Genomic DNA, 61,145 nt, shown 5'->3' on the forward strand with positions numbered 1-61,145 from the left:
GTTTAGATGAAGTAATTAATTACTATAATAGCCTTTGTAGCTTGTGCTAAATAAAGTACATCATTATTATTATCCACATTTTAGTGGACAGGTGCCTCGGTATTGAACCACTCTAATTAAACCTAAAATATCCGAAAAACTCCTCAACATATTCAAATGAAACAAAGGGAATTTTCCCGCTACAACAACCAAACGAAAAATGAATGAATGAATTATTGATTAACCAAATGCAGTTCTCTTATACTCTTATTATATTTATGATTAATAAGAGTATTTTCTCTTATACTCTTGTATGTACCTAATGACCATCCACATAAAGTCCAGTGCAACGATATATTAGAATGGTCACCCGTCAAAACACCAGCATTCCACCTGCCAAACAATGTAAATAGAAGGTGGATGACATTTCATGATGATCATTCTAATATATCGTTGCACTGGACTTAACCTACTGTTACTCTAATGAAGTAAATTACAAATTTTACAATTTAACTCCAGTAGATATAAAGGGCATGAGAAACAAAAACGTTTTTAATAAAAATGTCAAACAGTGTATCTGTAATAAGCTAATTTTTTTTGAGGTTTCTTTAATATTATATCCAGAAGTTTTATTATCTTGGTATGCCGTTTCTATATATATTAACTATATATTAGGATAATAAATGTTACATTGCTTTAATTGTTTTATAGGGTACATTTTATGCAAATTATTTATTTATTGCACAAACAGGTATGCATGCCAATTTTAAAATAACTAAAATTTTACAATACTAAGATAAACGTTTCCTAATAGTTAAGGAACTTTATCAGCAATGCAAGTATTTTGAGCCAATTCAGTTTTTTCTGAAAATTATTATTTTTATTACTGTTACTCATATTCCTTTTTAGTTTCAGGTACCAAATTATAAATAACACTTTCAAGATTCTTGAACCATATACTTTTATTATATTATAGAATATTTAACATATTATTGAATATTTACACGTTCTCAGTGTGCTCCGCCAAAATGCTTTTCTATCCAGATTTTAGCAGGTAGGATTTTAAAAAGCTAACAGGGAATTTAATCTATAGTTCTCGCGAAAACAACCTGCATTTAAGCTTTTAAAAACTTAATTTAAGCTTTATGATTTTGATTTAGTTTTAAATAATTTTAAAGATCTGCCTAAATATCCCACTTCTGAACGAGAAAAAAACTCGCTCCGATCGATTTTCTACAATAAAAAGAACATTTTTGCAGAAACATACACTTGCATTATTTATAATAGATGCCATGGCATGTTATTAATTAGTGTTTTTTCAAATATTTTATGCATGACGCCTCGCATGTTTGTCGCTATTATTGTTATTTTAATACATGACAGGTGTGGACGTGGTTCATAAGGGTATCGAGAAATGGGGAATAGGGACGCGTTTCCTTTAAATGACTCTCTCTCTCTTATACTCTTATTAATAATATATAATAAGAGTATAAGAGATATATTATTAATTACTCTCAATAGTTTCCAAAATACTCCGTCACTTGTGTGAGATCAAGTGCTTCGACCATAAAAACTGTTCTTTTCGACCGTTTTAAGCGATCCAAAAATAGGCGATTTTTACCAAATACACACTCTCAATCCTTTCACGTGTTTATAAACATAAAACCGGCAATGAATCAACGGCCTTCTGGGGCTCCCCAAGTCGAAAATGAAAAACTGTTCGCTCCACCCCACGCAATCTCCAAATTAAATAATCCCTCTTCCCCATAAGAATTTAATCCTTTAGCCTGATAAAAGAGCGTCTGTATCATTGTGCTCACTTTCCCCCCGTTCGCTTTCTATGGAATTTCCCTCCTATCCCGTTGTTGTTTATCTTAAGCCGATTATTTGCGACAACCGGTAGGTGGGCCACAGTGAGGTGCTTATTCATTTTCCTTTGATATAATATTTAAATTGGAAAATAATTTTCAATAACAAAGAGTTTTTATGACAGGAGCAGAGGGTCGGAGAATCAATCATAATCAATTACCTCAAATAAAAAATCATAATTAAGGTATTTACAAAATGATTGAAATCAGGGTAAAAAGCGTGCATGTGCTCTATCTATGAGAAAACAGTTATATAGTTAACGCTTTTTATTAACTGAATCCATAGATACAACCCGGGCTAATAAAAGCATATTTATTAAAAATTACCATATAGGGATTTGAAAACTTACCCGTTGTTTTGGGGTATATTTTGTAACCTACGGGCGTACAAAACCGATCCGCCCTCCGATAAGTAACCGTCCGGTATGTCCATGGGGTTTGACCCGCGTAGGATCTCGCTTTCCGATAAATATCTGAAATTGAAAGGACACAAAAATGGTAAAGGTTCGGGATAAGTTTAAATAATTGTGTCATTTTAGTGAAGAATGAGCGTATTAATATGTAGGTTTGTTTAGGTCAACCATTATAATATTTTGTAAACGAAAAATTGATATCTGAGAAAAAACCACTAGAAAAAAATGACTCATCATATGAATAGTGAATGTGTGCAGGGTAGTTTGCAGTGGGGGAAGCGAGGAAGCTAAAGTTGACGCCGAATGGAAAAAAATTACAAACAAAATTTGTAGAAGTCGGTTTTCCACATTTTAGCATTTTCTGAAAAAATTTTTAATTTTAGAAAATGTCCATAAGTAAGATTAAAAAAAAATTGCTTTTACCTTATTTTCATGATTTTCTATTTAATTGATTTAGAATTTAGACAATGATAAAGAAAATAATGTCACAATTGATGAAATAGAAAGGCAACAAATCTGTCTAGAAATCCATTTTTTAAGGAAAAACTTCAAAAGTGCTTTAAGCCGAGTCCAGTCAGAGCATTTTAGCAGAAACTTAATATAATTTCTAAAAATATTTTTTTTCAAAATTTTGGACAAATTTTGAAAAACGCTGAAATAGGTGTCCAACCAAATTATCCAGAGAATCTGTGTACAAATTTTCAAAATTCTATTTGGTCAACTTTTTGAGTTATGGACATTTTCTCAAATTTTATGACAAAAAAAATTTTTTTTTTTTCGAAAATATTTTTTTTCTCAAAATTAAGTTCAAATCTTGAAAAACGCTAAAATAGGTGTCCAACCAAATTGTCCAGAGAATATGTGTACAAATTTTGAAAATTGTATTTGGTCAACTTTTTGAGTTATGGACGTTTTCTCAAATTTTATAAAAAAAAATTGTTTTTTTTTCAAAAATATTTTTTTTCTCAAAATCTTGTACAAATTTTGAAAAACGCTGAAATAGGTGTCCAACCAAATTGTCCAGAGAATATTTGTACAAATTTTCAAAATTGTATTTGGTCAACTTTTTGAGTTATGGACATTTTCTCAAATTTTATGACAAAAAAATGTTTTTTTTTTTCGAAAATATTTTTTTTCTCAAAATTCTGTTCAAATTTTGAAAAACGCTGAAACAGGTGTCCAACCAAATTGTCCAAAGAATCTGTGTACAAATTTTGAAAATTGTATTTGGTCAACTTTTTGAGTTATGGACATTTTCTCAAATTTTATGACAAAAAAATGTTTTTTTTTTCGAAAATATTTTTTTTCTCAAAATTATGTTCAAATTTTGAAAAACGCTGAAATAGGTGTCAAACCAAATTATCCAGAGAATCTGTGTACAAATTTTCAAAATTGTATTTTGTCAACTTTTTGAGTTATGGACATTTTCTCAAATTTTATGACAAAAAAATGTTTTTTTCTTCAAAAATATTTTTTTTCTCAAAATTATGTTAAAATTTTGAAAAACGCTGAAATAGGTGTCAAACCAAATTATCCAGAGAATCTGTGTACAAATTTTCAAAATTGTATTTTGTCAACTTTTTGAGTTATGGACATTTTCTCAAATTTTATGACAAAAAAATTTTTTTTTTTTCGAAAATATTTTTTTTCTCAAAATCTTGTAAAAATTTTGAAAAACGCTGAAATAGGTGTCCAACCAAATTATCCAGAGAATCTGTGTACAAATTTTCAAAATTGTATTTGGTCAACTTTTTGAGTTATGGACATTTTCTCAAATTTTATGACAAAAAAATGTTTTTTTTTTCAAAAATATTTTTTTTCTCAAAATTATGTTCAAATTTTGAAAAATGCTGAAATAGGTGTCCAACCAAATTGTCCAGAGAATCTGTGTACAAATTTTGAAAATTGTATTTTGTCAACTTTTTGAGTTATGGACATTTTCTCAAATTTTATGACAAAAAAAATTTTTTTTTTTCGAAAATATTTTTTTTCTCAAAATCTTGTGAAAATTTTGAAAAACGCTGAAATAGGTGTCCAACCAAATTGTCCAGAGAATCTGTGTACAAATTTTGAAAATTGTATTTGGTCAACTTTTTGAGTTATGGACATTTTCTCAAATTTTATGACAAAAAAATGTTTTTTTCTTCGAAAATATTTTTTTTCTCAAAATTATGTTAAAATTTTGAAAAACGCTGAAATAGGTGTCCAACCAAATTGTCCAGAGAATCTGTGTACAAATTTTGAAAATTGTATTTTGTCAACTTTTTGAGTTATGGACATTTTCTCAAATTTTATGACAAAAAAATTTTTTTTTTTTCGAAAATATTTTTTTTCTCAAAATCTTGTGAAAATTTTGAAAAACGCTGAAATAGGTGTCCAACCAAATTATCCAGAGAATCTGTGTACAAATTTTCAAAATTGTATTTGGTCAACTTTTTGAGTTATGGACATTTTCTCAAATTTTATGACAATAAAATGTTTTTTTTTCGAAAATATTTTTTTTCTCAAAATTATGTTCAAATTTTGAAAAACGCTGAAATAGGTGTCCAACCAAATTGTCCAGAGAATCTGTGTACAAATTTTGAAAATTGTATTTTGTCAACTTTTTGAGTTATGGACATTTTCTCAAATTTTATGACAAAAAATTTTTTTTTTTTTCAAAAATATTTTTTTTCTCAAAATTATGTTAAAATTTTGAAAAACGCTGAAATAGGTGTCCAACCAAATTGTCCAGAGAATCTGTGTACAAATTTTGAAAATTGTATTTTGTCAACTTTTTGAGTTATGGACATTTTCTCAAATTTTATGACAAAAAAAATTTTTTTTTTTCGAAAATATTTTTTTTCTCAAAATCTTGTGAAAATTTTGAAAAACGCTGAAATAGGTGTCCAACCAAATTGTCCAGAGAATCTGTGTACAAATTTTGAAAATTGTATTTGGTCAACTTTTTGAGTTATGGACGTTTTCTCAAATTTTATGACAAAAAAAATTTTTTTTTTTCGAAAATATTTTTTTTCTCAAAATCTTGTGAAAATTTTGAAAAACGCTGAAATAAGTGTCCAACCAAATTGTCCAGAGAATCTGTGTACAAATTTTCAAAATTGTATTTGGTCAACTTTTTGAGTTATGGACGTTTTCTCAAATTTTATGACAAAAAAATGTTTTTTTTTCGAAAATATTTTTTTTCTCAAAATTTTGGACAAATTTTGAAAAACGCTGAAAAAGGTGTCCAACCAAATTGTCCAGAGAATATGTGTCCAAATTTTCAAAATTGTATTTGGTCAACTTTTTGAGTTATGAACAATTTCTCAAATTTTATGAAAAAAAAATGTTTTTTTTTTTCGAAAATATTTTTTTTCTCAAAATTATGTTCAAATTTTAAAAAACGCTGAAATAGGTGTCCAACCAAATTGTCCAGAGAATCTGTGTACAAATTTTCAAAATTGTATCTGGACAACTTTTTGAGTTATGGACGTTTTCTCAAATTTTATGACAAAAAAATTTTTTTTTTTTCGAAAATATTTTTTTTCTCAAAATCTTGTGAAAATTTTGAAAAACGCTGAAATAAGTGTCCAACCAAATTGTCCAGAGAATCTGTGTACAAATTTTCAAAATTGTATTTGGTCAACTTTTTGAGTTATGGACATTTTCTCAAATTTTATGACAAAAAAATGTTTTTTTTTTCGAAAATATTTTTTTCTCAAAATTATGTTCAAATTTTGAAAAACGCTGAAATAGGTGTTAAACCAAATTGTCCAGAGAATATGTGCACAAATTTTCAAAATTGTATCTGAACAACTTTTTGAGTTATGGACGTTTTCTCAAATTTTATAAAAAAAAATTGTTTTTTTTCTAAAAATATTTTTTTTCTCAAAATCTTGTACAAATTTTGAAAAACGCTGAAATAGGTGTCCAACCAAATTATCCAGAGAATCTGTGTACAAATTTTCAAAATTGTATCTGGACAACTTTTTGAGTTATGGACGTTTTCTCAAATTTTCACCCAAGGAATCACATCCCGTATTATCGGCACTCAATTAATTAACACCCAGTATACTCTTACCCGTTGGCCAACGTGATCTCGCAATAATCCCCGTCGGTCGCCCTATTGCAGCCGCCCCTTTGCCGCCCGGGTAACGTTAAAGTGCTACAATAACCCCGTAGCAACGGCCGCATCGGTTCTATACTTAAATTTTCACCGCCGCCCTCTTTGACCGCCCCGTTAATCTTCACATCCATCGCGAAACTCGCCATATTATCCGGAAAATCATCCAGATGGTGCTGCTGTTTCGCCACGTAACTCTGCTCCCTAATATGTTTCATGCTGACAATATTCTTGTCCTTTTCTAACACGTTTCCCTCGCCCACTTTCGACTTGATGGTTTGTCTGATATGGTTGGGAATGGTGGTGGTGAGTCTCGGTTGGGTCGTCGGTGACGTCACCGCTTTGGACTTTATCGGACTCTCGGCCTCCTGGGGGGCTTCTTTCAACGGCTCCAGGGGCGGGTGGGGGACGTGCGGAGGTTCCGATAGAAAAGTCAATGGTTCCTTCCTATTTTAAAAAAATATATAAGGGTTTAAATGTTTTCGGTCAATTGCGCTCGGACTAAGGTCCCGCTAAAGTGAAACGACTTATTTTGGCAACGGGTGTGACAAAGCGCACACCGATATCCAGTCAAGATTCTATAGTCCGGGCGTTCGGGTTCTTGTATATAAACATGCCTTTAAGTGTAATTTTTTTTAGACTGACTTGGAATGTTTTATCAAGTGTGAATAAAAGGAAAATCTGTATAGGAAGCATAAATATTCCATAATCAATATATCTTAGCAACTCTAAAAAAACAATTAGAATTGATTAAGTAATTCAACGTCTTCATAAGGGGCATATACTTTTTGAAACTCTTATCTGTCAAATAATAAATGCCTGCCAAACTTTTGACTTAAAGAAAATTTTATTTACACAGTTTGCTTTTAGTCTCTTATCATATTGAAAAAGTCATATGTTTTCGGTCAATAGCGCTCGGACTAAGGTCCCGTTAAAGTGAAACCAGGTACAACTTGTGGGCGTGACAAGGCGCAAACCGTTACTCATCAATAAGATTCTATAGTCCAAGCATTTAAATAAAAATTACACGACTTACCTATTGGGGATCGGATTATGGACATTCTCGGAACAGCTGCTCTCGCTTGACGGCCGGTAAATCACCGAGGAACTGTCGCTGGAGTTACTGTAGGGGCCGGTAGAGGCGCTGCTCTCCGACAGCGGCTGCTCTTTTGTCACACCAGTAGTACTGGTGTCCTTCTCGCACTTCATCGGTGACACCATGGCCACAGCCGGTTTATGATTGGACAAGGAATGTTGTGACGATTCACGTGATATGCTCGGCGCTTTCGATGCTGGGTGCAGGGGAATGTTAGAAGAGGAGGATTTCGTGGTGCCTATTAGTCAATATTTTTAAAAATCCTTTAACCTGTACGTAAATCAAACTATTACCTTTGACTGCCAGGGTGGGTTTAGGTATTCCGGTGCCATTGCCACTTTGTACAGCACTTGACTTCACCTCCTTATTAAGGGCTGACACTCTGACTTTTGGCTCGGCCAGTTTGCTGCCCGCTAACTGGGATACTTTGGTGGCATGTTTTTCCACCTCCGTGGCCATTTTGGGGCCCCCATTTTGGACTTTTTTGGCTGGACTGGGACTATTCTTTTGAATCTGGGTCTTAATACTAAGACACAAGACAAAAATAAGGTTATTTAGGTCAAGGGAATCGGTTGAAACTAAAGTACCTAGAGCTATTATTGGCTGGTTTAGTAGTCTGTTTGATTCTGGATATGTTTTTGGGTGGTTTGGGTTCGGGGTTGACATCCAGGGAGGCACTGCTGTCACTTCTTTCGCTTTTAGCTGACGACACCCCCACTGGATGAGCTTGTCCTCTTGCCATTTGTGTTAGCACTAGTTTTCTCATTATTCTAGAATAAATTATCAAGTTTAATTTGGGTGTTTAGTTGAAACTGTTACAATATAGAAGTCATCGGTAAATAGTTTGAACTGCCATGACTGTGGTTTGGGCACACATCTCGTGAGAGTGACAGTGGCAATATTACACGAAAATTTATTAATTTGAGGATCAATCCTCAATGTTCCTTAACAGGTTTTGGCTTTAATAAAACATTTTATTACAAAACGTAATTATTTGCCATATAAGTGAACTATGTACTGCAATGCAAGGACAAGTGTGTGCAGAAATGTAACACTTACAGCTTATAAACCCAGTTTCTTAAGTTTCTAACTATTTATCACCGTTGAAATATTAAAACACTAATTTAAACACAAATAAAGCAAGAAAATGCCAAAAATGGAAAATTAGTATGACACAACAAATTTAAACAAACGGTCACACTGACGTATGTCATTCTGTTCCGTCACTAATGTCATCCATCTGTCATTGCGGATGCGGGTAACAAGAAGGGCGGATATTGACACACCCTCCTACGGTGCACTTGTCTCTTTTGCACGCCAAATTAATGATTTTTTCTCTTTTTTAATATGCAGCTTTTTGAAAAAAAAAATACTGTAATTTAAAAGTAAAAAACACCCTAAAATGACACTAATTAAAACACTGTTCTGTCCTTGGAGCCTAAGATACAGTCACAGGATACGTACCATTACTATTAGAAGGAAGTTCCAATAAAACACACTCCGTTTAAAAATTTCCCGCCGAAAATGGGGACTTGTCGGACAAAAGTGCTTATAACTTTGGTTCTATTTAAGGTAGAGAAGTGATGTTTGGATTTTTCCAAGGCTATTTATTTCAGCGTTTTTCTCAAAAATAAAAAAAAATTGAGAAATCAGCCTTGGAAGTTGAAGATATTTTTTGAAAAAAAAAACATTAATTCTCAGGGACAAAAAGGCTCATATCTCTGAACCTAAGTGAGATAGAGACTTGAAAATTGGTATACAGATTCTTCAAATAAATTCATTGGACACCTATTTCAGCGTTTTTCTCAAAAATAAAAAAAAAATTGAGAAATCAGCCTTGGAAGTTGAAGATATTTTTTGAAAAAAAAAACATTAATTCTTAGGGACAAAAGGCTCATATCTCTGAACCTGAGTGAGATAGAGACTTGAAAATTGGTACACAGATTCTTCAAATAAATTAATTGGACACCTATTTCAGCGTTTTTCTCAAAAATAAAAAAAAAATTGAGAAATTAGCCTTGGAATTTGAAGATATTTTCTCTAAAATAAAAAATAATTTTCAGGGACAAAAGGCTCATATCTCTGAACCTGAGTGAGATAGAGACTTGAAAATTGGTTCACAGATTCTTCAAATAAATTAATTGGACACCTATTTCAGCGTTTTTCTCAAAAATAAAAAAGAAATTGAGAAATTAGCCTTGGAATTTGAAGATATTTTCTCTAAAAAAAAAAATAATTTTCAGGGACAAAAGGCTCATATCTCTGAACCTGAGTGAGATAGAGACTTGAAAATTGGTTTACAGATTCTTCAAATAAATTCATTGGACACCTATTTCAGGGTTTTTCTCAAAAATAAAAAAAAATTGAGAAATTAGGCTTGGAAGTTGAAGAAATTTTTTGAAAAAAAAAAACATTAATTCTCAGGGACAAAAGGCTCATATCTCTGAACCTGAGTCAGCTAGAGACTTGAAAATTGGTATACAGATTCTTCAAATAAATTCATTGATCACCTATTTCAGCGTTTTTCTCAAAAATAAAAAAAATTGAGAAATTATTTAATTTTTTGACTTTGGAAATTAATTGTGCGCACCCTGTATGTCATAGAGGAGTCCTGACTGCATGAGGAAATACGTCGTTTATTTTAGTACAACATACTAAAATTTCAATTTTTCACAGTTATTATAAGTACTTCAAAAATATTTTTTTTCATATTAAGTACCAATCGCGAAAAATCGCTAAAAAATTCACCTGCACACTAAGTATTTTCAAAGCAACCCATGGCCGGGTCTCCATGGCAACGAAAACGGGGATATTCGCCGAATAAGGACCTTTTTTATAATCGAAATTTAACTACCAAAACCGATTGGAATCTGGCCAGAATTGATGTTAATACGTTCTTGAAGCCTTCTACTATTTTTCCATGTACAAATTTTACGCTAAAAACCTTTTTTTATACCCTAAAACATCGTGTGAAAATGGTCGATTTTGACGTTTATGGCCAATTTTAATGGCGTCTTTTACAACATGGCGTCAAAGTGGATGAACTGGCTTGAACCCGCTTCCTAATTTCATTGATAAAATGCTTAATATAGCTCAAAACTTTCAGGAATTGATATGGAAATATTCAAGAGACTCTGGACAATCCGAATATATGCATATCTCTTACCAAATTGTGTTCTTTTAGCCGTGATAATTGACCAAAGTTTTATTTTCATGCGACACAGCGGACGGATCCATGGCATTTTGCTAGACAAAAATTATGATACAGTGGGTCCTAATGATGAAAAAAAGTCAACAGAGATTTAATGTAATAAATTTTTCTAATTTCTTATTAATTGTCTGATTTTAATGAAATTTAGGATTATTTTATTTATTAACCTTTTGCAAATTTTTGAAATATTGTGCATTAATGTTTACATCAAGTGCCGGAGTCATATTTACAATCTTACACTGATTACGAACACATGAACCTACCTTGAACAATTTCAATTTATCCAACATGGAACCGTTCTGAGTGACGGTAGAATTCTTAGGGGCGGCCGTCGGTGTCTGATAGGGGCTGGAGATCTGAGGAGGGGCGGCGGGCGGCCCTCGGGGGATCATACTGAGGGCGGGGCTGGGGGCCCTGGAGGAGCCGGCGACCGGTCGTACCTTGTCCGGGGGACATCGTCGGGCCGGCAGCGCACTGCCCGGCAACGGTATGGCACTGGTAGCGGTACCGCCCTTATGAGGAATCGCCGACGATCTATCGAACAAATAAAAATAAGAAAATTGGTTTATGTAGTCCGAGTTGTTTATGTCAAAGCATGTCGTGTGCGCGATAATAAAAGGCGAAATCCGATTTTAGGATACAAAACCTCTCGTTTATCTAAACAAATTTAAATATGGCGGTCTGGTTTGTTTATTTGTTTAAGGCTAGACGTACTAGACTTTCAGCTTAAATAAATTCAGACAGATTAAGGCGCAATTAACATGTTATTTTAAAAATAATAATGAACTTTAGTAGTATTTTTCCCTTAGAATATTGGAAATCCTTCAATGTTTTCCATAAGATCCTCCTACTGTACAAAAACCTGTATAACATATAAAGTTTGCCATTAGCTATAATTTCAATATCTAAATGTATCTCTTCTGAAAAACGCTGAAATAGGTGTTCAATGAATTTATTTGAAGAATCTGTATACCAATTTTCAAGTCTCTGTCTCACTCAGGTTCAGAGATATGAGCCTTTTGTCCCTGAGAATTAATGTTTTTTTTTTCAAAAAATTTCTTCAACTTCCAAGGCTAATTTCTCAATTTTTTTTTATTTTTGAGAAAAACGCTGAAATAGGTATCCAATGAATTTATTTGGAGAATCTGTGTACCAATTTTTAAGTCTCTACCTCACTCAGGTTCAGAGATATGAGCCTTTTGTCCCTGAGAATTAATGTTTTTTTTTTCAAAAAATTTCTTCAACTTCCAAGGCTATTTTCTTAATTTTTTTTTATTTTTGAGAAAAACGCTGAAATAGGTGTCCAATGAATTTATTTGAAGAATCTGTATACCAATTTTCAAGTCTCTACCTCACTCAGGTTCAGAGATATGAGCCTTTTGTCCCTGAGAATTAATGTTTTTTTTTTAAAGAAAATGTCTTCAACTTTCAAGGCTATTTTCTCAATTCTTTTTTATTTTTGAGAAAAACGCTGAAATATGTGTTCAATGAATTTATTTGAAGAATCTGTATACCAATTTTCAAGTCTCTATCTTACTCAGGTTCAGAGATATGAGCCTTTTGTCCCTGAGAATTAATGTTTTTTTTTTCAAAAAATTTATTCAACTTCCAAGGCTAATTTCTTATTTTTTTTTTTATTTTTGAGAAAAAACGCTGAAATAGGTGCCCAATGAATTTATTTGAAGAATCTGGTATACCAATTTTCAAGTCTCTATCTCACTCAGGTTCAGAGATATGATCCTTTTGTCCCTGAGAATTAATGTTTTTTTTTTTCAAAAAATTTCTTCAACTTCCAAGGCTAATTTCTCATTTTTTTTTTATTTTTGAGAAAAACGCTGAAATAGGTGTCCAATGAATTTATTTGAAGAATCTGTATACCAATTTTCAAGTCTCTATCTCACTCAGGTTCAGAGATATGAGCCTTTTGTCCCTGAGAATTAATGTTTTTTTTTTCAAAAAATTTCTTCAACTTCCAAGGCTGATTTCTCAATTTTTTTTTAATTTTTGAGAAAAACGCTGAAATAGGTGTCCAATGAATTTATTTGAAGAATCTGTATACCAATTTTCAAGTCTCTATCTCACTTAGGTTCAGAGATATGAGCCTTTTGTCCCTGAGAATTAATGTTTTTTTTTTTCAAAAAATTTCTTCAACTTCCAAGGCTGATTTCTCAATTTTTTTTTTATTTTTGAGAAAAACGCTGAAATAGGTGTCCAATGAATTTATTTGAAGAATCTCTATACCAATTTTCAAGTCTCTATCTCACTCAGGTTCAGAGATATGAGCCTTTTGTCCCTGAGAATTAATGTTTTTTTTTCAAAAAATTTCTTCAACTTCCAAGGCTAATTTCTCAATTTTTTTTTATTTTGAGAAAAACGCTGAAATAAGTGTCCAATGAATTTATCTGAGGAATCTGTATACCAATTTTCAACGCTCTATCTCACTCAGGTTCAGAGATATGAGCCTTTTGTCCCTGAGAATTAATGTTTTTTTTTTCAAAAAATTTCTTCAACTTCCAAGGCTAATTTCTCAATTTTTTTTTATTTTTGAGAAAAAACGCTGAAATAGGTGTTCAATGAATTTATTTGAAGAATCTGTGTACCAATTTTTAAGTCTCTATCTCACTCAGGTTCAGAGATATGAGCCTTTTGTCCCTGAGAATTAATGTTTTTTTTTTCAAAAATTTCTTCAACTTCCAAGGCTAATTTCTCAATTTTTTTTTATTTTTGAGAAAAACGCTGAAATAGGTGTCCAATGAATTTATTTGAAGAATCTATGTACCAATTTTCAAGTCTCTACCTCACTCAGGTTCAGAGATATGAGCCTTTTGTCCCTGAGAATTAATGTTTTTTTTTCAAAAAATTTCTTCAACTTCCAAGGCTATTTCTCAATTTTTTTTTATTTTTGAGAAAAACCTGAAATAGGTGTCCAATGAATTTATTTGAAGAATCTGTATACCAATTTTCAAGTCTCTATCTCACTCTGGTTCAGAGATATGAGCCTTTTGTCCCTGAGAATTAATGTTTTTTTTTTTTCAAAAAATTTCTTCAACTTCCAAGGCTAATTTGTCAATTTTTTTTTTATTTTTGAGAAAAAACGCTGAAATAGGTGTCCAATGAATTTATTTGAAGAATCTGTATGCCAATTTTCAAGTCTCTATCTCACTCAGGTTCAGAGATATGAGCCTTTTGTCCCTGAGAATTAATGTTTTTTTTTTCAAAAAATTTCTTCAACTTCCAAGGCTATTTTCTCAATTTTTTTTTATTTTTGAGAAAAACCCTGAAATAGGTGTTTAATGAATTTATTTGAAGAATCTGTATACCAATTTTCAAGTCTCTATCTCACTTAGGTTCAGAGATATGAGCCTTTTGTCCCTGAGAATTAATGTTTTTTTTTCAAAAAATTTCTTCAACTTCCAAGGCTGATTTCTCATTTATTTTTTATTTTTGAGAAAAACGCTGAAATAGGTGTCCAATGAATTTATTTGAAGAATTTGTGTACCAATTTTCAAGTCTCTATCTCACTCAGGTTCAGGGATATGAGCCTTTTGTCCCTGAGAATTAATGTTTTTTTTTTCAAAAAATTTCTTCAACTTCCAAGCCTAATTTCTCATTTATTTTTTATTTTTGAGAAAAACGCTGAAATAGGTGTTTAATGAATTTATTTGAAGAATCTATGTACCAATTTTCAAGTCTCTATCTCACTCAGGTTCAGAGATATGAGCCCTTTGCCCCTGAGAATTAATGTTTTTTTTTTTCAAAAAATTTCTCTTCAACTTCCAAGGCTAATTTCTCAATTTTTTTTTTATTTTTGAGAAAAACGCTGAAATAAGTGTCCAATGAATTTATTTGAAGAATCTGTATACCAATTTTCAAGTCTCTATCTCACTTAGGTTCAGAGATATGAGCATTTTGTCCCTGAGAATTAATGTTTTTTTTTTCAAAAAATTTCTTCAACTTCCAAGGCTGATTTCTCAATTTTTTTTTTATTTTTGAGAAAAACGCTGAAATAGGTGTTTAATGAATTTATTTGAAGAATCTGTATACCAATTTTCAAGTCTCTATCTCACTCAGGTTCAGAGATATGAGCCTTTTGTCCCTGAGAATTAATGTTTTTTTTTCAAAAAATTTCTTCCAACTTCCAAGGCTAATTTCTAATTTTTTTTTTATTTTTGAGAAAAACGCTAAAATAGGTGTCCAATGAATTTATTTGAAGAATCTGTGTACCAATTTTTAAGTCTCTATCTCACTCAGGTTTAGAGATATGAGCCTTTTGTCCCTGAGAATTAATGTTTTTTTTTCAAAAAATTTCTCTTCAACTTCCAAGGCTAATTTCTCAATTTTTTTTTTATTTTTGAGAAAAACGCTGAAATAAGTGTCCAATGAATTTATTTGAAGAATCTATGTACCAATTTTCAAGTCTCTATCTCACTCAGGTTCAGAGATATAAGCCTTTTGTCCCTAAAAATTAATGTTTTTTTTTTCAAAAAATTTGTTCAACTTCCAAGGCTAATTTCTCAATTTTTTTTTTATTTTTGAGAAAAACGCTGAAATAGGTGTCCAATGAAGTTATTTGAAGAATCTGTGTACCAATTTTCAAGTCACTAGCTCACTACAGTTTAGAGATATTAGCATTTTCTCCCTGGGAATTTATTACATGACAATGACACATCTCGTGAGAGTGTTATGTACAAGGCATTAATCACACAATGTAGCAGAACAATCTTACTGCCGCGAGACTATTCAGAAATGTCAAGTACGTCATCCATTGACAGCTGACAGCTTACATTTAATTGAAACAATTATCATTTTATTCTAACCTAACTTTTGTGATCTATATGTCTATACAGTGAATAAATAAAGTGACTTCTTGCATATTTTCGTGTATTCTTTAGTGCTAAATAAGCATTTAAATTTATAAAAGATACGTGTACTTTACTACTAAATAGTTTGTGATTACGTAGGCTAGGCCATTCAAAAACCCCCCTAAAGTATACACATTTAATTGTGCGGGAGAAGTCTTGAGTTTCTTCGGTTCAAGAGGCGATTTATAACCGAGATCTGTGTTTATCTTGAAATAACGTCAATATTGGGGCTATTTTGGGACTTTGACTTCTAATTTTGGAATACATGTATATTTTTCAATTTTTTGGACCCAACCTCAGTGTTCCAAACGGCACCCTTCAGAGGTAACTTCCAACCTGTAGAACTTTGAGAAGAATAATTGAGAAAAATAGTCACTAGATTCGGTTTATCACTGAAATTTGCTTAATTAAATCACACGTTACCTCTCCTAAAATTTAATGATTTAAAGGCCCTCAAAGAGCACTTAAACTGCACCGAAAATAAACCCGTCAAACTAAAACCGAAGTTGTTTTAGCTTCAAAAGCGTGAATTCTATTTAATCGGGGGGGAGCCTCGCTTAATGGCATTCGGATAATTTATAAGCCCGATCTGGATGTAGGAAATGATTTATGGCCTGTTAAGCGGATGGTTGCCATCCGCGTCCCGATTATTCCCGTTTAATTGGTCTGCACAGTAAAAAATTCGTTTGTTTTTTCGAGTTTATAGAAGCAGAATCGTTTTTTGAATATTTTGCTTTTTGTTTCATGAGAATATATCCATTCGTTACGGAGATATTAGACTTTAAAGTGAGTAACTTTAGACCTTAAACTTAAGAAACTTTTTCCTGTATCTCTTTGACCCCTTTGCAATATTTATATAGAGAATACTCCCATGAATATTCTCACAAGTTTTTGAGTTATTGAACTATAAAGTGCTCAACAAAACTTAGAACATTCGTCTTATCAGTTTATTCAAATATTCACTAACAACTTAGCTCGCCGGACTTCCGGTGAAGTCGGTAAACTCCTGGATTTCCTTCCTCCGGAATGGCTGTTCCCCATCACTGAATATTCACTAGAACGTTCACAAAAATCACTCAACTCATTACGTAAAACATCACAATATTGAAACACTGTAATGTGTATATTTTAGCATCAGGGCGAGATTTAGAGCGGGAGCCACCCTCATTATGAGTGACCCCTCTTAGGGAATATCCCACCCTAGAGTTTTACCCCAGTCACCCCATTGATTTGAGATCTGAGATGCGTTTTTATTGATTTTTCTATGATGGGAATTGAATTATGAAGGTTAGTTTTCAATCGTTTTGGTACGTGCTAATTTCTATGAAAAGAATGCTTTTAAAAAATATGTCGGTCTCTGTTTGACTAGTTAAATTGTCCATGCGCTTTGTCTTTGTCGCACTCATTATGTGAAGAAAACAATAGACTTTATAGGTTAGACAAAGATGAACTTATGGCGTTATTTATGTGTTAAAAAGAGATGGCTAAGAAGTCTTTTTAAATGGTGTATAAACATTGTTTTAGGTTATGTTGTTATTAAGCTCTTCCATAGTGGAGTTTTCGCACAAAATTCAGACCCGAAGGACAAAAGTGCTTATAACTTTGGTTCTATTTGGGGTAGAGAAATGACGTTTACCTTTTTATAATCTAGAAATATGAGGCTACAACTTGATTGCTTGCAAATTTTCATTTATCTTTTTGTTTGAGACAAGGACGCCTTTAAAGTCAATTTATTTTTCTTGCCAAGGCCGCGTTTCCATGGCAATGAAAACGTGCATTTTCCCCGACAAAAAAGACCTTTTTTATAATCGAAATTTAACTACTAAAACCCACCGGAATCGAGCCAGAATTGATGTTAATCGGTTCCTGAAGCCTTCTACTATTTTTCCATGTACACATCTTAGGGTAAAAACCTTTTTTTATACCCTAAAACATCGTGGGAAAATGGTCGATTTTGACGTCTATGCCCAATTTTAATGGCGCGTGGGGGTATTGACAACATGGCGTCAAAGTGGATGAATCGGCTTGGACTTGCTCACTAATTTCATTGATAAAATACTTAAAATAGCTCAAAACTTTTGGGAATCGGTAAGGAAATATTCAAAAGACTCTGAACAATCCGAATATATGCATATCTTTTACCAAATCGTGTTCTTTTAGCCGTGATAAGTCGGCAAAGTTTTGACCGTGCATTATCATAACATTCATGCGACCCAGTGGACCGATACAAGGCATTTCGCTAGACAAAAATTTCAATACAGTGGGTCCTAATGATAACAAAAAAAAAATAATCGGGATTTAATGTACAAATATTATTTATTGTGAGGGACTATTTTTTTTTTAAACTTTCTTGTTATTTGCCTGATATGAATAAAATTTGGTAATTGGGGTTTATTTAGGATAACACTCTTGAATTTTTACTCAAAGTTTTGTAATAATAAACATGTGTGTTTACGTTAAGTGCTGGAGTCCAAAGTAATCAAGTACTTGTTTAATATACCAACATTGATTTATTTTTAAAAAATGTATACCTATTTTTCTCTTACACATAAATATCGTCATAATTATGTTTAACTTTGTCTTACTCATGGTACTGGAAAAATCCCAGAGAGCGAACATTGATGAGGATGGTTTCTAAAAAACGAAACGTCGGATTTTAAATTTGACGACGTAGTCTTGTAGGGCAGAAAAAATGGCTCCCATAAAGTGTCATTAATTTGTTCTTTTTTTTAACAGCAGAAAGAAAATTTGTTTTTCCGGAATTTTTGAAAAATGTTCACGGTATTTTATTAAGATTTAAAATACGCTACTTTGACATCGTTTAACGGTGAAAACATAACCTAAAAAATTCAACTAGTTACCAACCCAATCAAAACAAAAAAATGAAAAACACTAACGCGGTCGGTCGATTCACGTTCACAACCGTTTATAAACAAAACGCGTCGCGACGCCCGAGTGCCCCGAGAGCACGAACACGAAATGCACTCGGCGTGTGCCAACCACCCCAAAAAACGGACTTACGGATTGGAAGGACAACGTTGCCACGTTGTTATGATTTTTATTTAAAGCGATGATTTTCACGAAATCAAGTCGTATCGGCCGTTTTATCACAACCGCGTGACGTCAAACTGGTTGTTAATGTCTCAGAAGCCACGCCTACCAATAAACTAAATTCAAGATGGCCGCCCTATTGTTATTGTTTTATTGTTGTGCATTTATAAGTCACGCCTGTAGCAACAAAACTGAATTCAAGATGGCCGACTATAAGACATGCCCCTCGGTTTTACCTTTAAAAGTATAATTTAATTTAGTTTAATTCAATTATATTTTTAAAGGTAAAACAGCGGCAACGTGGCGGAATCTCAAATTGGCATTTCCCCTTCGGATAACCGGCCGCATCGCCTTTGAAATTTCGGATATTTCTGCAACACGGTGACATTTTTTGAGAAGGCCGACGGTCAACTCCCCCCGGATTTTTTTGATGGTTTAAGATGTCTGAATTATTATTTAATTTTTCCTTTTTATGGTATTTTCTCTTTTGATATTTTTTTTAATTTGAGTTGACAATATAGTCGACATAGTTGCTGCCACAAGTCCACAAGATAATTGCATCGAGGTCAAAAATTAAAAAAAAAATCTTCCAGGCAATTGAGTCGATAAATGACGTTTTTCCTGTCAATATTCTTCAAAAATTAAACAATTTTTGTGAAATAGAGAAAAATTTAAATTGGAATTAATAGGCATTGGCAGTACTATGAGTGCCTTAAAAAAACCTTGAAGTACTTCTAAACCTCTCCCTGAATTATTTAGAGAACTCCTGAAGTTTGAAACTTTATTCGAGACATTTGAATCATCTTAAGTGCCTGGAATAATTATTTTATGTATTATTGAGTATTATCTTCCAGACATTTAAGTGAACTTATGTGCCTGGAATAATGCTTTAAGTACTCTTAAATTGGGGTTTTAAATCACTTTGAGTACCTGTAATAATTCCTCAAGTATCTACTCCAGATTTTGATCTCTCCAGACATTGGCAGTACTTTAATTGCCTGGAAGTATTCTTGAAGTACTTCAGAAAATAATGGAAATGCTTGGAATAATCATTTAGGTACAATTAGATCTCTTCCAGGCATTTAGGTGAACTTATGTGCCTGGAATGATCCTTTAAAATTGAGTTTTTGAGTCACTTCGAGAAGCTGTAATAATTCTTCAGTTATCATTAAACAAATATTTTTAATGACAAGGCGATGGAGATTTTTTTTTATCAAGGAATAATGGTTATTTAAAAATAAAATATTTATAATGGTATAATTAAACATATATCTATATGGCTAAAATAAAAAATATTGGGAAGGTTGTAATGCCTTTGTGTTGTCCACATTGTCGTATTTTTTAAAAATTATTCTATATTTTAATGTAGTTCTAAAGCAAGAAATTGTATGCAGAAGTGGCAAATATTAAGGCGTTAGGTTAAAATGTGAAAAAGCTTTTAAAGACATTCAAAATATTAAATGAAATTGACGTAGATCGTTGTATTATTTATGTTATACTAAGAATGAAATTTGTACGTTTCCTGTGCCTTATTATTAATAATTATGTACTGCACCAACGCTTATATTATTCTTACTTTTGGCACATATTTTTTGTTGTAACTGAGTCGTTTTGTTAGGAATTTTGAGAAAAACAATGATTTTGGACAAAGGAGTCTGAAAATTCGAAAATTTATACACATATTCCTTGAATATTTTGAGTGGAGACCTATTTCAGGAATTTTGGAGTCATGTAGAAGATTTTGAGAAAAATGAGGATTTGTGAAAAAAATTATGTAAAATTTCGCAAAATGCTCATAACTGAAGTCATAATTTAAATTTGAAAATGTATACACAAGTGTTCCTTGAATAATTTGACCATAGAACCATTTCAGGAATTTTGAAATTATGTACATTCTAAATATTAGTAATAAGGTAAGGCACGCAATGAAAATGTTCTCTCTTTTAATAGGTGAAACTAGAATTTTAATGGAATGTTTTGAAAATCCTGCAGTAGGTAAGCTTGTTTACTTAAATTAATTTGTCATAATTTTTATATAAGATTTTGTTTCTAATTACAAGAATAGCAATAACATTTTATGTACCCGGAAATATATATTAAAATAATTTTTATTTAAATTGACAGTCTTGACTATTCCAGGTACATCATAAAAATATGGATCGATTTCACAGTTATTTAAATTCGTATCAGACTAATTATTATCTGTAGTAGTATTTATGCCTGCTAACTAGAAAATTTCTTGTCATTAAGGCAGATAAAAAATTGGGTTTTATTATTCGTAATTTTTAATTGTAAATGATTTTAACTGTCTTGGTTCTTGAGTTATAGACACTTTGCAACTTTAAAAAAAAAAAAAATTAGCCACCCTTAGAATTTTTTTTCTAATTTCCTGTATAATATTCAGAAAAATCCTGAAATAGGTGTCAAATGAAATTAGATGAAGAATCCCTGTACAAAGTTTCATGATTCTAACTGTCTTGGTTCTTGAGTTATAGATATTTTGCTACTTTTTTAGAAAAAAAAATGAGCCACCCTTAAAATTTTTTTTTTACTTTATGTATATTATTCAAAAAAATCCTGAAATAGGTGTCAAATGAAATTAAATGGAGAACCTTCGTACAAAGTTTCATGATTCTAACTGTCTTGGTTCTTGAGTTATAGACACTTTGCCACTTTTTTAGAAAAAAAAATATTAGCCACCCTTAGAATTTTTTTTTCTAATTTCCTGTATAATATTCAGAAAAATCCTGAAATAGGTGTCAAATGAAATTAAATGAAGAACTCCTGTACAAAGTTTCATGATTCTAACTGTCTTGGTTCTTGAGTTATAGACACATTGCAACTTTTTTAGAAAAAAAAAATTAGCCACCCTTAGAATTTTTTTTTCTAATTTCCTGTATAATATTCAGAAAAATCCTGAAATAGGTGTCAAATGAAATTAAATGAAGAACTCCTGTACAAAGTTTCATGATTCTAACTGTCTTGGTTCTTGAGTTATAGACACATTGCAACTTTTTTAGAAAAAAAAAATTAGCCACCCTTAGAATTTTTTTTTCTAATTTCCTGTATAATATTCAGAAAAATCCTGAAATAGGTGTCAAATGAAATTAAATGAAGAACTCCTGTACAAAGTTTCATGATTGTAACTGTCTTGGTTCTTGAGTTATAGTCACTTTGCAACTTTTTTAGAAAAAAAATTAGCCACCCTTAAAATTTTTTTTTTACTTTATGTATATTATTCAAAAAAATCCTGAAATAGGTGTCAAATGAAATTAAATGAAGAACCTTCGTACAAAGTTTCATGATTCTAACTGTCTTGGTTCTTGAGTTATAGACACTTTGCAACTTTTTTAGAAAAAAAAATTAGCCACCCTTAGAATTTTTTTTTTTACTTTATGTACGTTATCCAGAAAAATCCTGAAATAGGTGTCAAATAAAATTAAATGAAGAATCCTTGTACAAAGTTTCATGACTCTAACTGTCTTGGTTCTTGAGTTATAGACACTTTGCAACTTTTTTAGAAAAAAAAATTAGCCACCCTTAAAATTTTTTTTTTTTACTTTATGTACGTTATCCAGAAAAATCCTGAAATAGGTGTCAAATAAAATTAAATGAAGAATCCTTGTACAAAGTTTCATGACTCTAACTGTCTTGGTTCTTGAGTTATAGACACTTTGCAATTTTTTTAGAAAAAAAAAATTGGTCACCCTTAGAATTTTTTTTTCTAATTTCCTGTATAATATTCAAAAAAATCCTGAAATAGGTGTCAAATGAAATTAAATGAAGAACTTCTGTAAAAAGTTTCATGATTCTAACTGTCTTGGTTCTTGAGTTATAGACACATTGCAACTTTAAAAAAAAAAAAAATTAGCCACCCTTAGAATTTTTTTTCCTAACTTTCTGTACGTTATCCAGAAAAATCCTGAAATAGGTGTCAAATTAAATTAAATGAAGAACCTTCGTACAAAGTTTCATGACTCTAACTGTCTTGGTTCTTGAATTATAGTCACATTGATAGGTCAAAAAAAAATTCTAAGGGTGGTCAATTTTTTTTTTTTTAAATGGCAAAGTGTCTATAACTCAAGAACCAAGACAGTTAGAATCATGAAACTTTGTACGAAGGTTCTTCATTTAATTTCATTAGACACTTATTTCAGGATTTTTCTGGAAAATGTACAGAAAGTTAGAAAAAAAAATTCTAAGGGTGGCTAATTTTTTTTTCTAAAAAAGTTGCAAAGTGTCTATAACTCAAGAACCAAGACAGTAAGAATCATGAAACTTTGTACAGGAATTCTTCATTTAATTTCATTTGACACCTATTTCAGGATTTTTCTGAATATTATACAGGAAATTAGAGAAAAAAATTCTAAGGGTGGCTAATTTTTTTTTTTTCTAAAAAAGTTGCAATGTGTCTATTACTCAAGAACCAAGACAGTTAGAATCATGAAACTTTGTACAGGAATTCTTCATTTAATTTCATTAGATACCTATTTCAGGATTTTTCTGGATAATGTACAGAAAGTTAGAATTTTTTTTTTAAGGGTGGCTAATTTATTTTCTAAAAAAGTGGCAAAATATCTATAACTCAAGAACCAAGACAGTTAGAATTATGTAATTTTGTACAAAAATTCTTCATTTAATTTCATTAGACACCTATTTCAGGATTTTTCTAAAAAATATACAGTAAGTTAAAAAAAAAAATTAAGGGTGACTAATTATTTTCTCTTTTTCCTCAATTAGTCCCTTAAAAGATTCTAAAAGTAATATACACCTTCATCCGGGCCCTCTGTTCTTTTCCGGCAACTCCTAATGTCTCCTGGATTCTACAGGAGTCCTTTTGTAAGTTTGCTCTTCTTTCAGTGCTGTGTGCTTCCCTCAGAAAGAGCTCAACAGATCAGAAAGCCTGAAAGAGTAGATCAATTTTTTTAGGAATTCCGAAACTGTTTCCAGAACAGCTTCGAAGCCACCTACATCCAGTTCATTTAACTCCAGTTCTTTTAGGACAACATTGAATTTATTATCAGTGCCAATGTTAGTGCGAATCCTCTTAATCCTTACAATGACCAATTGTTAACATAATTAATATTTGTATTGAGTGTATTGAGTCCTTAATCCACTTTCAAATTTCACCAACACATTAGGTAGAAATAATGTCCTAAAAGAAATCCCTGCTCTTCCCTCGATTCTCCCAAAATGGCGTATTCAAATCGGGTTTCCACTCTACCACACAGAAACTTCCCTCCCGGAAAAACTGCACATCAAACATCTGCCAGTGACGCTTTTCTTATAACCGCGAAACTTTCCCCGGAAAAGAGATTTAAGTGGGATCTGCGTTGCTCCCTTTGAGCCCTTTAATACAGTAAACACCTCACGCCGCAACTTTTATTAGAAGAAAAAGGGAGGATTCAAACGTGCCCCAAACACACATCGACGGGAAATTATGAAAAACGACTTGGGGAATAGCCAAAGTTTTCCTTCACATACGTAGTCGGTCAACAATTATTTTAAGGTGTAACTTACAGCCCTAGTCTGTCCTATAAGGATTAATGAGATGCTTCTCCCTTGCCCTCTTAGGGGAAATCATTAGTTAATATTTATTTCACCCCTGGGGCATGTAAAGTATGATTAGTTCCGTTGTTCTTCGGATGGGACTTTGTGGGGGTTTAAGTTGGAATTTCTTCCTGTACCGCATTTTCTGCCGCAGTCCAGATAGCCCAACTAAGAAAGAAACTGTACTGACACCCTATGGCACGTAATATGATAATATTCCGAGTTCTGAAAAGCCTTTGAACCGTTCCAAAGGACGACAAAGGGATATAAAAATGACGCTTTAAAAACAAAAAAAAAAAAGTCCCCCAGTGAAATATTGTTATTGTCTCTGTCGTCTGCAGGGTTGACACTTCAATTTGGCCTGATGAAAAATGAATTTTATGAGCGGCGGAAATTGTGAGTGGACTTTTTTTTTCTTTAGGTCCGAAAGTTAATCCTCAGGGAAATAAATGTATTTATTGGTGCAGGTCGTCTGCAAAAGAGACATTTACAGACAACCGGTGGTATAATACGGGAAAACTCAAAGGAACGTTCCGTTAATTAAAGGTCCGTGTGCGAAATTAAACTTTTGAAAAAAACCGATTGTGTTCCTCTCGAGCTCACGGACGTGTTTAAGAATAAATTGAAATTAAGCGGGCGACGGTCAACTGGCCTTGACAATTTTGAAGAAACTCATGAAATGTCCTGTTTTGAAAAAAATTTGGGCATTTGGAGAGGCATAGGCACAAAGCAAAAACAATTTCAAGTTTTATTTATTTATTCAATTAAAAACACCAATACAAAGGTACACTATAAGACATACAAGAGAAAAACAAAAAGATTATTAAAATAATTAAAACAAACAGTTCAAAAGATGTAACCTTATGTGGCACACTAATATGTTAAAGAAGCCAATATTATTACACTTACACAGACTATAACAATGTTCTAACATTGTAAAAAATTGTCAAATGAGGACTAAACAGTTCGTCATGCCTGCATCTAAAACTGACCTTAGGAACATAAACATTTATTAAGTTAATAAGAGTAAATCTTTGGTGTTCTATGTTGTTTAATATATTATATTAAATAAAAATCACAGAATGTCGTTCCTTCTATCACAGAGTTTCTTTCATCTTTTATGAATAAGAGTCTCAGAATTTTTTTACTGTCCATTCAATATACTCTGAATGACAATGAGCTTTAGATGACCATATTAGTGCCACATATTCTAAGTGAGGCCTAACAATAGCAAGTGTTACAATAAGACTTAGATGTTTATAATTTTTACAATTACGAATAATAAAACCCAATTTTTTATCTGCCTTAATGACGAGAAATTTTCTAGTTAACGGGTATAAATACTACTACAGATAATTAGTCTGATACGAATTTAAATGTGAAAAGTGACTATTACTTAAGAACCAAGACAGTTAGAATCATGAAACTTTGTACAGGAATTCTTCATTTAATTTTATTAGACACCTATTTCAGGATTTTTCTGAATAACGTACAGAAAGTTAGGAAAAAAAATTCTAAGGGTGGCGAATTTTTTTTTCTAAAAAAGTTGCAAAGTGTCTATAACTCAAGAATCAAGACAGTTAGAATCATAAAACTTTTTACAGAAGTTCTTCATTTAATTTCATTAGACACCTATTTCAGGATTTTTCTGGATAATGTACAGAAGATTTGAAAAAAAAATTCTAAGGGTGGCCAATTTTTTTTTCTAAAAAAATGGCAAAGTGTCTATAACTCAAGAACCAAGACAGTTAGAGTCATGAAACTTTGTACAGGAATTCTTCATTTAATTTCATTTGACACCTATTTCAGGATTCTTCTGAATATTATACAGGAAATTAGAAAAAAAAATTCTAAGGGTGGCTAATTTTTTTTTCTAAAAAAGTTGCAAAGTGTCTATAACTCAAGAACCAAGACAGTTAGAGTCATGAAACTTTGTACAGGAATTCTTCATTTAATTTCATTTGACACCTATTTCAGGATTCTTCTGAATATTATACAGGAAATTAGAAAAAAAAATTCTAAGGGTGGCTAATTTTTTTTTCTAAAAAAGTTGCAAAGTGTCTATAACTCAAGAACCAAGACAGTTAGAGTCATGAAACTTTTTACAGGAATTCTTCATTTAATTTCATTAGACACCTATTTCAGGATTTTTCTGAATAACGTACAGAAAGTTAGGAAAAAAAATTCTAAGGGTGGCTAATTTTTTTTTCTAAAAAAGTTGCAAAGTGTCTATAACTCAATAATCAAGACAGTTAGAATCATGAAAATTTGTACGAAGGTTCTTCATTTAATTTCATTTGACATCTATTTCAGGATTTTTCTGAATATTATACAGGAAATTAGAGAAAAAAATTCTAAGGGTGGCCAATTTTTTTTTCAAAAAAAATGGCAAAATGACTATAACTCAAGAACCAAGACAGTTAGAGTCATGAAACTTTTTACAGGAATTCTTCATTTCATTTCATTAGACACCTATTTCAGGATTCTTCTGAATATTATACAGGAAATTAGAAAAAAAAATTCTAAGGGTGGCTAATTTTTTTTTCTAAAAAAGTTGCAAAGTGTCTATAACTCAAGAACCAAGACAGTTAGAATCATGAAATTTTGTACAAAGGTTCTTCATTTAATTTCATTTGACATCTATTTCAGGATTTTTCTGGATAATGTACAGAAAGTTAGAAAAAAAATTCTAAGTGTGGCCAATTTTTTTTTCAAAAAAAATGGCAAAATGACTATAACTCAAGAACCAAGACAGTTAGAGTCATGAAACTTTGTACAGGAATTCTTCATTTAATTTCATTAGACACCTATTTCAGGATTTTTCTGAATAACGTACAGAAAGTTAGGAAAAAAAATTCTAAGGGTGGCTAATTTTTTTTTCTAAAAAAGTTGCAAAGTGTCTATAACTCAAGAATCAAGACAGTTAGAATCATGAAACTTTTTACAGAAGTTCTTCATTTAATTTCATTTGACACCTATTTCAGGATTTTTCTGGATAACGTACAGAAAGTTAGGAAAAAAAATTCTAAGGGTGGCCAATTTTTTTTTTCTAAAAAAGTGGCAAAATATCTATAACTCAAAAACCAAGACAGTTAGAATCATGAAACTTTGTACAGGAATTCTTCATTTAATTTCATTTGACACCTATTTCAGGATTTTTCTGAATATTATACAGGAAATTAGAGAAAAAAATTCTAAGGGTGGCCAATTTTTTTTTCTAAAAAAGTTGCAATGTGTCTATAACTCAAGAACCAAGACAGCTAGAATCATGAAACTTAGTACAGGAATTCTTCATTTAATTTTATTCGACACCTATTTCAGGATTTTTCTGGGTAACGTACAGAAAGTTAGAAAAAAAAATTCTAAAAGTGGCCAATTTTTTTTTCAAAAAAAATGGCAAAGTGACTATAACTCAAGAACCAAGACAGTTAGAGTCATGAAACTTTGTACAGGAATTCTTCATTTAATTTCATTAGACACCTATTTCAGGATTTTTCTGAATAATGTACAGAAGGTGAGAAAAAAAATTCTAAGGGTGGCTAATTTTTTTTTTTTAAAAATGGCAAAGTGACTATAACTCAAAAACCAAGACAGTTATTTTTAGAAAAAAAAATAGGCCACCAAAAAAGGAACCAAAAATTAGCCACTCTTATGATCTAGGTTTTAACCCATCGTCATGGTACTTTTTTTCAGCTACTTTTGCCCAACTAATCCAATACTAAAATCAGATTTTTAATCCTAAAAGTCGTTTTTCCAAAAACAACTAAATCTTGATAAAGTTAAAAGGTTAAGCTTCATCCTCGAAAAAAAGATTTATTTCCGGTGTCTACTAACGCCTTAATTATGGTAAAAAATGGCCTCTAATCCGGCCTTTAAGCGGTCCACCCTTGGAAAAACTACCGCACCCCGGAAAAACGAAAACAGGCAAATAACCTCCGGGAAAATAAAGCGGGGTCCCTTGTCGAACATCTGGACCGAAATTTATGACTTTTTTACGAGAGTTCGGGACCGACGAAGGGTGAAATTGAGATGCTTTGCTTAGGTTTCGATATAAAATTCAAACAGGCCCTTTTTTATAGTCAAGAGTTTTGTAAAATTACTTATTTTGACATACACGTTTTTTTGCCATTGGGTTTTCCAATCGACAAGTTCCAGATTCGTAAAATATCCAAATGGGTTCCAAGAAGCCACACCCATTTTGGTCACTTCGTTTGTTTTTCCAAGATGGCGCTCGTCCGCCATTTTGAATTTTTTCAAATTTTTTTAGCCATTTTATAAGAGACTTATTGCGCTTGCACGCCCGTGCGCTCATCCACCATAATATCAGGATCAGAAAAATGGTTACATTATATAAAAAAAAAGAATTTCAACACTCCTCAGGAATATATGAACAAGAAAAACAATTTCACACCCTGTATAACCAATTTAATTAAATAATAATTAAATGCCAATCGTATTCTGATAATATGGTGAAGGCGCGCATGTCACCCAGACCGTTAATCGAGCTAATATAGTTTATTCACGAGTTGTTTGATAGGCCCACAGAGTTGGCTTTTTGCCTTAAAGCCACTAAAAGCAAAAAAAATTCGATTTTTGAACAATAATTGTCTTAATTCGCAAAAATAATCGTGGCCACCCACATCTGTAATTTTTGAACCAAAAGACAACCTTTTAATGGAAGGATTTTCGTGGCAGCCAACTGTGACCCAATCAAAACCCGAACATATGTATGTCGATAAAGCAGTTTCCTACCTGTTGGGCGTCATGTCTTGCTGTTGGCGGGCTTTTGTTGCCTGTTTGTGCCGCGAGAGGGCGAAGAAGAGCGCCAGAATGGCCTTCAGTTTGCCATCTCGCAATTCTTGGGCGGCGATGCCCTCGATCCCTTGGACGTGTTGCGAGTGGAGGGTGGACAGGCACAAGTTGATGTTGTCCAACTAGAAATAGAGAGAAAAAGTGGAAGGTTTTGGAAAAATTGTATTTTTTTTAGATTTTCTAAATTATATAGACTTGTTAAGAGTTTAAAATAAACCCATCGACTTGATACCAACCATACCATGGTACTCTTTGAATTGCATAAAGTCTCTTAAAAAAACAAGATAGACCCCCTCGACATGGTACTTATTTTAAGCTAGTTTTTTCTGACAAATTCAATAGTGAAATTATATTTTTGGTACCACCCATGGTACTCTTGAAATTGCATAATATTTCTTAAAAAACAAGATAAACCCCTCGACATGGTACTTATTTTAAGCTATTTTTTTCTGACAAATTCAATAGTGAAATTATATTTTGGTACCACCCATGGTACTCTTGAAATTGCATTAAATTTCTTAAAAAACAAGATAAACCCCTCGACATGGTACTTATTTTAAGCAATTTTTTTCTGACAAATTCTATAGTGAAATAATATTTTTGGTACCACCCATGGTACTCTTGAAATTGCAGAAAGTTTCTTAAAAAACAAGATAAACCCCTCGACATGGTACTTATTTTAAGCTATTTTTTTCTGACAAATTCAATAGTGAAATAATATTTTTGGTACCACCCATGGTACTCTTAAAATTGCATAAAGCTTCTTTAGAATTAAGACAATCCCATCGACATGGTACTTTTTTTCAGCTAATTTTTTATGACGAATTCAATAGTGAAATCGTATTTTTGGTACCACCCATGGTACTCTTAAAATTGCAAAAAAGTTTCTTAAAAAACAAGATAAACCCCTCGACATGGTACTTATTTTAAGCTATTTTTTTCTGACAAATTCAATAGTGAAATAATATTTTTGGTACCACCCATGGTACTCTTAAAATTGCATAAAGCTTCTTTAGAATTAAGACAATCCCATCGACATGGTACTTTTTTTCAGCTAATTTTTTATGACGAATTCAATAGTGAAATCGTATTTTTGGTACCACCCATGGTACTCTTAAAATTGCAAAAAAGTTTCTTAAAAAACAAGATAAACCCCTCGACATGGTACTTATTTTAAGCTAATTTTTCTTGACAAATTCAATAGTGAAATTATATTTTTGGTACCACCCATGGTACTCTTGAAATTGCATAAAGTTTCTTAAAAAACAAGATAAACCCCTCGACATGGTATTTATTTTAAGCTATTTTTTTCTGACAAATTCAATAGTGATATTATATTTTTGGTACCACTTATGGTACTCTTAAAATTGCATAAAGTTTCTTAAAAAAACAGATAGATTCCTCGACATAGTACTCATTTTAAGCTAATTTTTCCTGACAAATTTAATAGTGAAATTATATTTTTGGTACCACCCATGGTACTCTTAAAATTGCATAAAGTTTCTTTAGAATTAAGACAATCCCATCGACATGGTACTTTTTTTCAGCTAATTTTTCATGACAAATTCAATAGTGAAATCGTATTTTTGGTACCACCCATGGTACTCTTAAAATTGCAAAAAGTTTCTTAAAAAACAAGATAAACCCCTCGACATGGTACTTATTTTAAGCTATTTTTTTCTGACAAATTCAATAGTGAAATAATATTTTTGGTACCACCCATGGTACTCTTAAAATTGCATAAAGCTTCTTTAGAATTAAGACAATCCCATCGACATGGTACTTTTTTTCAGCTAATTTTTTATGACGAATTCAATAGTGAAATCGTATTTTTGGTACCACCCATGGTACTCTTAAAATTGCAAAAAAGTTTCTTAAAAAACAAGATAAACCCCTCGACATGGTACTTATTTTAAGCTAATTTTTCTTGACAAATTCAATAGTGAAATTATATTTTTGGTACCACCCATGGTACTCTTAAAATTGCATAAAATTTCTTAAAAAACAAGATAAACCCCTCGACATGGTATTTATTTTAAGCTATTTTTTCCTGACAAATTCAATAGTGAAATTATATTTTTGGTACCACCCATGGTACTCCTAAAATTGCATAAAGTTTTAAAAAAAAACAGATAGATTCCTCGACATGGTACTCATTTTAAGCTAATTTTTCCTGACAAATTCAATAGTGAAATCATATTTTTGTACCACCCATGGTACTCTTAAAATTGCAAAAAGTTTTTTAAAAAACAAGATAAACCCCTCGACATGGTATTTATTTTAAGCTATTTTTTTCTGACAAATTCAATAGTGAAATTATATTTTTGGTACCACTTATGGTACTCTTAAAATTGCATAAAGTTTTAAAAAAAAACAGATAGATTCCTCGACATGGTACTTATTTTAAGCTATTTTTTTCTGACAAATTCAATGGTGATATTATATTTTTGGTACCACCCATGGTACTCTTAAAATTGCAAAAAGTTTCTTAAAAAAAAAGATAAACCCCTCGACATGGTACTTATTTTAAGCTATTTTTTTCTGACAAATTCAATAGTGGAATTATATTTTTGGTACCACTTATGGTACTCTTTAAATTGCATAAAGTTTAAAAAAAAAAACAGATAGATTCCTCGACATGGTACTCATTTTAAGCTAATTTTTCCTGACAAATCACCCATGGTACCACCCATGGTACTCTTAAAATTGCAGAAAGTTTCTTAAAAAACTAAACAAACCCATCGACATGGTACTTTTTTTCAGCTAATTTTTTATGACAAATTCAGTAGTGAAATCGTATTTTTGGTACCACCCATGGTACTCTTAAAATTGCAAAAAGTTTCTTAAAAAACAAGATAAACCCCTCGACATGGTACTTATTTTAAGCTATTTTTTTCTGACAAATTCAATAGTGAAATTATATTTTTGGTACCACTTATGGTACTCTTAAAATTGCATAAAGTTTTAAAAAAAAACAGATAGATTCCTCGACATGGTACTTATTGTAAGCTAATTTTTCCTGACAAATTCAATAGTGAAATCATATTTTTGGTACCACCCATGGTACTCTTGAAATTGCATAAAATTTCTTAAAAAACAAGATAAACCCCTCGACATGGTACTTATTTTAAGCTATTTTTTTCTGACAAATTCAATGGTGATATTATATTTTTGGTACCACCCCATGGTACTCTTAAAATTGCAAAAAGTTTCTTAAAAAAAAAGATAAACCCCTCGACATGGTACTTATTTTAAGCTATTTTTTTCTGACAAATTCAATAGTGGAATTATATTTTTGGTACCACTTATGGTACTCTTTAAATTGCATAAAGTTTTTAAAAAAAACAGATAGATTCCTCGACATGGTACTCATTTTAAGCTAATTTTTCCTGACAAATCACCCATGGTTACCACCCATGGTACTCTTAAAATTGCAGAAAGTTTCTTAAAAAACTAAACAAACCCATCGACATGGTACTTTTTTTCAGCTAATTTTTTATGACAAATTCAGTAGTGAAATCGTATTTTTGGTACCACCCATGGTACTCTTAAAATTGCAAAAAGTTTCTTAAAAAACAAGATAAACCCCTCGACATGGTACTTATTTTAAGCTATTTTTTTCTGACAAAATTCAATAGTGAAATTATATTTTTGGGTACCACTTATGGGTACTCTTAAAATTGCATAAAGTTTCTTAAAAAAACAGATAGATTCCTCGACATGGTACTCAATTTTAAGCTAATTTTTTCCTAATAAATTCAATAGTGAAATTATATTTTTGGTACCCACCCATGGTACTCTTAAATTTGCAAAAAAGTTTCTTAAAAAACAAGACAAACCCATCGAGATGGTACTTTTTTTCAGCTAATTTTTTTATGACATATTCAGATAGTGAAATCGTATTTTTGGTACCACTTATGGTACTCTTTTTTATGACAAATTTAGTACTGAAATCGTATTTTTGGTACCACTTATGGTACTCTTAAAATTGCACAAAAGTTTCTTAAAAAACTGGATAGATCCCTCGACATGGTACTCTTTTTGAGCTAATTTTTCCTGATAAATTCAATCGTGAAATTATATTTTTGGTACCACCCATAGTACTCTTGAAATTGCAACAAGTTCCCTTAAAAACAAGATAAACCACTTGATATAGTACTCATTTTCAGCTAATTTTTTCTGACAAATTCAATAGTGAAATTAGATTTTTGGTACCACTTATGGTACTCCTAAAATTGCATAAAGTTTCTTAAAAAAACAGATAGATTCCTCGACATGGTACTCATTTTGAGCTAATTTTTCCTGATAAATTCAATCGTGAAATTATATTTTTGGTACCACCCATAGTACTCTTGAAATTGCAACAAGTTCCCTTAAAAACAAGATAAACCACTCGATATAGTACTCATTTTCAGCTAATTTTTTCTGACAAATTCAATAGTGAAATTAGATTTTTGGTACCACTTATGGTACTCCTAAAATTGCATAAAGTTTCTTAAAAAAACAGATAGATTCCTCGACATGGTACTCATTTTGAGCTAATTTTTCCTGATAAATTCAATCGTGAAATTATATTTTTGGTACCACCCATAGTACTCTTGAAATTGCAACAAGTTCCCTTAAAAACAAGATAAACCACTCGATATAGTACTCATTTTAAGCTAATTTTTCCTGATAAATTCAATGGTGAAATTATATTTTTGGTACCACCCATGGTACTCTTGAAATTGCAAAAAGTTCCTTAAAAAACAAGACAAACCCATCGACATGGTACTTTTTTTCAGCTAATTTTTTATGACAAATTCAGTAGTGAATTCATATTTTTGGTACCACCCATGGTACTCTTGAAATTGCAAAAATTTCCTTAAAAAAGCAGATAAACCCCTTAACATGGTACTCATTTTGATCTAATTTTTCCTGATAAATTCAATAGTGATATTATATTTATGGTACCACCCATGGTACTCTTAAAATTGCATAAAGTTTCTTTAGAATCAAGACAACCCCATCGACATGGTACTTTTTTTCAGCTAATTTTTTATGACAAATTCAGTAGTGAAATCGTATTTTTGGTACCACTTATGGTACTCTTAAAATTGCAAAAAGTTTCTTAAAAAAACAGATAGATTCCTCGACATGGTACTCAATTTAAGCTAATTTTTCCTGATAAATTCAATAGTGAAATCGTATTTTTGGTACCACCTATGGTACTCTTAAAATTGCAAAAAACTTCTTAAAAAACAAGATAAATCCATCGACATGGAACTTTTTTTATCTAATTTTTTATGACAAATTCAATAGTGAAATCATATTTTTGGTACCACCCATGGTATTCCTATAATTTTAAAAAAATTCTTAAAAATTACGAACCTATGAATATGGTACTCTCTAATATTCATTTCTCCTTTATAGGAAAACCAAAAAAAAAAAAATTTTTCGTTGGAGTAATTTAATTGTTGCCAATTATTTTTTTTTTTAATAAAAATCGAATTTCTCGATAAAATTGATAACACAGAAAAAAATGGTTCAAATAGGAGTTACGTGCAATTATCAGAGCTATTATTGGAAAAAGAAATTTTAATGTTATCTACCATTCTGGGAGAAAATCCTGCAAAACTTCTAATCCAATAAAGACCAATTTCTCAAGTTGTACGGGAACTTTTTTCAAAATTATTTTTCCAGTTAATGCTTAATACATAGTTTTTTGAAAGAAACAAAATTTGCGTCAAACTAAAAACAATTTTCCACCCTTGCCGGTCAATTTTCCATTATCAGATTAATTTAGCATCGCACGCCACACCAACATAAATCAGTCCCGCGTAAAATGCCGGATTAAATTACACAAAACTCGAAATTTACACCTCGTAACTTGATGTTAATTAAACCTGGAACCTTTGGGAGTGAGAGAAAGAGAGAGCGCGTTAGGGAATTGATTATAGGCAGATTTATGTACGTCCTCACGCCTTCTCACTCTTACCTTTACACCGTAGACGTCACATTAACATTTTCTCACTTTGACAACTGTCAAAAGTGACTATTTATTTAAATTTCACAACATATACCAACTTATTTCTCGAATGATTTTATTCCCGGATCATGTTTTTCCCGATTTTCTGGTTTTTCGAGTACATCCCGTGCAGTTTCCGGTTCTTCCTCGCCCTGGTCATCTTGGGGAAAATGATGAAGGACGTGCACGAGTACAATTGGAAAATAAAACAGTCGCGCCCCGCCACCATTTTGAAAAAACACACGAAATTCGAGAAAAATGCGACGGCGAGTTTCACCAGGCGGCCTGACGTCAGTTTCTTTAATCGGGGAGACTTTGGATTCCAAAACGGCAGCACCGTCCAGGGATCTGGATAAAGAGGGAACACCGTTGGAAACTTTTGGAATATGTGAAAATTTTGTGTTTTTTTTGTTGTATAAATTATTAATATAGGTGACGTATGTGGAATGTCTTGTTTTTTCAATAAAAATGTAAAAAATTGATTTTTGTAGATTTTGGGAATACCGTGGATGGTACTGAAAAACTTATCTTACCATTGAATTTGTCGTAAAAAATTAGCTGAAAAAAAGTACCATGTCGATGGGGTTGTCTTGATTCTAAAGAAACTTTATGCAATTTTAAGAGTACCATGGGTGGTACCATACATATAATTTCACTATTGAATTTATCAGGAAAAATTAGATCAAAATGAGTACCATGTTAAGGGATTTATCTGCTTTTTTAAGGAAATTTTTGCAATTTCAAGAGTACCATGGGTGGTACCATAAATACGATTTCATTATTGAATTTGTCATAAAAAATTAGCTGAAAAAAAGTACCATGTCAATGGGCTTGTCTTGATTTTTAAGAAACTTTTTGCAATTTTAAGAGTACCATGGGTGGTACCAAAAATACGATTTCACTATTGTATTTGTCATAAAAAATTACCTGAAAAAAAGTACCATGTCGAGGGGTTTCTCTTGTTTTTTATGAAGCTTTTTGCAATTTTAAGAGTACCATGGGTGGTACCAAAAATATGATTTCACTATTGAATTTGTCAGAAAAAATTAGCTTAATATGAGTACCATGTTAAGGGGTTTATCTGCTTTTTTAAGGAAATTTTTGCAATTTTAAGAGTACCATGGGTGGTACCAAAAATACGATTTCACTATTGAATTTGTCATAAAAAATTAGCTGAAAAAAAGTACCATGTCGATGGGTTTATCTTGTGTTTTAAAAAGTTTTTTGCAATTTTAAGAGTACCATGGGTGGTATCAAAAATACGATTTCACTATTGTATTTGTCATAAAAAATTAGCTGAAAAAAAGTACCATGTCGATGGGTTTGTTTAGTTTTTTAAGAAACTTTTTGCAATTTTAAGAGTACCATGGGTGGTACCAAAAATATAATTTCACTATTGAATATGTCAGGAAAAATTAGCTTAATATGAGTACCATGTTAAGGGGTTTATCTGCTTTTTTAAGGAAATTTTTGCAATTTCAAGAGTACCATGGGTGGTACCAAAAATACGATTTCACTATTGAATTTGTCATAAAAAATTAGCTGAAAAAAAGTACCATGTCGATGGGTTTATCTTGTGTTTTAAAAAGTTTTTTGCAATTTTAAGAGTACCATGGGTGGTATCAAAAATACGATTTCACTATTGTATTTGTCATAAAAAATTAGCTGAAAAAAAGTACCATGTCGATGGGTTTGTTTAGTTTTTTAAGAAACTTTTTGCAATTTTAAGAGTACCATGGGTGGTACCAAAAATATAATTTCACTATTGAATATGTCAGGAAAAATTAGCTTAATATGAGTACCATGTTAAGGGGTTTATCTGCTTTTTTAAGGAAATTTTTGCAATTTCAAGAGTACCATAAGTGGTACCAAAAATACGATTTCACTATTGAATTTGTCATAAAAAATTAGCTGAAAAAAAGTACCATGTCGATGGGTTTATCTTGTGTTTTAAGAAGTTTTTTGCAATTTTAAGAGTACCATGGGTGGTATCAAAAATACGATTTCACTATTGAATTTGTCAGAAAAAATTAGCTCAAAATGAGTACCATGTCGAGGGATCTATCCGGTTTTCTAAGAAACTTTTTGCAATTTTAAGAGTACCATGGGTGGTACCAAAAATACGATTTCACTATTGTATTTGTCATAAAAAATTAGCTGAAAAAAAGTACCATGTCGAGGGGTTTCTCTTGTTTTTTACGAAGCTTTTTACAATTTTAAGAGTACCATGGGTGGTACCAAAAATATGATTTTACTCTTGAATTTGCTAGAAAAAATTAGCTCAAAATGAGTACCATGTTAAGGGGTTTTTCTGCTTTTTTAAGGAAATTTTTGCAGTTTTAAGAGTACCATGGGTGGTACCAAAAATATGATTTTACTCTTGAATTTGTCATAAAAAATTAGCTGAAAAAAAGTACCATGTCGAGGGGTTTCTCTTGTTTTTTTACGAAGCTTTTTGCAATTTTAAGGGTACTATAGGTGGTACCAAAAATATAATTTAACTATTGAATTTATCAGGAAAAATTAGCTTAAAATGAGTACCATGTCGAGAAGTTTATCTTGTTTTTTAAGAAACTTTTTGCAATTTTAAGAGTACCATGAGTGGTACCAAAAATATGATTTCACTGAATTTTTACTGAATTTGCAATAAAAATTAGCTAAAAAAAAGTACCATGTCGATAGATTTATTTTGTTTTTTAAGAAACTTTTTGCAATTTTAAGAGTACCATAGGTGGTACCAAAAATCTGATTTGACCATTAGATTTCTGGGAAAAAGTTAGCTGAAAACGAGTACCATGTCGATAAGTTAATCTTTATTTTTTTTAAATTTTTTACGAATTTAGGTGTATCATGTATGATACCAACAATCTGAATTAAATATTAAATTTGTTGGAAAAAGTCATCTGAAAACCAGTACCATGTCGATGGTTTTATGTTGATTTTAAAGACAATTTTTACGATTTCTGTTAAACTATGAGTAGTACCAAAAATCTGATTTTACCATTAGATTTTTAAGAAAAAGTTAGCTAAAAACGAGTACCATATCGATGGGTTCATATCTATTTTTAATATTTTTTTATGATTTTAGGTATATCATAGGTGGTACCAAAAATTTGAATTTATCATTAGATTTTTGAGAAAAAGTTAGCTGAAAAAAAGTATCATGTCGATGAGTTTATTTTTATTTTTTTACGATTTCACGAGTACCATGGGTGGTACCAAACCTATAAATGCATTATTCAATTTGCTGGAAAAAGTCAAGTGAAAACGGTCAACACTATGTCCATGGGCTTATCTTAATTTTTAAGATGATATGTACAATTTTTAAAAAAGTGTAGGTGGTACCACTGGTACCAATAAATATCTGAGACAAATTGCTTAAAAAGAATATATACAATTGCCTGGAAAAGGCATGAAAATTAACTTAAACCGTTGATTGAAAAGGGAATCGCCTCTTCAATCAACGCTTAAACTGTATATAAAGGTACTTGTACTGCCTGGAAGAAAACAGGCATTACCATAACTTTCTAAAAACCTTATTTTTTCTTTTATACTAATATACAGTATAACCTAGTTTAATGCAATACAAAAGTGTGCCAAATTCTTCTTATTAAGATTTATGTCATAGTATAATATGTCATAAAAGTAGTTTAACGTAACATTAAATAAAATTAAAAGAATTGTTGAATTGAAAATGTTGAAAATCCTATTGTACAAAGACATATCCTTAAAGTACATTTATACACTATACTAATGAAATTTAATACTGTAACGTTTATCCTGTTAAGAACTTTATTGAGTGAACAAGAGTACCAACCATGTCGATGAGTTTATCTTAATTTTTTAGGAGGTGATATCAAAAATCTGAATTTATTATTAGATTTACGATTTTCGGAAAACCATGTGTGGTACCAAGGCTTCGAAAAAAGCGCCCACAGGAATTTTTAAAATTTAAAAGAAAAAAAAACAATTATTCTTATTGCGGTCCTGTACAGGTCTGCTCGCGTGCACATTCACAAGCTACGTTTACACCGCGCGGTTCTATTAGGTCCAAATTATTTAGTTCAGCCCTGTTTACAAGGATTGATTTTGAGGGTTAAATTAGTCCAGGATTATCTCTAGGATCGAAATGTCAGTTGAAGTGAGTTTAGACGAAGAATTATAGGACGTAACCTCTAAATCTTTAAAAGTGTTATTTTTGTTTAAAAATAATAAATTCTTTTTCAGGGCTTAAACTTGTCCTTCTCTTCTCGTTTTTCTTAATTTTCCTATAGATAATAGTATTATTGTGCCGCATTTAGATTTTTGTTCTGCACTCCTGTTTGGTGTTCCTGATTACAGGATTGATAGACTTCAAATCATACAAAACAGAGCCATGAGGGTCATACTAAAATGTAATAGATATACACCGGTGGATAATATGCTAAATGTCCTAAATATTTTGGCAGTAAAACAAAAAATATTGTTTAATACATGTATGTTTGTTTTTAAATTAAAAATTAAATTGCTACCAGAATATATTTGCGAAAAAATCACAATATTTAGTGATTTGCATAACTATGCTACCAGACAGCGAGGGGATTTTGTACTAATGGGGAGACATACTTCAGACAGAATGACAAATACCATTCTCCATAAAGGCCTCAAATATTTTAACGAATTGCCAATACATTTAAAGAACAGTGAAAGCCTAGTCACATTTAGAAAAACATTAAAAAGATATATATATTCCATCCCAAGAAATTAAATTATATTATATTGTATAGGTATAAGGTATAAATGTTTTATTTTGGTTGTATTGCTTTGTGTTTTATTATTTTATCTTTACTCTTTTAATATAGTTTAAGGTTTTATATTTTTAAATTTTAAATTTTTTAGGCTCTAGATTAGGTTTTAAATTTTTTATATTTACATATTTTTTTTTTTTTTTTTTTTATCTTAGTTAAGGTCTTAAATTTTATTGTTTCAAATTTATGATAGTCTTAAGTTTTATATATATATTTTTTAAGTTATCTGTTGTCATTTGTTGGTATAATTTATACTTATACCTATAATACCTATTTGTTAGTTTACTATATGCCATTTAAATTTTCCTTTTTATTTTTAGTTATATTCTAAAAATTTTCTTTCTTTGTAATTTTTTGTAGCATGATGCTAAATAAAGAAACATTATTATTATTATTATTAGAAAAATCTCTCTCTCGTAAGCTAAAATCACATAAAATGTCATTTTAATACTGCAAAAAAAATGAATTTAATTTACCCTGTTTGGAAGGCATCAAATTCGCGTATCAAATTTTATTGCGCTGCCGTTTACACCGGAAAAATAGTTCTCGTGACGTCATTTGACTCAAGTATTAAATATTTAGTACACGCGTTGTAAACGTAGTTACGGTATACTCGGCAGGACCGTACCAAAAAAAAAATTTTTTTACGCTAATAATCTTCTGTTATATCGACTTTTCTATCGAAAAATTACATGTCAGAGGGCCATTAACGACTTTAACTCCGATGGTGCTCCTTTCTCCTGAGGCTAATTTAAATATCACTTTACGCTTACATCCGGGATGAGTTACGGCGACATTGATACGGTTTACGAGGAATTACCATCGGAAAGAGCCCGGAGTTTTCACTCTAAATGAAGAAAAACGTTCGAAAGTTTCAACGTAAATTCAATAAGCTGGAAATATTATTTGCAATTCGCGTGTAAACTGAACCTGCGGAGGACAAAATAATTTAAGGGGTTATTGTAGGCAACTACATAGAAACGAATAATCCACGGATTCCTTAATAAATAATATCCAAACAAATGTCTGCCGCATAAATAAATAACAATTTTTTTTAACCGCGAGTCGTTACAGATGGTCGAGTGTGAATGTTCAAGGTTAAATATGCGAATGATGTCTATGTCTATTTGTAAATTGACTGTAAACGGACACACGTTTGCCGATTTTATGTAAATTTAATTACTAGATCAAACGAACTTACCTGAAGTGAAGTTCGATTTTAATTATATGAGTCCTCGTCGAAGTAAATAAGACCCACCCTTCCCTTTGTAATTAAAATTAACCCCCTTCTTTGCTTAACTACTATAATTTTCAGCCAGATCTTTAAAGAATGAGTTGCATAGACCAAGCGGGCGGGTGTCGGGGTGCCTTAGGCTACGGTTATAGTGCATGCGTGTTCTGACGAACTGGCGTTCGGACGAACTCGTCAGAACACGCGCGAACAAACAAATAAACAGCAGCAAACTATAGTGGTTACGTTAGGAGCGAATTGTTCGGCCGAACCCGCACGAATTCGTCAGAAGAATAGATCTTTCAAATAATTTTGTTTTTTCGGACGAATGTAAATGCGAATTTGAATTGTAAAAGTATGGACGTGGATAAATTAATTAGTTTAGTTCTTGAAAACAAAAGTTTATGGGACATGAAGGACAAAAGTTACCATAATAGAGATCAATCTCGACAAAAATGGGAAAAGATTGCACAGGAAATGAATACAAGTCGTAAGTATTACATTAGGTACATTAATATTACATATATTCCATAGTACTTACATTAAATTAGAAATGAGTTTAGGAATTTAGGTTTAATTATTAATTAAAAATGTTATACTGAAACTGCACCGCCCCTGCTGGGCTCCAAAAGTAATTTTTATAAATGTCTCTTACTTGAGCCGCTGTTGCCCCGTAGCGATTGTATCGCCTTGAAACAGATGTCTTTTTATTGAGACCATGTTGTTCTTGTGTCAGTACTGGGACTCCTTCCATGTCGATAATTACATTATGCAATAAGGTTGCACTTTTCACTAGAATGTCAACTTTTTCAGGATACATCTGAAGTTCTGTTTTTAAAAATCTCCATTTACTAACTAATATCCCAAACGCACATTCAATACAGCGCCGAGCTCTAGACAATCTGTAGTTGAATATCCGTTCTTCACGGGAAAGATTCTGTTTTGAATATGGTTTTAACAAATACGACTTCAACGGATAAGCGTCGTCACCTAATAGTACAAAGGGCGCCATAATTTTTGTTGATGGTATATAGTCGTTATCTGGGATATTAAACGTATTTTGCTCTAAATGTTTATAAACGTTCGAAAGCGAAAATATGCCTCCATCGCTTTGCTTTCCGTAAGCTCCCACATCTACAGTCACAAATCTATAACTGGCATCCGATATTCCTTGTAACACTATTGAAAAATACTGTTTGTAATTATAATATAACGATCCTGAATTTTGTGGGCATTTAATTCTGATATGTTTTCCGTCAATGCAGCCAACGCAGTTAGGAAAATTCCATTTTGTGAAAAAGTCTTTTGCTATAGCTTTTAAATGTTCTGTAGTAGGCATAGGCATGTGTTTTTCCCGAAAGCTATTCCATATTGATAGACATGTTTCATAAACAATTAATCGTATTGCACTATGGGAAATTCTATATGAAAAACTGAGTGCCCTAAAAGACATCCCCGTAGATAGATACCTAAAAAAAATATAATATGATAATAATAAAATTTTAAAGTGAACATCTTCTATTAAATTTTTTTTTATTTCAGTAGAAACTGTCAAAAATAAGTGGCGTGGTCTAAGAGACACCTATCGCAAAGAATTTAAAAAATGCACAGAAACTCGATCGGGCCAAGAAGGGGGCAGAGGAAAAGAATCGACATGGCCGTATTATACAGCTATGCTGTTTCTGAAAGATCAATTCGCCCCTAGAATTATGCAAAGTAGTATTCCAGAACCCGAGGCTGACGGAGAGCTTGAAAACGATGTTGGAGAATTCGATGATAGCAGTGAAGATGACTTGGATGATGAGTCACAGTTGAGCGCAATTGCATCAAGTAATTCCAAAACAGAGAAAAACTTTCGGTCACAATCACAGCGTGTAGCCCCCGACAATCCCGACATAACTCCTCAGACTAAACGTGCCAAAATTGCAAAGTCAAGTGCTTTTTCCAAGCTTCTGGAAATTGAACAGAAAAAGTTGGAGGAATTTAAAAAGAAAAACGCTCCGGTTACCAAGAAAGTAGACCAAGAAGATGCTGATTATCATTTTTTGATGAGCTTGTTGCCATACCTTAAAAATGTGCCAGAAGAGAGGAAAATGATCGTGAGAAATAAGCTGCAGCAAGTATTTTGCGATGAGCAATATTTTCAACAACAAAAAAGCTGTGGAAACACCTATCCATCTTCACACTATTCATATTACAATAAATCTTCAGAGCCAATGCATAACACTAGGCCGACTTCTTCATGTTCCCTCCTGACTACCCCTTCTGGACCTAGCAGTGTAGAAACCGCAGAGCATGACAATATTAATACCTACACAGACTTAGCAACATTTTTTTCCTCACATAACCCTGGACCGTAATAGGATTTCGTATAAACTTTTTCAAAATGTATTAACAGTATTATTTTGTATTTAAAAAATATGGTTTGTAGATAAGAAATAAGAAGTTTTATTCCTTTGACAATCAACTAAGGAAGTATTTGTAAGTATTACTAAGTACAGACTTACCTCAAAGTTAGGGCCAATCTTTCTCTAGCTGATATGCATTCTCGAAAGTTTGATTGCTTAGTTATACTTTCTTCGATCCCCTCTAGGATATAGTTGAAAGTTTGTATTGACATTCTAAAGTATTCGAAAAATTTTTCTGGTTGGCGTAAAAGTTCTTCAAATAGGGTGTGAAATTCACCATTAATATTCCTTGAAGCAAACATTTCGTTTATACATATAGTCCTTTCATTCATTAACAACATTTTTAACAAAGGACTTTCTAAAAACAGATAATCGTCCACGTCATCCATCACGGATATTTTGCGACGGCAACAAAACCAGTAAAAATTAAAATCAGTTCGTCACAATACGCAAACAAACTAACCACTTTTGTTCTGACCAAGAATTCTGACGTTTTCGGCCGAACGCCAGTTCGTCAGAACACGCATGCACTATAACCGTAGCCTTAGTAGTATTTTGTGCGTTGCTTTTAAATTCGTGGTATTCGGTAGAGTCAGGGAGACTACATAGTGTTCTTATTTACGAGACGAGGACGAAATATAATAGAATTTTTAGTGCCTCTTTCTAGAAGCTCATATCCCATCGCTCTCTCTTTTCAGACAGTAAAAAGTCCAATATTCATATTTATATAAAAAAAATAAATTACGCAAACAAGGTAAGTATACAGGAAAAAAAACGTAAATAAACTATCGAGGGCAATAATATATAAACACCCGCCCGAAATAGATAATTGGGGCACATCACCGTTCTATTTTTAGGAATATTCGTTTGAGCGACATTAACTGCAAAAAGATTAATTAATTACGCGATATTTAATTACAAAATGTGCTTTAGATTTTTGTTTTTGTTTGTCGAGTATTAAGTATCTTAGGCAGTAAATGGATCGTGCATTAAATGATTGATGGGAGGAGGTAATACGATATTTATGATAAATCTTGGATGATTTGGAAACTGTTGGACGAACTTACAGTAATATGCTTCTACTTCCAGGCAGTTGAAATATTTTCTTTGTTTTTGTTCCACGTCTGTAGTTCAAGTAATTTGTAATCAGATTTTCCAAACAGTTGAAATAAATAAATAATAATAATTACATCGACAAATTTTCTAAAAAAAAAACGATTTTTTTAATAGTTGATATTTGTGTATTAAAATTGTCAATGTACATCTTGGTAGATTTACATTATGGGTATATAAAATGGCTTTCAATTCAGAGCCATACAGTGATAAAAGTAGAAACAGAGAGGTCCTGTTTAATATTTAAAACCAGGTAATGCCTATGGGGATAGATGGTCTTTAAGATCTTTCTTTGAAAGGCTTAAATTGCTTTGAAGGAGATGAACAGTTCAAGTCTCATTTAAATTTGTCCAAGAATTTTTTTATTAAATTTAAAAAATTGACTTGGATTACTGAAACAAATTATTTTGTAAGGTGACCTGAAAGGCGTAAAGTCGCTTTAACTACTAGTAAAATAAGAAAATTCCAGGCAGTTGAAGCTTTATTTGAAATTTAAAATAAAATATCCAAGAACCTTCTAAATTCGCTTGAAATATGATTGATATTCTAGCATTTGTTCTTGTCTTAGGTTACGGAATTCCTACAGAGCCAAAACCTTCCAGTTAAAGCCATGCTTTTGTTGGACAACGCAGCAAGCCATCCACCTGCAGAACAGCTAAGAAGTGATGATGGTTCCATTTTCACTGTTTATATGCCACCTAACATTACTCCGGTAATCCAGCCAATGGACCAAAACGCTATTCGTCTGACAAAACTATTTTATCGAAAAAATTTGTTATCACAAATTATTGGAACTAACCAGGATATCGGAGATGCTCTAAAACATATTTCGTTAAACGACGCCATTCTAAATTTGGCTTTGGCGTGGAGAAATTTAAGCCTTGAAGTTATAGAAAAATGCTGGCATAATTTACTTTCACCATTAGCCGACGAAGTTGACGATGAGGAAGATAACATCCCCTTAAGTGTTTTACGGAGCCGAATAAGAAATGAAGACATTGACACAGTGAGATCAGAAATCATTACTTTATTGCATCGTGACTTTTAATCCAGAAGTTCATATTCAACCTATTGATGTAGACGATTGGAATAAAGATAACTTACCTGACACAAAAAAAACTAATGACCAAAGTGAAAGTGATGAAAACGATCAAGATGATGGAGTACAAGAAGAAATGGTAGTAAATAAGAAACGAGTGACAACAAATTCGGCAATAAAGTCGATTAACAACATCCTTTAGTGGGCCGAAGAAAATGAAGATAAAGTGGAATATTCTAGTATACTGGTTTTACAAAACTTAAGGAATACGATGGTGCAAACAGGACTAAAAACAAAAAAGCAAACAAAAATTACTTAATTTTTTGAAAAAATAGATTTGATTGCCGTTTTTTTTATTTTATTTTAATTACATATATAATATTTTTTCTGTTTCGCATTAATAAAGTTAGTTTTCTAAAGACAAACGTTTCTTTAATACGTACATTAAAAAAATGTTGATAGAGTGAACAAATCGATATAGTGAACTGGATGTGCATTAATTAGTTCACTATATCGCGAGTCTACTGTATAAACTTAAAACTTTTGTTTATGTATGGGTGTAACCGAAAATGTGATTTTATTATTAGATTTATCGTCAAAAAATAACGATAACGAGCATCATGTCGATGAGCTAATCTTGATATTTAAGAAACGTTTTACGAGGACCATACGTGGTACCAAAATCTGATTTCATTATTAGATTTTAGATTTGTTGGCAAATATTAGAAAAAAAACAAGGACCATATTGATGGTGGGCTAATTGTCAGACTTCTTGTTCCTTTCAATTAGGAATACTTCGTACTTTTATTTTAGACAGTTGAGGACGTGAAAAAAATTCTAGGCAATCCTTATTCTAGTCAGTTCAGGTGATTTCGTATTTTTATTCCAGGCATTTTTTTTTTTTTTTTATGGTAAACACGAGCACAAGAAGAAAGTCCTATGTCACTCTTGGAGTGGTGCTTGTGCGAAGATATTTGTGGGCATTTATCTTGAATCGCTGCAGATTGTATGCGTCGGGAAATAGGTGAGGTGGAAGCCCGTTCCACAAAGAAGATGTTCTCCAGATGAATGAGTCCCGATACAGCGACGTCCTTGGGGTAGGCAGGTGGACTCGATGTTGATGAGCCGCAACTGCTAGACGCGTCCTTCTTGCCGAAACAGCCCTGGGTGGAATCAGGCCTGCCAGCTCAGAGGAGCACTTACCGTGATAATAACGGTAGAATAAACAGAGATCAGCCACCTTTCTCCTGTGCTCCAGACTATCCAGACTCCTTGTCAGTTCTGGTTTGTCGATAAGACGAATAGCTCTCTTCTGTATAGAATCCAGCAGTTTTAAACTATGCTTGGGTGCAGAGCTCCAGACATGCGAGCAATACTCGAGGGAAGGGCGTATTTGAGCCTTATAAAGAGTCAGCAGTTGTACTGGTGTATACAGTTTTTTTGTTTTGAAAAGCACTCCGAGTTTTTTGGAAGCTGCCCTGGCGATCTCGGCAACGTGGTCATGCCAGGACACACTGTTGGTGACTTCGACTCCTAGAAGATGTAAAGATGATTTCATTGGCAATGTTTTCCCTGCCATAACCAGCTCCGGGCCATCAACGTTAGTCTTCATCGTAAATACTGCAGCCTGCGTTTTCTTAGCGTTAAAATTGACCAGATTGTTAATGCCCCACTCCAAGATTGCTCTAATATCGTTGTTGGTTGAAGCTACTTGTTGCTGCCTAAGATTCTGAGAAGTTGCGGCTGTCGTTGGTTTGGCGGACTTAAATGTGGAAATAAGTGTGCTATCGTCCTCAAAGCTGTAGATTGGATTGACAGTGGTTCCTAGCAAATCGTTGATATATATCAAGAAAAGGGTAGGGGATAGAATGCATCCTTGAGGGACTCCAGCGTTAATGTTAAATTTGTCGGAGAGGTGTCCATCGACGGCTACTTGGATTGTTCGTTGTTCAAGAAAACTTTTCATCCAATTCAATAATTAGTTTTGTATGCCGATTGAGGAGAGCTTCGTTAGTAGTCCCTTATGCCACACTCTGTCAAATGCCTTGGAAATGTCAAGAGCGACTGAGCGGGACTCGCCGTGCTTCTCCATGGCCTCCGTCCACAAGTGTGTGACGTAAGCCAGAAGATCGCCGGTGGATCTAAGCTTTCGGAAGCTGTATTGATGATCGCTGATTAGTCCAGATGATTCCAGATATCTTAACAGTTGTTGGTTGACTGCTTTCTCCATAATCTTCGATATTACTGGAACTAGTGCAATCGGGCGGTAATTGGACGGCATCGTCTTCTTACCTTTTTTGGGTACAGCTTGCACTTGAGCAGTTTTCCAGCTTGTTGGAAATGAGCCCTGTTTATACGATGCCGTGAACAGTCTACATAAGGGAGGAGTCAATTTGTCTGCACAACGTTTTAGTACTAGGGCTGGAATTCCATCGGGTCCAGAGGCTTTGTTGGTGTCTACGCTTTTAAGAATTTTATTTATAATTCGTTGGGGAAATGAAATTTCTCCCATCGATGAATTCACTCTTGGCAAATATGGCGGTGTTTTGCCTTGCGAGTGCAGAGTAGAATTGAACGCGAAGAGTTTACCCAGTAAGTTGGCTTTTTCCCTTGCTGTTACCGCTATAGAACCATCATCTGCTGTTAGGGGTGGCAAAGCCGACTTAGCAAATCCTTGACTAACGGCTTTCGATACCGACCAGAAAGATCTTGTTCCAATTGGGCAGTTTAGCAGTTTGTTTTTGATCCTGTTGTTGTGACTCTCTTTGCATTCATCAATAATTCGCTTGCAGCTATTTCTGGAGGTTAAAAAGTTCCTCCAATTTTCGGTGGAAGGATGTTGACGCCATTTGCGATATGCTGCGTTTTTAGTATTTACTGCCTTTTTGCAATTCAGGTTGAACCATTGCTTGTTGTTTGATCTGCATTTAGTAGAAAAAGGGATATAAGCTTCCATTCCTGCCAAGATCGTCTCTGTAATTTGGTTTGCACATTCATTAAACGATGCATTAAACGATGTCGACCTTCTGACCGTCTTATTGTAATAAAAAAATATAAAGTTCTACTGCCTGAAAAAGTTTTATTTTTATTCCAGGCAGTTGATGACGTATATTTTCTTTATTGTACTAAAAAAATATGTTCCCTAGTTTCTAGGCAAGTTGGGTCGTTATTAATTTCTTTTAAAACACTTTGGTCTTTTATTCCAGGCATTTGAAGTTATTAACATACATTTTTATTTAAGTTCTTAGTCGCCTTTTTTCTTATAAATGCAGAAAGAAAAAAATGGCCACGATGAACAAAAAAATACTCAAAATTTAATTAATAAATTTTTAAAATAGCTTGAAATAAAAATACTAAATGTCCCCAATGTTGCCTGGAAAAAGTAAAAAATTCCAATTCCCTGAAAGTGGGAAAATTAACTCCAGAGGTGTAGAACAAAAAAGAATGACAAAAATTCATACAAAAAAAAAACAGGAATACACTGCTTGGATAAACGAAAATACAAAATTCAATTTAAGAAAATAACGATTTTAGGGTTACCATGGACGGTACCGAAAATCCAATTTCATTATTACATTTTTCGAAAAAACCTAACCGAACGAGAGTACCATATCGACGGATTTATCTGGATTTTTACTCATTTTTTTACGATTTTAGAAATATCATCATCGGTCAAAAATCTGACCGTTAAAATTCTCGCAAAAAAATTACTTGAGCACTACGAGGACGAGTATATTAAGAAGATGTACCACTGGAAAAAAAATCCCACTACGGTCCTGCGTTAGTACACGCGTTCGTACACTAAAAACCCCTTTGGCAATTACTCGACAGCACTGTACTCAAAAATTTCTTTTGGTACTGCCTCCTGTAGAGTGAATAAACCATAAACCACGTTTTATTTTAATCGATAAATGATTCTTTATGGCACTCTAAAAACTCCATAACAATAACCGATAAAAAGAGGGCCATTAGCTGCCGTGCACCACTTATAATAATATCAAAAAAACTCCCAGTGGTTTTTATGGGCGCAGAGGGGGGGCGCCGTGGGTCCACTTTCTCCCATAAAACCGTTTTGTTAATGGACGATTATTTCGTAACTAATGGGCGCCATTTAAAATAACAACAACAACAACAAAGAGTCGGTCGGATTCGTTGTTATAAGAGAAATGTTTATCCATATCTATTATCCTATTCAGAGGCTGAGTAAGAGAAGAAACTTGCATTCAGTCTTTTATATATATTTTGTCATAAAGATTGATTTTTTATAAATAATTTAATACTTTAGGTTCCAAAGATAACTATAGCTTATTTTCCATCAATAAACAAAATGTTGTATACGTGATAAAAAATTTGATATAAACTTGTGTAATTCCTCTATCAAACAAATTAAATTAACTTAAAAAAAAAAGGAACTTCTAGTCTTTTAATAATATCTACTGTTTCATTTCTCCATTCATGGTACTCGTTTTCAACTAACTTTTTCTCAGGAATCTAATGGTTAAATCAGATTTTTGGTACCACTCATAGTATTCCTAAAATCGTCAAAAAAATCTTAAAAATAGAAATTAACTTATCGACAACTAACTTTTTTCCAGAAACCTAATGATATATTCACATTTTTTTGTACCACTCATGATACCACTACGGTCCTGCGCAATTGCACGACAGCACCGCACTCAAAAATTTCTTCTGGTACTAATTGTACGTACACTTATTATCACTCATCTCCCCCTTGTAGTGAACAAAAACGCGTTTTATTTTAATCGATAAATGATTCTTTATGGCACTCTAAAAACTCCATAACAATAACAGATAAAAACAGGGCCATTATTTAATACTTTAGGTTCGAAACTATGCCTTATTTTCCAGCAATAAACAAAATCTTGTATTGTGATAAAAAATTTGATATAAACTTGTGTAATTCCTCTATCAAACAAACTAAATGAACTCTAAAAAAAAAAAAGGAACTTCTAGTCTTTTAATAATATCTACTGTTTCATTTCTCAATTGTATTAGCTGTTAATTTTTTACTTTTCTCTTTTTTTAGTTTAGATATTCATCATCTCCTCTTTTATTAATTATTCATTCTAATTGAAGCGAACGAAAAAGGGTAATTAAATATATTGATAGTAAGCATTTTTCTAATATGACTACGAATTAATTTTGTGTTTTAAAGGAGTATAAATAAATGAAACAAAAAATTGGTAACCAATATTTAATGACATCCAGGAAACAAATTAACCACTGCATGCAATGACAATTGTTATATAATAATTGTTATGTACTGACCCGAAGGTCGAAGGTTATTATTTACTTATTTATTGTTGAAATTTCACGGATTTGACCTTCAGCTTAATAAATGTTACTAGCCAAACAAATTAAATAAAATGCCAGTTTTTTTGCGAAATTTTGATTTAAAAGGTCACCAACCATTTTCACCTAAAAACGCTTGATGCAATAAGTAAGTAAGTAAAAAAAAAACGCAGTTGCACCAGTCCGGGCGATCGCTTTTATGCAAATTTCGACTCGAGTAAAAAAGTCATAAATTTAATTTTTGGCGACCCTAATCGATCTACGTGCGTGCCTCTTATGACCATAGTTGGAACACATGGACGAACGGACTTTTAGATAGGACCACCTGTTCCTTTATAGAAGAAATGACTTAATTATATCCCTAACTATTTCAATTTGCTTGCAAGTACACTTAGTCAGGTCTTGCAAGGTTATAATGGACACCAAAAGAGTCCCTTGAAATATATCTGGTAGTGTAATTTTTCCTATAAAAGTGACTAGTCCCAAATAAATTTTACATTAATTTACATACAGGTGGATACAAATTATCGAAAAAAAAATTAAATTATCAGATTCTTTAAAGCGTGTTCTAGCGGTTTCTATCGCATTTCATAGTCCAGGCACGTCCAGAATTATCTTGAAAATAATAATCATTTTTTTTAAGTATTTGAACCTGAATCGTCATTTAATAGTGATTGCCAAGGATTTCTGGATCTCAGATGGGTTTAAAGGTCGATAACTGTATTTTTTTAGTTTCTACCGCATTTCATGGTCTATGCACGCCTTGGATCATCTTGAAAATTCACTTTTCTTAACTAGTTGAACCCTTTAGCGACGTAAAGCATCATTTCATAGCGATCGTCAAAGATTCATAAAGGTCAGATGGGTTTAAATGTCAAAAAGTGGGTAAAAAATCCATTTTTTCAGTTTCTATCGCATCTCATGGTCTATGCACGCTTTAGATCATTTAGAAATTTTACTCTTCTTAAGTAGTTGAACCCTCTAAAGACGTAAAGCATCATTTCATAACGATCGTCAAAGATTGATAAAGGTCCAATGGGTTTAAAAGTCATAAAGTGGGTAAAAAGTGCATTTTTTCAGTTTCTACCGCGTCTCATGGTCTATGCACGCCTTAGATCATTTAGAAATTTTACTTTTCTTAAGTAGTTGAACCCTCTGGATACGTAAAGCATCATTTCATAGCGATCGTCAAAGATTGATGAAGGTCAGATGGGTTTAAAGGTCAAAAAGTGAGTAAAAAGTGCATTTTTTCAGTTTCTACCGCATCTCATGGTCTATGCACGCCTTAGATCATTTAGAAATTTTACTTTTCTTAAGTAGTTGAACCCTCTAGAGACGTAAAGCATCATTTCATAGCGATCGTCAAAGATTGATAAAGGTCCAATGGGTTTAAAGGTCATAAAGTGGGTAAAAAGTGCATTTTTTCAGTTTCTACCGCATCTCATGGTCTATGCACGCCTTGGATTATCTTGAAAATTCACTTTTCTTAACTAGTTGATCCCTCTAGAGACGTAAAGCATCATTTCATAGCGATCGTCAAAGATTCATGAAAGTCAGAGGGGTTTAAAGGTCAAAAAGTGGGTAAGAAGTGAATTTTTTCAGTTTCTATCGCATCTCATGGTCTATGCACGCCTTGGATCATCTTGAAATTTCACTTTTCTTAAGTAGTAGACTACTCTAGAGACGTAAAGCATCATTTTATAACGATCGCCAAAGATTCATGAAGGTCAGATGGGTTTATATGTCATAAAAGGGGTAAAAAGTGCATTTTTTTAGTTTCTACCGCATCTCATGGTCTATGCACGCCTTGGATCATCTTGAAATTTCACTTTTCTTAAGTAGTTGAACCCTCTAGAGACGTAAAGCATCATTTCATGACGATCGTCAAACATTGATGAAGGTCAGATGGGTTTAAAGGTCAAGAAGTGGGTAAAAAGTGCATTTTTCCAGTTTCTACCGCATCTCATGGTCTATGCACGCCTTGGATCATCTTGAAATTTCACTTTTCTTAAGTAGTTGAACCCTCTAGAGACGTAAAGCATCATTTCATGGCGATCGTCAAAGATTCATGAAGGTCAGATGGGTTTAAAGGTCAAGAAGTGGGTAAAAAGTGCATTTTTCCAGTTTCTACCGCATCTCATGGTCTATGCACGCCTTGGATCATCTTGAAATTTCACTTTTCTTAAGTAGTTGAACCCTCTAGAGACGTAAAGCATCATTTCATGGCGATCGTCAAAGATTCATGAAGGTCAGATGGGTTTAAAGGTCAAGAAGTGAGTAAAAAGTGCATTTTTCCAGTTTCTACCGCATCTCATGGTCTATGCACGCCTTGGATCATCTTGAAATTTCACTTTTCTTAAGTAGTTGAACCCTCTAGAGACGTGAAGCATCATTTTATAGCGATCGTCAAAGATTCATGAGGGTCAGATGGATTTAAATGTCAAAAGGTGGGTAAAAAGTGCATTTTTTCAGTTTCTACCGCATCTCATGGTCCAGGCACGCCTTGGATCATTTTGAAATTGCACTTTTCTTAAGTAGTTGAACCCTCTAGAGACGTGAAGCATCATTTTATAGCGATCGTCAAAGATTCATGAGGGTCAGATGGATTTAAATGTCAAAAGGTGGGTAAAAAGTGCATTTTTTCAGTCTCTACTGCATCTCATGGTCTATGCACGCCTTGGATCATGTTTAAATTTCATTTTTCTTAAGTAGTTGACTACTCTAGAGACGTAAAGCATCATTTCATGGCGATCGTCAAAGATTGATGAAGGTCAGATGGGTTTAAAGGTCAAGAAGTGGGTAAAAAGTGCATTTTTCCAGTTTCTACCGCATCTCATGGTCTATGCACGCCCTGGATCATCTAGAAATTTCACTTTTCTTAAGTAGTTGAACCCTCTAGAGACGTAAAGCATCATTTCATAGCGATCGTCAGAGATTCATGTAGGTCAGATGGGTTTAAAGGTCAAAAAGTGGGTAAAAAGTGCATTTTTTCAGTTTCTACCGCATCTCATGGTCTATGCACGCCTTGGATCATCCAGAAATTTCACCTTTCTTAACTAGTTGAACCCTCTAGAGACGTAAAGCATCATTTCATAGCGATCGTCAAAGATTCATGAAGGTCAGAGGGGTTTAAAGGTCAAAAAGTGGGTAAGAAGTGAATTTTTTCAGTTTCTATCGCATCTCATGGTCTATGCACGCCTTGGATCATCTTGAAATTTCACTTTTCTTAAGTAGTAGACTACTCTAGAGACGTAAAGCATCATTTTATAACGATCGCCAAAGATTCATGAAGGTCAGATGGGTTTATATGTCAAAAAAGGGGTAAAAAGTGCATTTTTTTAGTTTCTACCGCATCTCATGGTCTATGCACGCCTTGGATCATCCAGAAATTTCACCTTTCTTAACTAGTTGAACCCTCTAGAGACGTAAAGCATCATTTCATAGCGATCGTCAAAGATTTATGAAGGTCGGATGGGTTTAAAGGTCAAAAAGTAGGTAAAAAGTGTTTTTTTCAGTTTCTACCGCATCTCATGGTCTATGCACGCCTTGGATCATCTTGAAATGTCACTTTTCTTAAGTAGTTGAACCCTCTAGAGACGTAAAGCAGCATTTCATAGTGATCGATTAAGATTTATCGGTCTCAGATCCGTTTAAACGTTAAAAAGTGATTTTTTTCGTTTTTTGACCACATTTTATAGTAAGGAGTCTATTTTTTTTGGTTTTTTCCGTACTTTTATTAATTTATACATTTATTACTCACCCCGTCATAATAAACTCTATTCACCTTATAAATCCTTTACGGATTTTAAATTTTTGCAAACTTTTGTATAACGTTTATTTAATGAGTTCTACCTAGACACTCTAATTATATACTACAATATTTTTTAGCTATTGTAATAGCTCTTTAAAAGCCCATCTGACCCAACAGTATCTAAAAATAATAAATTTACCAAAGCTGCGTATTCTTTATCAATTATTAATGTCACATTTCGAAGGCTCTGAAAAATAATTTTAGAAAATGATCACCTTAGTAAAAGTCAATAAATTAATTTTCAATTAATTATAAAATTGCTCTACAATATTGTATCACAGCCGCATAGTTTTGTTACTTATTAGAGGAGAGTTATTTAGTAAATGAGTAGGCAGTACTGTTGTCAAAAGCCAGGCAGGCACACCTGGAATCATTTAGTTATTAATTACACTTTACAGATTAAATATTTCGGTATTTTTTCCCTTTTTAATTAGGGTAAAGTAATATTTAATTATAATTTAGATGCCTACTGTTATTGGCTACATATGGGAGGTAAGTAAATACTAAGAGTATTTCTAGTATGGCATAAGAAACACATTAAGAATACGTCTCGAGAGGATCATCAATACGACCATTTAGTAATTTAAAAATATATACTTTATGAAAATTGATTGGATCTACATACGTCGCTCAAGTGCCTCCATTTTGTACGTATGACATAACCCAATTGAAGAGGCATTTGTATTGTAATATTTGTTTTCTCTAAAAAAACATGTAAGGCGCCATTTTGTTTTTATTGTGGATTTCAATTTAGGCATAGTACAGCTCAAACATGCTGGATTATTACATCCTTTAGTAATATATCCTAAGTATAAATGTAATTTTCTTAGTTAAACCCACTTTAAACATCGAACGTGTTGTACTTAAAATTCAAGATGGCGGACGGTGCTTGGTAAAACAAAATGGCGTCGACTCAAGTTCGTTCTTTTGTTTATCCGTGATCCAAGAACGTGCGACCCAGTTGACGCACAAACAGAGCGAACAAATTAAATTCATAAGTCATAAAGTGCGCCGCGAACTAAATAATAACGAACACCTATAAAACGTAACGTTGGCTAATCCATATTAGGGACGATCACAGTCTAAGCGTTTCCGATAAGGTGATCGGGGGATTTACGGTCGGCGAGAATGTGACACGGGCCAAACGACGTGAAGGAAAAATTATAGCGGTTCGGCGGCCCCAAAAGGCCCTATTTGGGCACTTTTTATGGTACGAATTTGTCTATAATCAAAAAGTGGAACGAATAGAGTAAAAATTTTTTTTGGACGACATCGCCAATAAACTTTATTCATTTATTTATAAGAATCTGCTATTAATACTAATAATAAGATTTACAAAATTTACAGATGTAGTTAACAATAATAACATTCTATAATTAAGTAACCGAGAAGCAGGGCGCAGTATAGCTAAGACAGCTACTCTACTGAACCCTACTCAACGGTCATAGACTTCAGCTACAATATAAAGATTAACTTTATTAAATTTATTAAATAAAGAAAAATTGCCAAAAATAAAATAAATAATGAAAGGCCTAAATTACGGGTTCAAGGTTAAACGTCGAAGGTTAAAAGATATTTTTTAAACTAAGATTTGAATGACTTCTGATCTAACGTTGACAATTCAGTTGGTAGATTATTGTAGAGTTTAATGGCATTGTACGTAAAAGAACGTTGAAACATTGCAGTCAAATGACGAAGAAGTGTCATCCGCTCAGGAAATCGGAATAAATTTATTCCGTAAAGTGGAGGGAAGGGAGGGGTTTAATAAAACTTTAAATAAAAAATTACCCAAGTGTAACTGTCTGCGTCTGTCCATCCTCAACCAGTTAAGCTCTTTAAATGTGATCGTATTTTCGTAATCCAAATATTAGCCGTGAGCAAGTATTTTGAACTTTCTGAATACGATTTTTATCTGCAATGTCTAAGCAAGGACCATAAATAAAATCACAGTAGTTGAAGTTGGACCATTGACTCACAAAGCATTTTCTCAAATGAAAACTAAGCCCCTGACAACGATAAAAATGACTTCTGAATTAACAATTTGACATATTCGCGAAACCTCAACTCAGTATCCAAGACATTGCCTAAATTTTTTGCACGATCTATCTTGGGAAGAGAGATATCATTTAATAAAATATTTAATTTATTTTTTTTAAATCTTTATTAGATCCAAAATTCAATTTTTTTAGATTGTGGCAAGAAGAAAGCTGGTTAAGTAAATTCAGGTCATGGTTTATTCAAGAAGATGCGTGCAAATAATCCTGATGATTGAAGTGAAGATAAACCTGGGTATCATCGGCAAAAGCTCTCAGTTTACAGTACTTAAATGATTTAAGTATATCTGAGGTGTAGATTATGAATAATAATGACCCCAGGATTGATGTCTTTATACTAGACAAAGAAATAATTTCATACAAATCTGGCGAGGTTTAAAGGTATTTTAGTTTTATCCGTATGATTACAACACAATTCAAGGTTTGCTTTCTCTGCATTAGTTTAGTGCTGCAATTAGTTTTCATCAATTATACTGTTCACCTATGAATGAAATGGTTCAAATAGATTGCGCACAAACGACGTTGCCAACGCGTCTACAATTTACCATCTCTTAACCATTTAAATGAATTTCGTTCGATGCTGTTAGTTGTCTCCGCGACCGACCTTTGACCTTCGAAATTAGCGTAATCGTTGAAATTATTATTCCGAGAATAATCGCGGTTTTCCGTAAAAGGAGCTAAAAATAATGTGTTGCCTCACACCAGTATCAATAAATAAATAAATGCACCCGCGAAATTGCAAACAATGCCATTAAATGCGGTATTGCGAGATGTAAGTAGGTCGCAGCTGATACCCAGTTATACAGGGGGATCAAGTTAGGAAAATCCATCTGAGGAAGTTTTTAAGATCATCTACAGGGGGGTTTAATTCTGTAATAAAAGTAAAATTCACGGTAATTATTTGAGATGTCCCTAGACCATGAAATACCATAGAAACTGAAACAATGCATTTTTTGACCTTTAAACCCATCTGAGATCTGGGATTTTTTGACGATTGCTACGAAATTATGCTTTAAGTCTCTAGTGAGTTTAATTATTTAATAAAAGGGAACTTTCATGACAATTCCAGGCACACCTGGACTATGATATGCAATAGAAACCGGAAAAACGCACTTTATTCCCATTTTTTGACGCTTAAATGCACCTTCTCAAGAATCTTTGATGATCGCTATGAAATGTTGCTTTACGTCTCTAGAGGGTTCAACTACTTAAGAAAAGTGAAATTTCAAGATAATCCAAGGCGTGCATAGACCATGAGATGCGGTAGAAACTGAAAAAATGCACTTTTTACCCACTTTTTGACATTTAAACCCATCTGACATTCATGAATCTTTGACGATCGCTATGAAATGATGCTTTACGTCTCTAGAGGGTTCAACTACTTAAGAAAAGTGAAATTTCAAGATGATCTAAAGCGTGCATAGACCATGAGATGCGGTAGAAACTGAAAAAATGCACTTTTTACCCACTTTTTGACATTTAAACCCATCTGACCTTCATGAATCCTTGACGATCGCTATAAAATGATCCTTTACGTCTCTAGAGTAGTCAACTACTTAAGAAAAGTGAAATTTCAACATGATCCAAGGCGTGCATAGACCATGAGATGCGGTAGAAACTGAAAAAATGCACTTTTTTACCCACTTTTTGACATTTAAAACCCATCTGACATTCATGAATCTTTGACGATCGCTATGAAATGATGCTTTACGTCTCTAGAGGGTTCAAGTACTTAAGAAAAGTGAAATTTCAAGATGATCTAAAGCGTGCATAGACCATGAGATGCGGTAGAAATGGGAAAAAATGCACTTTTTACACACTTTTTGACATTTAAACCCATCTGACCTTCATGAATCTTTGACGATCGCTATGAAATGATGCTTTACGTCTCTAGAGGGTTCAACTACTTAAGAAAAGTGAAATTTCAAGATGATCTAAAGCGTGCATAGATCATGAGATGCGGTAGAAACTGAAAAAATGCACTTTTTTACCCACTTTTTGACATTTAAAACCCATCTGACATTCATGAATCTTTGACGATCGCTAGAAATGATGCTTTACGTCTCTAGAGGGTTCAACTACTTAAGAAAAGTGAAATTTCAAGATGATCTAAAGCGTGCATAGACCATGAGATGCGGTAGAAATGGGAAAAATGCACTTTTTACACACTTTTTGACATTTAAACCCATCTGACCTTCATCAATCTTGGACGATCGCTATGAAATGATGCTTTACGTCTCTAGAGGGTTCAACTACTTAAGAAAAGCGATATTTCAAGATGATTCAGAATGTCTTTGGACCATGAAATGCGATAGAAACTGATAAAATTGATTTTTCATTTTTTTTTCTTGATTTCACCAGCCAGACTATTCTCTTGAGAAATTTTCCTGGAAGATCACCAGAAACCCTTACTGCAATTCAAAAAAATACATCTGTTAGAATGAGTTGACGTGGATATATATTCTCTACAGTCCTATACTGCCTTCGCTGTAGCTTTTTTACTACCGAGAATAGGATTTCCAAGTTTCTGGATATCGAAACAATCTTCGAAGCCCTCTTTGCTTCATAGAAACTGTTCTGTAAAAACCTTCCATGTTTGATCCATGAGCTGAAAACCTGCACACCTCCACATACGTCTAGTGTGCCTATATTGAGGTTACTGTCAATGTTATTGGTTGGTGGTTCTATTAGAGGATCTTCAAGAGGCTGAAGAGGGTTTTTTTCAATAGTCCCATTGGTTGCTTCTTTTATTTCATCGATTGAAGATAAAGAAACGAATACAGTTCAACGGTTTGGAAAAAGAATTCTCGTTCTTCTTCCAAGCACTGCAAAAATCTTTCTTTTTTTATTTTTTCAAAAAGTTGGAGTTTTTTAGTAGTTTCTTATGATTTAACTTAAAATTGTCTTTTTAGGGACTTTTGCTGGAGGGTCACCTGGCATTCTTTGAAGTCGATTACTTATGATAAAACCTCATCTGTGATCTAAGAATCATTGACGATCCGTGCCTGCGCTATGAAATACAGTAGAAATCGAAGAATTTTAAAATGAAATCTGAATATCTCAAAACCGCTTTAACTTACATATACATTACATCATCTCAGTATCTCAACTATTTGTAGCAATAAAATAAATACCTCATTGCGTCATTAGTACCGATCCTTTTAGCCTCCCAATAAACACAAAAACCGCAAATTCTCTCCAAAAAAATGCCACTTTTCTCGCACGTAAATCCCGCGTGTAAAACCCCGTAAAACACGAACCGTCGCGTATCAACCGTCTCGACGTACCGATTGGAACTGCTTTGATTAATTCGGCGCGGTAGTACCCACTTCCCCACCGTTTAAATGGTACCACGCCAGACCCAAACAAGAGGAAGAATAAGAAGAAGAAGAGGTGGTACTTATTATGTAAAAGTCTATATGGAGCTTAACCGGGATCTGATTAGAATGGAAAGAACGACGTCAATTTTCGGGTGGCTTTTGTCACCTTCCGAGAGGTTACACGGATGTTGAATTAAGTAGTAGATGGGACTTAAGGATAATATTTTACGTGATCGAGGGCATATATGCAAGAATGTTCCCTGATGCGGTTAAGATATTCGCTATTCCTTAAGAATAGAGTGATTATGTTCTTACAGGAACTCCTGGAATAAAAATTTAAATATTTTAAAGGAAAATTTGTAAGAAATTTTTAGGAAAAGTCGGAAAAAACTTGATTTTTTTAATGGAAGATTTTTAAAATTTCTTCAGAAAAAATTAAAAAAATTTTCAAAAAACCCGAAAAAACCAAAATTTCTCAATTTTGACTACTAGTGCTAAATTTTTTCAGGAAAAGTGGACAAACCTTGAAGAAACCTAAAAAAAAAAGAAAAAATTCAAAATGTTGTCTACTGGTAGTTAAGATATTTGCTATACATTAAGAATGATGAATGATAGTCGGAAAAGCTTCAAAAAACCCAAAAAACTAAAAATTTCAAAATTCTGACTGTTGATATTTAAGATATTCGTTATTCCTTAAGAGTGAAGTGATTATATTCTTACAGGAACTCCTGGACTAAAAATTCAAATATTTTGATTTTTTTAAGGGAAGATTTCAAAAATGTCTTCAGGAAAAGTCGGAAAAACTTTAAAAAATCCAAAAAAACCAAAAACTTTGTAATTTTGAGTACTGACTTTCAAGATATTCGCGATTTCTTAAGAGTGAAGTTAATTTGTTCCTTACAGGCACTCTTTTAATAAAAACTCAAATATTTTGACTTTTTTAAGGGGGATTTTCAAAATTTCTTAAGAAAAGGTCAGAAAAACCTCAAAAAACCTGAAAAAACCAAAAATTTCAAAATTTTGACTCCTGCCACTCAAAATATTCGCGATTTCTTAAGAGTGAAGTCAATTTGTTCCTTACAGGCACTCTTTAACTAAACTCTCACGAGATGTGT

At 32.7% G+C, this 61,145-nt stretch overlaps 2 protein-coding genes across 5 annotated transcripts; one reads left to right on the top strand and one right to left on the bottom strand.

The window, feature by feature from the left end:
• Positions 1 to 2,176: 2,176 nt before the first annotated feature.
• LOC126749711 (protein sickie-like) lies at positions 2,177 to 60,042 on the bottom strand. 3 transcript variants are annotated; one of them, XM_050459395.1, is made up of 8 exons: positions 59,845 to 60,042; positions 28,888 to 29,069; positions 10,936 to 11,206; positions 8,049 to 8,231; positions 7,755 to 7,987; positions 7,402 to 7,699; positions 6,324 to 6,812; positions 2,177 to 2,320 (listed from the first exon to the last, which is right to left on the bottom strand). In XM_050459395.1, exons 4-8 carry the CDS (start codon positions 8,225 to 8,227, stop codon positions 2,194 to 2,196), a joined length of 1,326 nt encoding a protein of 441 aa, XP_050315352.1. In that variant the 5' UTR covers positions 8,228 to 8,231; positions 10,936 to 11,206; positions 28,888 to 29,069; positions 59,845 to 60,042; the 3' UTR covers positions 2,177 to 2,193. The 3 variants fall into 3 exon arrangements, with proteins under 3 accessions (XP_050315352.1, XP_050315351.1, XP_050315353.1); XM_050459394.1 differs by lacking the exon at positions 59,845 to 60,042 and adding an exon at positions 40,943 to 41,069; XM_050459396.1 differs by lacking the exons at positions 10,936 to 11,206; positions 28,888 to 29,069; positions 59,845 to 60,042 and adding an exon at positions 8,521 to 8,653.
• LOC126749712 (uncharacterized) lies at positions 41,320 to 43,417 on the top strand. Of its 2 annotated transcripts, none has more exons than XM_050459397.1 (2): positions 41,320 to 41,462; positions 42,515 to 43,417. In XM_050459397.1, the coding sequence occupies exons 1-2, from the start codon at positions 41,330 to 41,332 to the stop codon at positions 43,330 to 43,332; spliced, it is 951 nt and encodes a 316-aa protein (XP_050315354.1). In that variant the 5' UTR covers positions 41,320 to 41,329; the 3' UTR covers positions 43,333 to 43,417. The 2 variants fall into 2 exon arrangements, with proteins under 2 accessions (XP_050315354.1, XP_050315355.1); XM_050459398.1 differs by having other exon boundaries at positions 42,518 to 43,417.
• Positions 60,043 to 61,145: the final 1,103 nt, after the last annotated feature.

Source organism: Anthonomus grandis, unplaced genomic scaffold (assembly GCF_022605725.1).
Source record: "Anthonomus grandis grandis unplaced genomic scaffold, icAntGran1.3 ctg00000516.1, whole genome shotgun sequence".
Lineage (NCBI taxonomy): Eukaryota > Metazoa > Arthropoda > Insecta > Coleoptera > Curculionidae > Anthonomus > Anthonomus grandis.

Coding starts and splice junctions, on each gene's coding strand:
- LOC126749711 (XM_050459395.1), bottom strand. CDS start 8,227: ATGAGAAAACTAGTGCTAACACAAATGGCAAGAGGACAAGCTCATCCA. Junction 7,700..7,754: donor ACCCACCCTGGCAGTCAAAG/GTAATAGTTTGA, acceptor ATTGACTAATAG/GCACCACGAAATCCTCCTCT. Junction 6,813..7,401: donor CATAATCCGATCCCCAATAG/GTAAGTCGTGTA, acceptor TTTTTAAAATAG/GAAGGAACCATTGACTTTTC.
- LOC126749712 (XM_050459397.1), top strand. CDS start 41,330: ATGGACGTGGATAAATTAATTAGTTTAGTTCTTGAAAACAAAAGTTTA. Junction 41,463..42,514: donor ACAGGAAATGAATACAAGTC/GTAAGTATTACA, acceptor TTTTTATTTCAG/TAGAAACTGTCAAAAATAAG.